This window comes from Lolium rigidum, chromosome 3 (assembly GCF_022539505.1).
Source record: "Lolium rigidum isolate FL_2022 chromosome 3, APGP_CSIRO_Lrig_0.1, whole genome shotgun sequence".
Classification (NCBI taxonomy): domain Eukaryota; kingdom Viridiplantae; phylum Streptophyta; class Magnoliopsida; order Poales; family Poaceae; genus Lolium; species Lolium rigidum.
Window position 1 is genome coordinate 62,142,431 of NC_061510.1, and position 72,089 is coordinate 62,214,519.

Sequence of the window (72,089 nt, forward strand, 5' to 3'; positions counted from 1 at the left end):
ATCTTTGTTATCGTTTTACCTGCTCGGGACGAGCAGAACTAAGCTTGGGGATGCTGATACGTCTCCAACTCATCGATAATTTCTTGTGTTCCATGCCACATTATTGATGTTATCTACATGTTTTATGCACACTTTATATCATATTCGTGCATTTTCTGGAACTAACCTATTAACAAGATGCCGAAGTGCCGATTCGTTGTTCTCGCTGTTTTTGGTTTCAGAAATCCTAGTAAAGAAATATTCTCGGAATTGGACGAAATAAAAGCCCGGAGGCCTATTTTCTCACGAAGCTTCCGGAAGACCGAAGACGAGACGAAGAGGGGCCACGGGGAGCCAAACCCTAGGGCGGCGCGGCCCCCCCTGGCCGCGCGGCCCTGTGGTGTGGGCCCCCGTGCCGCCTCTCGACTTGCCCTTCCGCCTACTTAAAGCATCCATGACGAAACCCCCGATACCGAGAGCCACGATACGGAAAACATTACCGAGACGCCGTCGCCGCCGATCCCATCTCGGGGGATCCTCGGAGATCGCCTCCGGCACCCTGCCGGAGAGGGGAATCATCTCCCGGAGGACTCTACACCGCCATGGTCGCCTCCGGAGTGATGAGTGAGTAGTCTACCCCTGGACTATGGGTCCATAGCAGTAGCTAGATGGTTGTCTTCTCCCCATTGTGCTATCATTGTCGGATCTTGTGAGCTGCCTATCATGATCAAGATCATCTATCTGTAATTCTATATGTTGCGTTTGTTGGGATCCGATGAATAGAGAATACTTGTTATGTTGATTATCAAAGTTATACATGTGTTTTTTATGATCTTGCATGCTCTCCGTTATTAGTAGATGCTCCGGCCAAGTAGATGCTTTTAACTCCAAGAGGGAGTACTTATGCTCGATAGTGGGTTCATGCCTGCATTGACACCGGGACGATGATGTAAAGTTCTAAGGTTGTGTTGTGTCTGTTGCCACTAGGGATAAAACATTGATGCTATGTCTAAGGATGTAGTTGTTGATTACATTACGCACCATACTTAATGCAATTGTCCGTTGCTTTGCAACTTAATACCGGAGGGGTTCGGATGATAACTCTGAAGGTGGACTTTTTAGGCATAGATGCAGCTTGGATGGCGGTCTATGTACTTTGTCGTAATGCCCAATTAAATCTCACTATACTCATCATGATATGTATGTGCATGGTCATGCTCTCTTTATTTGTCAATTGCCCAACCGTAATTTGTTCACCCAACATGCTGTTCGTCTTATGGGAGAGACACCTCTAGTGAACTGTGGACCCCGGTCCAATTCTCTTTACTCGAAATACAATCTATCGCAATACTTGTTTTTACTGTTTTCTCTCGCAAACAATCATCTTCCACACAATACGGTTAATCCTTTGTTACAGACAAGCCGGTGAGATTGACAACCTCACTGTTTCGTTGGGGCAAAGTACTTTGGTTGTGTTGTGCAGGTTCCACGTTGGCGCCGGAATCTCCGGTGTTGCGCCGCACTACATCCCGTCGCCATCAACCTTCAACGTGCTTCTTGGCTCCTCCTGGTTCGATAAACCTTGGTTTCTTTCTGAGGGAAAACTTGCTGCTGTGCTCATCATACCTTCCTCTTGGGGTTGCCCAACGAACGTGTGAAATACACGCCATCAGGGAGCAGCAGCGGTGATGAAGATGGCGGTGGAGATGGCAGCGATGTCGATGGAGGAGCCTTCCGGGGGCACTTCCCCGCTCCGGCAGGGTGCCGGAACAGAGACTCCTGTCCCCCAGATCTTGGCTTCGCGATGGCGGCGGCTCAGTAAGGTTTTCCGTATCGTGGTTTTTCGCATCAGGGGTTTCGCGACAGGGGCTTTATATAGGCGAAGAGGCGGCGCAGGAGGGTCGAAGGGGTGGCCACACCATATGGCGGCGCGGCCAGGGCCTGGGCCGCGCCGGCCTATGGTCTGGGGGCCCGATGCCCCCCTCCGGTCCTTCCCGGGTGTTCCGGATGCTTCCGGTGAAAATAGGAACCCGGGTCTTGATTTCGTCCGATTCCGAGAATATTTCGTTACTAGGATTTCGAAACCAAAAACAGCGTAGAACAACAGAATCGGCACTTCGGCATCTTGTTAATAGGTTAGTTCCAGAAAATGCACGAATATGACATAAAGTGTGCATAAAACATGTAGGTATCATCAATAATATGGCATAGAACATAAGAAATTATCGATACGTCGGAGACGTATCATTTACATCAACATGTTCTTCTTGGGCAACCAATGAAGCTAACGGAACATTATTAGGATCAACATTAGTCCTATCATTCACAAGCATAGACATAATAGCATCAACCTTATCATTCAAGGAAGAGGATTCTTCAACAGAATTTACCTTCTTTCCTTGTGGAGCTCTTTCCGTGTGCCATTCAGAGTAATTAACCATCATATTTTCGAGGAGCTTTGTTGCTTCACCAAGAGTGATGGACATAAAGGTACCTCCAGCAGCTGAATCCAATAAATTCTGCGAAGAAAAATTTAGTCCTGCATAGAAGGTTTGGATGATCATCCAAGTAGTCGATCCATGAGTTGGGCAATTTTTAACCAAAGATTTCATTCTTTCCCAAGCTTGAGCAACATGTTCATTATCCAATTGTTTAAAATTCATTATGCTACTCCTCAAAGATATAATTTTAGCAGGGGGATAATATCTACCAATAAAAGCATCCTTGCATTTAGTCCAGGAATCAATACTATTCTTAGGCAGAGATAGCAACCAATCTTTAGCTCTTCCTCTTAATGAGAAAGGAAACAATTTTAATTTTATAATGTCACCATCTACATCTTTATACTTTTGCATTTCACACAATTAAAATTATTGAGATGGGCAGCAGCATCATCAGAACTAACACCAGAAAATTGCTCTCGCATAACAAGATTCAGTAAAGCAGGTTTAATTTCAAAGAATTTCGCTGTAGTAGCAGGTGGAGCAATAGGTGTGCATAGGAAATCATTATTATTTGTAGTTGTGAAGTCACACAACTTAGTATTTTCAGGGGTGGCCATTTTAGCAGTAGTAAATAAAACAAACTAGATAAAGTAAATGCAAGTAACTAATTTTTTTATGTTTTTGATATAGCAAACAAGACAGTAAATAAAGTAAAGCTAGCAACTAATTTTTTTTTGTGTTTTGATATAAGTGCAGCAAACAAAGTAGTAAATAAAATAAAGCAAGACAAAAACAAAGTAAAGAGATTGGGAAGTGGAGACTCCCCTTGCGAGCGTGTCTTGATCTCCCCGACAACGGCGCCGGAAATTTGCTTGATGCGTGTAATTGACACGTCCGTTGGGAACCCCAAGAGGAAGGTGTGATGCGCACAGCGGCAAGTTTCCCTCAGTTAGAAACCAAGGTTTAATCGAACCAGTAGGAGTCAAGAAGCACGTTGAAGGTTGATGGCGGCGGGATGTAGTGCGGCGCAACACCAGAAATTCCGACGCCAACGTGGAACCTGCACAACACAACCAAAGTACTTTGTCCCAACGAAACAGTGCGGTTGTCAATCTCACCGGCTTGCTGTAACAAAGGGTTAACCGTATTGTGTGGAAGATGATTGTTTGAAAGAAAACAGTAAAGAACAAGTATTGCAGCAGATTTGTATTTCAGTATAAAAGAATGGACCGGGGTCCACAGTTCACTAGAGGTGTCTCTCCCATAAGATAAAAGCATGTTGGGTGAACAAATTACAGTCGGGCAATTGACAAATAGAGAGGGCATAACAATGCACATACATGTCATGATAAGTATAGTGAGATTTAATTGGGCATTACGACAAAGTACATAGACCGCCATCCAACCGCATCTATGCCTAAAAAGTCCACCTTCGAGGTTATCATCCGAACCCCTCCGGTATTAAGTTGCTAAACAACGGACAATTGCATTAAGTATGGTGCGTAATGTAATCAACAACTACATCCTTAGACATAGCATAAATGTTTTATCCCTAGTGGCAACGAGCACAACACAACCTTAGGGGTTTCGTCACTCCCCGGATATCAATGGAGGCATGAACCCACTATCGAGCATAAATACTCCCTCTTGGAGTTACTAGCATCAACTTGGCCAGAGCCTCTACTAATAACGGAGAGCATGCAAGATCATAAACAACACATAGGTAATAACTTGATAATTAACATAACATGGTATTCTCTATCCATCGGATCCCGACAAACACAACATATAGAATTACAGATAGATAATCTTGATCATGTTAGGCAGCTCACAAGATCCAACAATGAAGCACAATGAGGAGAAGACAACCATCTAGCTACCGCTATGGACCCATAGTCCAGGGGTGAACTACTCACTCATCACTCCGGAGGCGACCATGGCGGTGAAGAGTCCTCCGGGAGATGAATCCCCTCTCCGGCAGGGTGCCGGAGGAGATCTCCCGAATCCCCCGAGATGGGATTGGCGGCGGCGTCTCTGGAAGGTTTTCCGTATCGTGGTTCTTCGCATCGGGGGTTTCGCGACGGAGGCTTTAAGTAGGCGGAAGGGCAGAGTCGGAGGGCTGACGAGGGGCCCACACCATAGGGCGGCGCGGGCCCCTCTCTGGCCGCGCGGCCCTATGGTGGCGGCGCCTCGTCGCCCCACTTCGTATCCCTTTCGATCTTCTGGAAGGTTCGTGGCAAAATAGGACCCTGGGCGTTGATTTCGTTCAATTCCGAGAATATTTCGTTACTAGGATTTCTGAAACCAAAAATAGCAGAAAACAACAGAATCGGCTCTTCGGCATCTTGTTAATAGGTTAGTTCCAGAAAATGCACGAATATGACATAAAGTGTGCATAAAACATGTAGATATCATCAATAATGTGGCATGAAACATAAGAAATTATCGATACTTCGGAGGCGTATCAGCGTCCCCGGACACGAATTCAGGATACTTACGTAATTCAGAACGTGCCGCTTTAGGACTTACCGAAACTGAATTCCGGCAAAATTACCGGATCCACAGCGCGTCCGTCGGGATTTTTCTTCACATCTGTTGATGTGGATAAAGTCGCAGAGCGCATTCGGGTGCGATGCCGCGCCACACAGGACGGATCCTGGGGTCTTACCTTCGTGACCTTTTTACGAGTCACGGCATTCGGAGTTTTTACCGCGGCGGACGCACTCTGAGAATATGTTGTCTAGCGCCTTGTTCGGCTGATGTAATGACTCATTTTTCGGACTCTTCTATATTTTTCGCGGTGTGATGGGATTGCCGAATATATTGGATTCTTCTATATTGTCATCAGGTACATTGCCGATGCTCTTGATCGGAATAAATGACGAGTCAATGAACCTGAAGATTTTTCCATCCTCTTTTTTTTTGGTTCCTCTTTGATGTAAATTTTCGTCGAGTTCCTCCCTGAGGATAATTCTTCGGGTTCCTCCTTGAGGAAAATTTCTTCGGGTTCCTCTTTGAGGATAATTTCTTCGGGTCCTCCTTGAGGAAAATTTCATCGGGTCCTCCTAAAAAAAATTTCTTCGGGTCCTCCTTGAAGAAAATTTCGTCAGGTTCCTCCTTGAGAAAAATTTCGTCGGGTTCCTCCTTGAGGAAAATTTCTTCGGGTTCCTCCTTGAGGAAAATTTCGTCGGGTCCTCCTTGAAGAAAATTTTCTTCGGGTTCCAAGTTCTTTGTTGATGTAGTTTTTCCTTGGTGCAGTTCTTCTTTTGCCGAACTGAGTTGTAGAGTGAATTCGCACAGCGCAACCCCTGAGTTTCGGGTGCGACAAAGTAAATGTTAATCAACTTTGAGTAAAAAACAACACTTAACTTATTGGGTATGACGGAGTCAACGGAATTAGGTCGTGCAGCTGAGTCGATGAAGTCTTCGAGTGCAGCGAAAAAGTCGATCCGAAGTAGAAACAACCAAAGAACAAAAGTGAATGCCGCCAAATTGTTTATGAAAAAATAAGCGAGCCCCCGAGCGCTGATGGGGTGAAGTCATGGTTTTTGCTTAGACGTCGTGTCGCAGTTGTAACCCGGGGAGAAGTCGTTGTCGAGCACGTGAACTCATTGATTTGGTCACTGTTCACGCACATAAACAGTGCACGTGAACAGTGCACCTTATTTATTTGTTTCTTATTTTAGAAATTCCTCATACTATTTTTAAAAATTCTAATGGTAATTTTGAGCAAAATTTCTCATACTATTTCTCGCAGTAAATCGTCGTTTGAAATAGTTAGCTTCTGTAATAATTAGTCGCGTTAACAATATAGCTGTTATCTTTTTCACGGCGGACCTATAATTTCCCAAAAAATACTATATATTAAACCTGAAGCTTTTTTGCTTGCAGGAGAGTGAGCCACTTTGCAGCCCTCTCATTGATTTGGTCACTGTTCACGCATATGAACAGTGCATGTGAACAGTGCACCTTATTTTTTTTATTTTAGAAATTCCTCATACTTTTTTTAAAAAATCTAATGGTAATTTTGAGAAAATTTTCTCATACTATTTTTTAGAGAATCTGATGGTAATTTCTCGCAGTAAATCATCATTTGAAACAGTTGGCTTCTATAATAATTAGTCGCGCTAATAATATAGCAGTTATCTTTTTTAGGGCGGACCTATAATTTTCAAAAAACAATTTCTAGGTGCAATCTTTAAACATCAACACTAATTTTCCGGCATAAACTATAAACTAAATCGTTAATTACCTAATATAATACTATACTATATATAAAAGCTGGATGGGTTTGCTGGCTTCTCAGCCATTTGGCTACTGTTCATGGCACATGAACATTACCATGTAAAAATTGCTGCATGAACATTCCATGAAAAGCACTGCACCATTTGTTGAATCTTTTATTATTAGAAAATACTAATGCTATTTTCTACGGCATGTTTGGAAAAATATTGTTACTTTTTGTAGCGCCCTCATTGATTTGGTCACTGTTCACGCACATGAACAGTGCACCTTATTTATTTGTTTTTTTTTATTTTAGAAATTCCTCTTAGTATTTTTAAAAAATCTGATGGTAATTTTGAGCAAAATTTCTCATACTATTTTTTAGAGAATCTGATGGTAATTTCTCACAGTAAATCGTCATTTGAAACAGTTGGCTTCTGTAATAATTTGTCGCGCTAACAATATAGCAGTTATCTTTTTCAGGGCGGACCTATAATTTCCCAAAAACAATTTCTAAGTGCAATCTTTGAACATCAACAATAATTTTCCGGCATAAACTATAAAGTAAATCGTTAATTACCTAATATTTAATTATTTGAGGGCGCATATTCCAGCCGTGATAATTTCTCAACGATGCAACAACGTGGTAATTTCAACCTCAGGTTTAGTCCGCAGTATTTCGCGAGGCGACAACTACCTATATTTTTCTAGAAAACAATTTCTCACTAGACATCTTGACATTACCGATGTCAACTATGAAACACGCCTTTAACCATCTACTATTAATTATTTAATGTCGCATATTTCGCAATCGGTCATTTTGCAATGACAAACAAGGGTATTAATTTTTACACGAACCTTCAACCTGAACTGTGGTTCTAGACAGTAATTACTCGCCAATATTTATTTAGAACGTAGTGCATAATCCTCACCGGTGATTAAAATAAAATCCAACATCCCCCCCCCTCTTTTATTCGGGGAAAATAATGTTGTGTTCTTCTTCGATAACATCGAAAAAAATATACTTACTCCACCATCCGTCACAGTTTCACCTGGGATGACCTTCTTCTACTCCATCACCCGTTGCCTCTTTTGGCCGGAGAAATACTACCATTTCCTTTTGTAGCAACACCGAAAACAAAAGCACTCCACCATCCAACGTCTATTTCACAGGCACTTATGTGGTACTTCAACAACCCATATATTGTTTTATTTCAACAATATTTATAATACTATATATAAAAGTTGAGCCACTTTGCAGCTCTCTCATTGATTTTGTCACTGTTCACGCACATAAACAGTGCACGTGAACAGTGCACCTTATTTATTAGTTTTTTTTATTTTAGAAATTCCTCATACTATTTTTTAAAAATCTAATGGTAATTTTGAGAAAAATTTCTCATACAATTTTTTTGAGAATCTGATGGTAATTTCTCACAGTAAATCATCGTTTGAAACAGTTAGCTTCTGTAATAATTAGTCGCGTTAACAATATAGCAGTTATCTTTTTCAGGGCGGACCTATAATATCCCAAAAACAATTTCTAGGTCCAATCCTTGACCGTCAACAGTAATTTTTCGGCATAAATTATAAAGTAAATCGTTAATTACCTAATATTTAATTATTTGAGGGCGCATATTCCAGCCGTGATAATTTCTCAACGATGCAACAACGTGGTAATTTCAACCTCACGTTTAGTTTTCGCAGTATTTCACGAGGCGATAACTACCTATATTTTTCTAGAAAGCAATTTCTTACTAGACATCTTGACATTGCCGATGTCAACTATGAAACACGCCTTTAACCATCTACTATTAATTATTTAATGCAGTATATTTCGCAATCGGTCATTTTGCAATGATGTACAAGGGTATTAATTTTGATACGAATCTTCAACCTGAACCGTGGTTCTAGACAGTAATTACTCGCCGATATTTATTTAGAACGTAGTGTATAATTCTTCACCGGTGATTAAAATAAAATCCAACATCCTCCCCCTCTTTTATTAGGGGAAAATAATGTTGTGTTCTTCTACGATAACATCAAAAAAATATACTTACTCCACCATCCGTCACATTTTCACCTCGGATGACCTTCTTCTACTCCATCACCTGTTGCCTCTTTCGGCCGGAGAAATACTACCATTTCCCTTTGTAGCAACACCGAAAACAAAAGCACTCCACCATCTGCCGCCTATTTCACGGGCACTTTTGTGGTACTTCAACAACCCATATATTGTTTTATTTCTACTTTTTTTTTTGGAGCAACCGGCAGGAGCTCTGCCTTTTCATTAAGAAGAGGGAAATTTGGCCAGTTTATAAGGGAAACTGGCCGAAAACCGATACAAACACAACACCGTGTCCGGTTTATAAGGAAAACCAGACAAGAGAAAACCACACACGGCACAGTTTTTCTGGGAAAACCGGCGAAAACCCGCACACCTGGCCACACGACCTGGATAAACCAGGTCTGGAGCGCCGCCGAAAGGCACCAGCACGACGGCAACAGCGAGCGCCGCGACTGCCCGGTCCACGTCCCTGGAAAGGAAGTCAGAGCCGAGAGAGACAGCTAGGCCTTTCAAGCTTCGAGGGGTGAGGCAGGCCGCAAAGCAAGCCAGCGGCACTCGCGCACCGACGGAACACGAAAACATCGACCCAAGCAGTAGTCCGGCATTGCCGGAGGTGGCTCCCAAACATTCCAAAAAATGACACCTCCAAGGAGGTCACGACGTCCAAAGACGTTGCCGTCATTCAATCCAGCGCAGCTGGATTTGGGTTTTCACCCCGGAATGATAGGCGGAGGTGTGTGAGGACTCCACGGCAACGCCTCCAAGGAGGAGAACGACGCTCGGGCGTCGTCGTTGCCGGCACCGACCGAGTCGGGCAAGACTTTCGTCCGGAGACCTACAGCACCGCCACTGTCAAAGACAGCCCAAACTCCGGACGAGCACAAACCACCGCAACAGGGGCGCCGCCCATGCCACGGAGACATACCCCGCCGCCCACACAGCCAGGGCATACCAACAACACGCCTTGTTCCCGGAGCCGCCGCTCCGGCCTCCACGCACAGTAGGCCAGCTCCTCATGCCAAACCTGCCGCCGTCCGCGGGACGTTGCGAACAAACGCCCGGTCCACCAGAACGCCGCGCCGCCGTCCATGCACCATGGCTCACCTCTGCCATGGGCTTGCAGGTGCCAGCAATGGCAGCCTGCCACACGCAGTGGCCCACCATGGCCACCGGGACACCGACGAAGCTGGGAGCAGCCTCCACGCGACCGCCACGCTGAGACACCCCGAGATCCGCCGTCCTCCGTGCAACCTCTGTGCCGAGGCGAAGCCGGCCGCCTCAAACCCTTCACCACCGCGTCCCAGGGGCCGCCGCACCGGCATGCCAGCGCCGGCGAGCATCAGCCCCGCCCAGGCCCAGATCGGGCCATCCCAGACCAATATCCAGCCCTGACCGCGCCATTGGGCAGCAGCCACGCCGAGGGGGGCCGGCGGCGAGCCCGCCCCCAAAACGGATCTGGGGAGCCCCAGATCGAAAACCACACCGCTGCTAGACACGCAGCCGGCCGCCGCCCGACCTCCGCCGATGCAGCACCGGCGCGGATACCGCCACCGCCCCCGGGGCCGCCGCCCCGACATCCATGCGCCGGCGAGCTGGCCGACGACGTCCCAGTCGCATCAGCCCTCCACCTGCGCCTCCAGTCGACGGAAGAAGCCCATGCCACCTTTGACAGCAGGGCCCGCCGCCGCAGCAAGGGCCGGCGGCAGCGGCGGCGAGGGGGGAGGCCGGTGGGGAGGGTTTGGGGCAGCGGCAGGGAGCCCCCGGTGTCGCCTGGGTGCGACACGGGGGGGGGGAGGCAAGTGAAAACAGAAAAATCCACCGAGTAGAACATGGAAACATTTCTACAATATTTATACAATGATCTATAAAGAAAATCACTCCATCATCCGCCGCCTATTTCCCTGGCACTTCCACGGTACTTCAGCAATCCAGATATTGTATTATTTCTACAAAATTGTAACCAACAACGATCTTGAAACCAAGGACATGGTCAAGTTTGAAAAAGTAATCATGCACTCTTAAACCTAAATAGCGCCATTTTTAAAAATAAACCACACCGTAGACAACACGGGCGTGGCGTGCGCCGCGCTGCGCTGCGAACTTCCTAGTCTACTCCATTTCTCCAGAAATGTAAGACCTTGTTAGGGGTGTATTTGGTAGACTGGGTGAACTCAGATTTTCTCACCTTATCCTAGTTTTTTTCTAGTTGTTGTCGTCTGGTAGGTTGGCTCGGGCCAATTGGGCACTGCCCACTTCACACGAAAAAATCCTCTGAGCCATGCCTAGTTGGGAGAGCTTCTCAGGTCAGCTCGGTTGAGTGCATCCCGAAAAACGCATCGCGCCACCCGCCACCGGCCCTGAGTGCGATGTGCGGCTCACCCCGCTTTCCCGACCGAACCATTTCCCCCGTCCCTTTCTTTGTGGTCACTCTTGTCGCTAGCTTTCTCCCGTGCGAAGACCCGCCTCCGCCCCTCCCTCGCCGGTGAAGACTCCATCGAGTGCCTCCTCCGTCGGCGGGCGCCCTCCTCTGCCGCCTCTCCCAGCCTCGTTCGGCAACCCAGCGACACGAGGATCTCAGCCCAACGACCTGATTGCTTTTTATCTTTCTGTTCAAGATTCTTTTTGTAAACTTGCGAACCTCTTTAAATTAGTTAATTTCTGTAAACGTTGAACGGGCTGAGCTCAACTTGGCTCACCAAACAACATCCTTGCTCAGCATAGGTGAGCACACCCAAGCTACTAAACACTGCGGTATAATCTCAGCTCAGCTGGTCTGAGGTCAAGTTGTTTTAGCGGGAAAAGTATTTCTATAGTGACACAGGCTACAAAACACACCCTAAGAAGATGCTTTGATCAATGGTTCTCCTACTATGTACAGACGCAATGGATGTCATCCCTACCCTTCGTTTCTCAAATATAATTATCCTATTAATATGCAATATTAAAAAATTAATGACAACATATTCATATTGAAAAGTACCAATTTTACTTTTTGTATCATATAAACCAAGTAAAAATACTTCCTTCGACTCTAAATACTTGCTGCAGATTTATGCAAAATGTAGACGCTAAACTGTATTTAGAGTCACAAGTAAATAAATAATTGTAATTAAAGGATTTTCTTAACTGCCGAGACATCGATACAGAGGGGTAACTTAGGCCTTTCACAATGGATTGGCTCTTAGCACGTTATCATAGTCATTGATGTTTGTTAAGATACAAGTACTTCAATGCATTGTTTCTTAGTGTTGTATCTAAATTTAATGACTTTTGCCTATGACCACGTGCAAGTGTTGTATCTAAGGCTGGTCATAGTGTTAGTATCATAGGTAGTATCATGCATTCTAGACCCACAAAAATAATGACGTGGCATCTAATTAATGAGAAGAGATAGGATTAGAGTAACATAGGTAGATATTGTATCATAGCGCACGTTACGAGAAAAGTAAATACCAAATAGATCTTGTACATAGATTTACATTGGGATTCTACAAAATAATAAATTAAAAGTTTATGATACTACACTATAATACCACCCACTATAGAGATAGTATCATAGACAAGTATCATATACATGATACTAGTATATGATACTATGCACTATGACCAGCCTAAGCTAAGATACAATACCACTCTCTTTCATCAATAAATAGGGTGCCACATAAGCAAAGTACCTAGAATATCGCGCTAAAAAACACCCATTATGAAAGGCCTTAGACTAGTCATAGTGGGAGTAACATAGAGTAGTAACATGCACATGTTACTACTCTATGTTACTACCTTCATAGTGGAGAGTAACATTTGTGTGGTGTCATGCAAACTAATATTAATTATGTTGTAGACTCATGTTGTCTTGGAAAGTGTGATGTTATGGTAACATAGCTAGTTACCACCTCATTCTCTTTCATCATTTATTATCATGCCATATCACCAAAATGTCTTGAGATGTGTGATGTTACTACCTATGTTACTCCCACTATGAGTAGTCTTATGTGCACATGTAACAGACATGCACAGAAGTGAACACACAAATCGTTGTGGACCGATCATATAACTATATTGTCCTTATGGTTTCAAGAGGATAGACAACATGCATATGGGCAATCTAGTTGTCTCCCAATTAAATTGTACTCTCTAGATAGGGTCTAGATATACTGAATTTTAGATAAAATTTTGACATGTTTTTAGGATGGAGGGGGTAATAATTTCTCATTCCTAATACTACTTTCGTTCCACCAAAAGTGTCTCAACTTTATCAAAATTTGAAAGAAACCTTGTACTTGTAGAGAGTGTTGGGATCAAATCCTGAACCGGCAATCCCAGAAATCAGCACCCTGAACTTAAGGTTCCCGGTCCAAGGTAGTAATTAGGCCGTTCCCAAATGGAAGGATTGTTGACATTTGGGGCCCATGTATAGTATCAATATTTTCTCTCTCTACACCGACAACCCATCCTGAGCAGGGGTAGCGCGTCCCATCTCCATCATCAGATGCCCGCACAGCCCAGGTGAGGCGCCTGGAGAGCGATGCGGAAACCGGAGACCGCTCGCCCGCCGGATAGAGTGGACTGACGAGGCGTAGATGTCACGCGAGCGCGTCCCTCGCGGCTGAAGCATGGTCATCTTCATCGACGCTCGGCTGGAGGATCGGCCGCCGGAGCACGAACAACTGCATCTAGTACTGAGGAACAATGACGGCGACGCCCCCTACCATCAGCGCATCCTGGGAAGTTCCTGACTGTTGTCACAAGGAAGAAGATCAGCAAGAGCAATTGATGCGGCGGCGTGCAAAAATGCTAGAGCTCGTCGTTTCGAGTCGCTCTGCAGCCATGTTGGGCGGCGCACTTAGCAGCATCACGAGCTGGCTCCAACAGCTGGCTCAGTTGCTTGGACATTGAGGGAGATGAGAGGAACCCGGCGAGGTGGTGCTTCTTTGGGATGACAACAGAAACAACCGGCGGCTATTCTTCCCATGTACCCGCGGCCGTTATGACGGCTAGTGACCAGAGCATCATGTGTTTCAGCGCGCTCGAGCTCGGCACAAGGAGGAGATCCGTCTCTATGCATGTTCACTCTTCAAATTTTCGAGTCCTCATCGATCCCGGCATTGACGGTGGCCACATTAGCGAAACTGTCAAGAATCAAGTTGTCGACAAGTATCCACCGGGAACTATGAGTTCAGGGTGCTGATCCCAAGGATTGATAGTTCAGGGTATATTTACAACGCCCTCTATAAGTTTAAGGTTTATTTTAGACTTTACTCAAATTTGAATGTATCTACCAATAGATAATGTTTAGATACATCTAGATTTTGATAAAGTTGAGATATTTTTGGCGGAACGGAGGGAGTAGTTATGGTTCTTCTAAATCAATTTGAATCTTTCATGCTCCTCTAGCTAATACCTTAGCAATTCCCAAAAAAAAAAACTAAAACCATTAGCAGAGTCAACGGGCCCAACATGTGGTTCGTTGTGATCCCCCTTTCTATGCTTCTATTGCCTTCGACACCAGATTCACTGAACCAGGACGCATTTTGACTTTCTCTCTCTTCAGCATTTTCTTCACTTGTTAATCCTCTTGCTGTTTTAAATAGTGAAGGAGCTGTCGTCCATCACCTGACCCACAATCGCGTCCATATTCCAATCAACTCCCACCATCCAATACGGAAGGTACAGTAGTAGAACACTGGTGGGCCCAAAAAAAGCAAGCGGAGGAAAAGGTCTGGAGCTAGACGGAAGTGCTCGTCAGGAACCTCACAGTAAGAAAAAAGAATTCCCTTGTTCTTTTCGATCTCCTTCTAGCTTTTCCGTCATTATACTTTTGGCGCAGCTAGCAGGCAAAAGCCCAGCAGAAAAGCTTTGTAAAAAACATGAAGTCATAAAGGGTTTAGTCCCTGACTTTGTTTATTCTCTTTTCTGTATCTGTTCATTTGGTCGATTGCTTCTTACGGCCTTGTTGGTTTCAACGGCCGAACCAAGAATTCTTTGATCTAGGTTTGTATGATAGGAGTATATGGTGGATCGAAAAAAATTCACCTCCTGCTGCTCTTCTCAGTATTTATTTTCATGAATGAATAAACTGCTGTTTCCGTGTGTGACACTCGATTTCCACAGTGCAGTCACTGCGTTTAAATTTCATTTCTCAGTATTTATTTTCATGAATGAATAAACTGCTGTTTCCGTGTGTGAGACTCGATTTCCACAGTGCAGTCACTGTCTCACTGATCAACATATGCTCCTACTCTGTACCTGTATATGAAAAAAATAGAGCACATTGGGTCATTGGCATGGAAAGATAGAGAGAGCATGAGGTAGGCAAGGTTCGTATGTAATCAAAGTGATGAGAGCCACCGAGAGTGCACGGAATCAAATCTGTTAGGCGGTGCATGCTGTGCATTTCAGGACCGTCCAACCTTGTCGCATCATCGCATTAGCATATATACTTGCAGTCTAAATCACATTAAGCTTCCTTTCATTGCCTCTTTGACCAAGTTTATGGAAATGGCGGACCATGCTTACCTACTGAACATAATAGTAGTTAATCGACCAATCTGATTTTCCGGAGACTAACTGTCGATTTTGCGGTCTGAACCTGCATGCAGTTTTGCTTAGCTGCTGCTGCAGATCATGTTCTGATTGTTGATAATTAGAATTAACAACTGCATTATTGGGCCTTGCCTAGTCCCGGAGAGGCCGAGACAACCATGTTATAAATTTTAATATGACATAAGTAGTGGAACTTGTCACTAACTGCGGTTAAGAAACTTTAAATAATGTCTTCATCAGATATGCAATATGGGTTCATAGCTGCATAGTCAAGCATGGAAAGCGTAGAGCAGGTAACTAGCTAGGTTTCGTTTTCATCAGCTGATGAGAGCAATTGAGAGCCCCAGAATTCCACAAAGGTGCTTTGCAGTGGGCAGCTCTTCTAAAACCTCCAGTTCCTGTATAGTTTCATAAGTCATAACGCGTGCATTGGGTCATCCTGGATGTCAAAATTGCAGAAGTTTGCCCCCCTTTATGTCTTGTTTATAGGTTGACTGGAGTTTGGCTGCATATTAACCCAAGGTGTGGTGGTGTCAATGACTTGACAAGTTTCTAGCCAGAAAAAGTACCAAAAATTCACAACTCCAACTTGATGCCGATTGTCATAGAATATTCAGTTTCCCATGTAACGTACTTATGTATACTTACATGAATTTGATCAAAGTCCAGTCTGGCCTCATCTCTGTTCCTTAAATCGCATTCAACCGAGAGCTGAACCAGTTTGATTGCTCCTTCTGTCACCTGTCATCAGCACATTTTTTTTTCCGACAAATATCGGCACATTCTTTCAACAACTACGTTGTGTAAGCAAAATAATTTACGAGTTCAGCAACTGATGAGCTGTGTAGGATATCTTATTCATTTAGGTAGGCATTTCCTGTGCTCTGTTGAACGTGGTTCGATTTTCGACGCAGATTCGTACTTTGCAGCTTAGCCTAGCTATCCCTCTTGGCCCTTTTAAAGCTGAGGGGTTGACATTCATCGTAGCCGGAGTGCTATATATAATGGACATTCTCTAGCTAGGTTCTGAACAATCCAAGGAAGAAGCAAGCAAGGCCTCTGTCTTCCTGGGCCAAGAGCATCCTCGTGTAGGTTTTCTTCCGTTCTCCATTCTCCAGGCTTGTCAGTTAGGAATGATCCCATGGTCAAACACTAGACAGCCACTGACCGATGATCGTTGAATTCTGTTGTGTGCTTGTATTCTTGTTCTTGTTCTTGCATAGGCTTCAGATTTATTTAGCTCTGAAGTAAAACATCATTTCATTCAGTTCAGAGCTCAGATCACCTGGGTTTTGGGCCATGCATGCAGTTGGTCATGCAAGTCCGTGCAGCTTTGGCCTTCTGAATAGAGTTTGACCAATGTGCTCACTGCATCGTTTGCAGATACAAGTGCCCTTCTGCACCTAGGCGTGTGCAACATCGTCCACAATGCCGCGTACCGTGTCCGATGGCGGTGAAGAATTGCCCGGCGATGACATCTCCAGCCGGACGATGTCACGCCGCCGCACGGAGAATACCCACAACAGCTACAAGGTTGGTTTTCCGCCCAAGAAGGGCGCTTTCGCGGAGTTCTCCGACGGGTTGAAGGAGACCTTCTTCTCCGACGACCCGCTGAGGCCGTTCAAGGACCAGCCCAAGTCCAAGAAGCTGTGGCTCGGCCTGCAGCATGTCTTCCCGATGCTGGACTGGGGCAGGAACTACACCTTGGGCAAGTTCAAGGGCGACCTCATCGCCGGGATGACCATCGCCAGCCTCTGCATACCTCAGGATATCGGTTATGCCAAGCTTGCTGGCCTGTTACCACAGTATGGACTGTGTAAGTGCACATACACGCACACACGCGTATCCATTCCTTCTTGTTGTGATGAGAATTTTGCTCCAGTGGCTACTGATGATAAGAAACTTAAATGTACAGACAGCAGCTTCGTCCCGCCTTTGATATATGCCCTGATGGGTAGTTCCAGGGACATAGCCATCGGTCCTGTGGCGGTCGTGTCGCTGCTGCTCGGCACTCTTCTCCAACAGGAGTTAGACCCAGTCAAGGATCGGGAAGAGTACACCAGCCTGGCCTTCACCGCCACATTCTTCGCGGGCCTCACTCAGTTCGCGCTCGGATTCTTTAGGTATTACCTCAGATCCTGTTAACCAACTCGGTTATGCATTAGAATGGTAGTTCATGAACGGACTTTGCTGCAGGCTAGGGTTCATCATAGAGTTCTTGTCTCATGCCGCCATCGTTGGTTTCATGGCGGGTGCAGCCGTCACCATTGCTCTTCAACAGCTCAAGGGATTCCTTGGCATTGCGGTCTTCACCAAGAAGTCAGATATCATATCAGTCATGAAATCTGTCTGGGGAAATGTTCACCATGGCGTAAGAAAAATCGTACCTTATTTTTTTTCCCACTTCACCGATGAAAACCAATATTTCAGATTACTCTTGCTTTGTTGATTTAGTGGAACTGGCAGACAATATTGATCGCAGCATCGTTCTTGGCATTCCTTCTAGCAGCCAAGTACATTGTAAGATAAAATACTACATGTTTATAATTAACTATTATTTCTCTTTGACTATTTGTGATGATCATACCAACTAACTGGGATAATTCAGGCTAAGAAGAATAAAAAGCTCTTCTGGGTTTCTGCAATCGCGCCGCTTATATCGGTCATCTTATCCACCTTGTGTGTGTACCTCACTCGTGCAGACAAGCAAGGCGTCGCTATTGTAAGTCATACTTGGCTACCTGGAAATTTTGCCATCAATTAGTTCAGTATAAGTGTATAACATAGTGTATCTATCATCGATCAATTTCAGGTCAAACACATAGACCAAGGAATCAATCCAGCGTCATTTCATCGCATATTTTTCAGCGGCCCAAACTTGACGAAAGGATTCAGAATTGGGGTTGTAGCTGGAATGGTCGCCCTAACGGTAACAAAAACTTCACTACTTATTTGAGCTTCATATCTGTAGCATGGGAAATAATTTCTAGGATATCAACCAATGTGCTAAAAGTGATGGGAAAATTTATCAGGAAGCCATTGCGATTGGACGAACATTTGCTGCCATGAAGGACTATCAAATAGATGGTAACAAAGAAATGGTGGCTCTAGGAACCATGAACATTGTAGGTTCATTTACTTCATGCTATGTAGCAACAGGTAACTGCTAACTCCGTCGAAAAAAAATCTACCGAGCCCATAAACATATACCATTCTTCTTAGTACTGACAAAAGTTGTTTGTTTTAGGTTCTTTCTCACGATCAGCAGTGAATTACATGGCTGGATGCAGAACAGCAATATCCAATGTCGTTATGGCAATTGTAGTAATGCTCACACTGTTGTTGATCACTCCGTTGTTTAAGTACACGCCGAACGCCATCCTAGCTTCCATCATCATAAACGCAGTGCTTGGACTAATTGATTTTGAGGCTGCCTACCTTCTCTGGAAGGTTGATAAAATGGACTTTGTGGCCTGCCTAGGAGCATTCTTCGGGGTTATATTTGCATCAGTAGAGTATGGCTTGCTCATTGCGGTGCGGGTTATTACAACTTCTTTCCTGTTTTTTCCAGTTGAATGCCTTCCATTGTCACTGGCTGATGGTTGTTGAACTTGTATGGAATAGGTTGCAATATCTCTTGGCAAGATTCTTCTTCAAGTAACACGGCCGAGAACAGCTTTACTTGGCAACCTTCCAAGAACAACGATCTATAGGAATGTTGAACAATACACAGAAGCTACCAAGGTACCCGGGGTTCTGATTGTAAGAGTGGACTCGGCCATTTACTTCACGAACTCCAATTATGTTAAAGAGAGGTAAACTTATTATATTCAAGAGATAGGTATTTTTTTCAGTGACTGATGTAGTTACTAGTAAAGGAATCAAATAGAGGAAAACGATGATTCCACTGCTACAATAGATCGAAATGACCGTGCCTCACCTGATATACGATTTTCAGGATCCTGAGATGGCTGAGGGATGAGGAAGAACAACAGGAGGAGCAGAAGCTGTCAAAAACAGAGTTTCTGATTGTTGAGTTATCTCGTAAGAACACAACGTGTTTAGTATATTTCCAGAATGCATCAATCATTTATATATTTATTGCTAATGGTTCAAAATACTGACCCAACTCTTAACAGCGGTAACTGACATCGACACAAGCGGAATCCATGCCTTGGAGGAATTGCTAAAAGCACTTGAAAAGCGCAAAATTCAGGTAAATAACAAAGACTAGAACTCCAATTCTGCCTATACTAGCTGCTACCGCAAGAATCAATGTTGATGGACGAAGCACTTGACTAAGAGAACAATCTGGGTGTGCCACTTACAGCTGATCCTCGCCAATCCCGGGCCAATAGTGATCCAGAAGCTGCGGGCGGCGAGATTCACAGAGCTCATCGGCGACGACAAGATATTCCTGTCGGTCGGCGAGGCGGTTAAGATGGTCGCTCCAAAGCACGAGAACGCCTGAAGAAGATATGCATCGAGAGATGTACAGACAGAACAAAGAGACATATTTGGTGTGATTTTTATAGAGCGGGGAGCACAGGAGTGATCGGCATGGTTTGTGCAAAGGGGTAAATAATGGAGGTGCGTCGGATTTGATCTCATCAGGTTGGAGAAAAAGGCGAAGATGGTGGTGGCCTAGTTGGACATCATCACATCAACATGAGTTAGATGACGGTTTATATCATGATCCATCTTTAGGTTTTTGCAGTTTATAGATCTGTGCCACGTATATACGTGTGTGTTTGGACTTTACTGCTTTTTTTCACTGCTTTTCTACCTTCAAGGCTTTAATAATATGAAGAAGTTTGCAATTGGCTCAGTGTTACAGTGCATTCGATTCCGGAGCGTGCCGGGACTACTTGTGGTGACTATGTGAGCAATATGGATATTTTTGAGGATTTCACATACTGTATATACCCTGCTAATAGCATCTCCACCGGAGGCCCCGATAGCATTTTGGGAGCCGGCATCGAAAACGCGTTTCAAATAGTGTCTGCGCTTTTTCGAGCCCAATAAAAGCACCGGTAACCCCGTGCCGGCCCCTTGGCGAAGGGCGTGAATCGGGTGCGTCGGTGCCTCGCGAGATGACGGTTTTCGCAGGTGGGGTGTCTTGTCAGCGAGAGGACGCGACGGTTCGCATCTGAAACGACGCGGGAAGGTTGGTCGTCGGCGTTAATGGTCTCCCGCGCGGAAACTCAAGCGGCGACTGGCCACGCGGCGTTCACCCACCTTCCCCACTCGTCTTCAATGCGCGTCCACCGCTGACGAGGCGGTTCCTCGGCAATGCCCACCATGAGGGGTTTGGGTTTTAGCGAAAGGCGACGATGGAAGTTCTGGGAGCGAGGCGGTACACGGCGTACCTAGGTTCACGTCCCCGCGGTGGAGGATCGCTACGGACTGCTAGCAATCCAGTATATGAAAATATGTGTACAGGGGGCCGCCATAGGCGGAGTTGTTGTGTCTAATCTAGTTCTAAACTGCGGGTTGCGATGTCTAGGCGTGTCACCTCTATGATTTATGTTTCTGATTGTGTCCCTAAGGGGTGCCCCTGCCTGGCTTTATATATCAGCCAAGATAGGGTTTACAAGAGTCCTAGTAGGATTCGTATTGGAGTCTTCTTTCTTGTAATTCAAGTTGATTTTCCTTGTGGGTCCAGCTTCTTGAGTCCTTGTGCTGGTCCAGCTTCATAGTCTGCACCGGGTATGGCAATTCAAGTACCCGAAGGGTTATGCCCACATCAACCGCCTCCCTTAAAACCCCACCGACGCGCACTTCTCTTCTCCCCCCCTCAAAACCTAGCCGCCACCATCGCAACCGCTGCGCAAACCTCCCACGCACCGACCGACGATGGCGCACAACGACAAGGCCGGCGGCAGCGACGACGACGTGTTCCGCTCGTTGCAGCTTAGCATCGACGAGGCCGGCGTACTGTACTGGCAGCGGATCCCCGTGCTAGTACAGTTCAAACTGCCGCACGACTGGCACATCTCCAACGCCGACTTCGTCGTGCCACCGTCGCCACCGGCAGGACCACATGTGCAAGCCCTCGCCAGGGAACGACGAAACCAGATGATGCCGGCGAAGAGGAACTTTCCGGCCAACGCGCTCGGTAGCCCGAACTGGCCGCAACGATTCGAAGATGAGCATGCTGTCAAGGTCGCATGGGTGGCCGGCCGCTCGAGCGGCCGCTTCAACACCGTCGGCCGTTGATACGTCTCCAACGTATCTATAATTTCTGATGTTCCATGCTAGTTTTATAACAATACCTACATGTTTTGCTCACACTTTATAATGATTTTATGCATTTTCCGGCACTAACCTATTAACGAGATGCCAAGGTGCCAGTTCCTGTTTTCTGCTGTTTTTGGTTCCAGAAAAGTTGTTCGTGCAATATTCTCGGAATTGGACGAAACAAAAGCAAAACCTCCTATTTCACCGAGACGGACCCAGAACACCGAAGGAGAGACGGAGAGGGGCCAGAGGGGCCCAACACCACCCTGGGGCGCGGCCAAGGAGGGGGGCGCGCCGCACTATGGGGTGGGCCCCCCAGGCACCCTCCGCCGCCGCCCTTTCGCCTATATATTCCTCGCGACGCGAAAACCCTATATCAATCAATCATACTCCAGAAAGACTCCAGGGGCGCCGCCGCCATCGCGAAACTCCGTTTCGGGGGACAGAATCTCTGTTCCGGCACGCCGCTGGGACGAGGAATTGCTCCCGAAAGTCTTCTCCATCGACGCCACCGCCTCCATCATGCTCCGTCAGTAGTTCCCCCATGGACTACGGGTTCTAGCAGTAGCTAGTTGGTACTCTCTCTCCCATGTACTTCAATACAATGATCTCATGAGCTGCCTTACATGATTGAGATCCATCTGATGTAATCGGTGTTGTGTTTGTTGGGATCCGATGAATTGTTACGTTATGATCAGTCTATCTATAGAGTTTGTGAGTTATTGTTGCTGCAATCTTGTTGTGTTTAATGCTTGTCACTAGTGCACGAGTGGCATGATCTTAGATTTAAGCTCTATAATTATTGCTTAGATTGTATCTACAAGTTGTTTGCACATATCTATGTCCGGAACCCGAGGCCCCAGAGTGACAACAACTGGGATAACTGGAGGGGAAGTCTTAGATATGAGGATCACATGTTTTCACCAAGTGTTAATGCTTTGCTCCGGTGCTCTATTAAAAGGAGTACCTTAATTACCAGTAGATTCCCTTGAGGCCCGGCTGCCACCGGCTGGTAGGACAAAATATGTTATGCAAGTTTCTCATTGCGAGCACGTATGACTATATATGGAAAACATGCCTACATGATTAATAGACTTGATGTTCTATCTTAATGCTATTTCAATCCTATCAATTGTCCAACTGTAATTTGTTCACTCAACACTTGTTATTGGAGAGTTACCACTAGTGTAGATAGCTGGGAACCCAGGTACATCTTTCATCATCAAATACTCATTCGGTCCTATATGTCATTAGAAGTAGTATCAACTATTTTCTGGTGACATTGCCTCTGTGTTACCTAGCTATCTGTTGTTGTGTTATCGTTACTATTGCTCTCATATTACTCGCTGCTTTCACATCACCCCCGTTACTAGTGCTTTTCCAGTGCAGCTGAATTGACAACTCGGTTGTTAAGGCTTATAAGTATTCTTTGTCTCCCCTTGTGTCGAATCAATAAATTTGGGTTTTACTTTCCTCGAAGACTGTTGCGATCCCCTATACTTGTGGGTTATCAAGACTATTTTCTGGCGCCGTTGCCGGGGAGACATAGCTCTACTCATAAGTTCACCTGGGAGTACACTCTACCTCTCTCTCTGTTTTTATTAGTTTACTTTTGTCTAGTTTATTTGTGCTTAGTTTATTTCTGTCTAGTATTATTTTGCTTAGTTTACTTTTGTCTAGTTTGTTTTTGTCTTGTTTTATTTTTCTTATATACCCGAAAATCCATAAAAATTTGAAAAACCGGAAAATTAAAAATTGTTGTTATGGAAGAACCCACAACCTATTTGGAGCTTATTGAATTATATATGAATTATAGAGAATCAAGAAAGGGTAAAGTCATGAGTGTTGTGATAGAAAAATTGAATACAATTGCTAAAATCTTGTTTAAACGCCATGATATAAACTGTTGCTCTAAACAGGATGCTAAACATCTTAAATTCCACTGTGGCTTTAGTGAGGAAGTTTTAATTATGAACTATAATTGGAATAACTATATTCATCTTGGGTTCGAAGAAGTAGAACAATTTGTTTTATTTATGGGAGCTAATGAAATAGAATCCTTCATGTCTAAAAATTATGAAACCTGTGTTGCTTGTAAGGACCTTAAAGATTATGTCTCTTCTATCCTTGATTTTTTGCATAGAACATTACATCAATAATCCTTATATCATTGATTATAAAGAGAGACTCATTCATGCACAAGAATGCACTCACAATTTGCAGGAACCTGTGAAAGAAGAAATTGATGAACCTGAAAGCTCATTGGATGAAAAAGAGGAGGAGAGTGATGAACAAAAGGAGGAAGAATGGATTAGCTACCCATGCCAACCTTCTAATGAGAGTAACTCTTTATCTCTTACACTATTTGATTGTCCTCCATGCTTACCAAAGGAGGATGAATGTTATGTTCCTGTGGATTCTCTTGAAGTATTTACTGTGAGTAAAACTTGTGAGAATAATTATGCTACTGTTATTCATGATAATCCATGCTATTTTGATAAATCTTATGATAATGCTTTGTTTGTGCCTGATGTCGAAATGCATGGTACTAAAGAGTTTTGCTTAGCAAATGTTTATGATAAATCTCTAGATGATGGTCCTATGTTACTTGATACTATTAATTGTACTACTAATGAAAATGGGATTGGAGAGGTCTTGACTTTATCTAGGAGTCCCATATCTCTTGAGATTGATCAATCATCTTGTTATATTGATAAAAGTGGTTTTGAAAGTTTTAATCCCATTATTTTTGAGCTTGATAAAAATTATGTGTTTGCGGATCATGAAAAACATGCTTTATGTGATAGTTATACTGTTGAGTTTATTCATGAATCTACTGAAAATTATTATGAGAGAGGAAAATATGGTTGTAGAAATTTGCATGGTACTAAAACACCTCTCTATATGCTGAAACTTTTGAAGTTACTCTTGTTTTATCTTCCTATGCTTGTCACTTTGTTCTTCATGAATTTATTTGTGTACAAGATTCCTATGCATAGGAAGTGGGTTAGACTTAAATGTGTTTTGAATTTGCTTTTTGATGCTCCTTTTGCTTCATTTCCTATTTTCCATGTGAGCATCATTAAAATCTACTGAGCCCATCTTAACGGCTATAAAGAAAGCACTTCTTGGGAGATAACCAATGTTTTTATTTTGCTACTGTTTTGTTGTGTCTTGGAAGTTGTTACTACTGTAGCAACCTCTCCTTATCATGTTTATTGCATTGTTGTGCCAAGTAAAGTCTCTAATAGAAAGTTGATACTAGATTTGGATTTCTGCGCAGAAACAGATTTTTAGCTGTCACGAATTTGAGTAGATCTCTCTGTAGGAGACTCTAAAAATTCCGCAAAATTTCATGCGTGTTCCTCAGATATGTACGCAACTTTCATTAGTTTTGAGTTTTCTCATTTGAGCAACGGAAGTACCTCGAAAAAATTCGTGTTTACTGGTTGTTCTGTTTTGACAGATTTTGTCTCTGTTTTTTGCATTGTCTCTTGTGGACTTTAAGTAAGGCTTTATAGACGTGAAGAGCTGTAGCTAATGTTTTATTGAGTTCTTGCAATGTGTCACTACAGGACTAAAGTGGATTAAAGTTTTTTGAGTACTAACCCCTCTAATGAAGTTTATGAGAAGTTTGGTGTGCCAGAAGTTTTCAAGGGTCAAGAGAGAAGGGTGATATAATGTGATCAAGAAGAGTGAAGAGCATAAGCTTGGGGATGCCCCCGTGGGTCACCCAAGCATATTTCAAGAAGACTCAAGCGTCTAAGCTTGGGGATACCCAAGGCATCCCCTTCTTCATCAACAACTTATCAGGTCACCTCTAGTGAAACTATATTTTAATTCTTCCACATTTTATGTGCTTTACTTGGAGCGTCTGTGTGTTTTTATCTTTGTTTGTGTTTGAATAAATTCGGATCCTACCACTCTTTGTGTGGGAGAAAGACACGCTCCGCTTTTCATTTGAACACTTGTGTTCTTAATTTACTTTAATGTTCTTGGCGAAGTTGAAAGTCGTTTCGTTTATTGCTATTTGGTTGGAAACAGAAAATGCTTCATATTGTCTTGAATAATTTGATACTTGGCAATTGTTTTGAGCTCTCAAGTAGATCATGTTTAAGCTCTTGCATCATGTAGTTTAAAACTATTAGTGGATAACTACCGTAGAGCTTGTTGAAATTTGGTTTGCATGATTGGTCTCTCTAAGGTCTAGATATTTTCTGGTAAAAGTGTTTGAGCAACAAGGAAGACAGTGTAGAGTTTTATAATGCTTGCAATATGTTCTTATGTAAGTTTTGTTGTACCGGTTCATACTTGTGTTTGCTTCAAACAACCTTGCTGGCCAAAGCCTTGTACTGAGAGGGAATGCTTCTCGTGCATCCAAAACCTTGAGCCAAAACCTATGCCATTTGTGTCCACCATAACTACCTACTATATGGTATTTTTCTGCCATTTCAAGTAAATACTTCATGTGCTACCTTTAAACAATTCAAAACTTTATTACTCCTTATTTGTGTCAATGTTTTATAGCTCATGAGGAAGTATGTGGTGTTTTATCTTTCAATCTTGTTGGGCAGCTTTTACCAATGGACTAGTGGCTCATCCGCTTATCCAATAATTTTGCAAAAAGAGCTGGCAACGGGGTTCCCAACCCCAATTAATTAACCTTCACTAATAATTCTCTTCACGTGTTTTGCCCTGATTCATCAGTAAGCAACTTAATTTTGCAAATAGACACTCCTTCATGGTATGTGAAATGTTGGAAGGCACCCGAGGATTCGGTTAGCCGCGGCTTGTGAAAGCAAAACGTTGGGAGGAGTGTCATCTATAAATAAAACTAAAATACATGTGTAAACAAAAGAGAAGATGGATGATCTACCTTGCTGGTAGAGATAACGTCCTTCATGGGAGCCGCTCTTTGAAAGTATGTTTGACAAGGGGGTTAGAGTGCCCACTACCATTCGTTTACAACAACAAACACCTCTCAAAACTTTATTTGTATGCTCTCTATATGATTTCAAAACTTAAAAAGCTCTAGAACATGATTTAATCCCTGCTTCCCTCTGCGAAGGGCCTTTCTTTTACTTTATGTTGAGTCAGTTTACCTACTTCTTTCTATCTTAGAAGCAAACACTTGTGTCAACTGTGCATTGATTCTTACATGCTTGCTTATTGCACTTATTGTATTACTTTGTGTTGACAATTATCCATGAGATATGCATGTTGAAAGTTGAAAGCAATTGCTGAAACTTAAATCTTCCTTTGTGTTGCTTCAAAACCTCTTATTAAGAATTTATTGCTTTATGAGTTAACTCTTATGCAAGACTTTTTGATGCTTGTCTTCAAAGTACTATTCATGAAAAGTTTTTGCTATATGTTATCTATTTGTTAGCAAACTATAGATCATTGCCTTGAGTCACTTCATTCATCTCATATGCTTTACAATAGTATGATCAAGATTATGTTAGTAGCATGTCACTTCAGAAATTATTATTTTTATCGTTTACCTACTCGAGGGCGAGTAGGAACTAAGCTTGGGGATGCTTGATACGTCTCCAACGTATCTATAATTTCTGATGTTCCATGCTAGTTTTATGACAATACCTACATGTTTTGCTCACACTTTATAATAATTTTATGCATTTTCCGGCACTAACCTATTAACGAGATGCCAAGGTGCCAGTTCCTGTTTTCTGCTGTTTTTGGTTCCAGAAAAGCTGTTCGGGCAGTATTCTCGGAATCGGACGAAACAAAAGCCAAACCTCCTATTTCACCGAGACAGACCCAGAACACCGAAGGAGAGACGGAGAAGGGCCAGAGGGGCCCCACACCACCCTGGGGCGCGGCCAAGGAGGGGGCCGCGCCGCCCTATGGGGTGGGCCCCCAGGCATATATTCCTCGCGACGCGAAAACCCTATATCAATCAATCATACTCCAGAAAGACTCCAGGGGCGCCGCCGCCATCGCGAAATTCCGTTTCGGGGGACAAAATCTCTGTTCCAGCACGCCGCCGGGACGGGGAATTGCCCCCGGAAGTCTTCTCCATCGACGCTGATAACCCACAAGTATAGGGGATCGCAGCAGTCTTCGCGGGTAGTAAAACCCAATTTATTGATTCGACACAAGGGGAGGTAAAGAATACTTATAAGCCTTAACAACTGAGTTGTCAATTCAGCTGCACCTGGAAAAGCACTAGCAACAGGGGTGATGTGAAAGTAGCAGTGATATGAGAGCAATAGTACCAGTAACACAGCAGCAGTAATAGTAACACAGGAGCAATGGCACCAGAAGATAGTTGATACTACTTCCAATGACATGTAGAACGAGTATATAATGATGAGAGATGGACCGGGGTTCCCAGCTATCTACACTAGTGGTAACTCTCCAATAACAAGTGTTGGGTGAACAAATTACAGTCGGGCAATTGATAGGATTGAAATAGCATTAAGACAAAATATCAAGATCATTAATCATGTAGGCATGTTTTCCAATTATAGTCGTACGTGCTCGCAATGAGAAACTTGCACAACATCTTTTGTCCTACCAGCCGGTGGCAGCCAGGCCTCTAGGGAATCTACTGGAAATTAAGGCACTCCTTTTAATAGAGCACCGGAGCAAAGCATTAACACTCCGTGACAACATGTGATCCTCACCTCACCGCCATCCCCTCCGGTTGTCCCGATTTCGTCACTTCGGGGCCTTTGGTTCCGGACAGTGACATGTGCATACAACTTGTAGATACAATCTAAGCAATAATTATAGAGCTCAAATCTAAGATCATGCCACTCGGGCCCTAGTGACAAGCATTAAGCATAACAAGATTGCAGCAACAATAACTTCACAAACTTTATAGATAGACAATCATAACGTAACAATCCATCGGATCCCGACAAACACAACACCGATTACATCAGATGAATCTCAATCATGTAAGGCAGCTCATGAGATCATTGTATTGAAGTACATGGGAGATATGATACCAACTAGCTACAGCTAGAACCCGTAGTCCATGGGGGAACTACTCACGGAGCATGATGGAGGCGATGGCGTTGATGGAGATGGCTTCCGGGGGCACTTCCCCGTCCCGGCAGGGTGCCGGAACGAGACTTCTGTCCCCCGAATTGGAGTTTCGCGATGGTGGCGGCGCCCCTGGAGTCTTTCTGGAGTTTTGTCAATTGGTACTGCGTTTTTAGGTCGAAGGGGCTTAAATAGGCGAAGAGGCGGCGCAGGAGGGTGCCTGGGGGCTCCTCACCATAGGCTGGCGCGGGCCCAGGCCAGGCCGCGCCGCCTTATGGTCTGGTGGCCCTCTGGCCCCTCTCCGACTCTTCTTCGGTGTTCTGGAGCCTTCCGGGAAAAATAGGAGGTTTGGCGTTGATTTCGTCCAATTCCGAGAATATTGCCCGAACAGCCTTTCTGGAACCAAAAATAGCAGAAAACAGGAACTGGCACTGTGGCATCTTGTTAATAGGTTAGTTCCGGAAAATGCATGAAATCATCATAAAGTGCAAGCAAAAATGTAAGTATTGTCATAAAACAAGCATGGAACGACAGAAATTATGGATACGTCGGGGACGTATCAGCATCCCCAAGCTTAGTTCCTGCTCGTCCCGAGCAGGTAAACGATAAAAAGAATAATTTCTGTAGTGACATGCTACTTACATAACCTTGATCATACTATTACAAAGCATATGAAATGAATGAAGTGAATCAAGGCAATGATCTATAGTTGCTAACAAGTAGATAACATATAGCAAAACTTTTCATGAATAATACCTTCAAGACAAGTATCAAAAGTCTGTTACAAGAGTTAACTCATAAAGCAATAAATTCAAAGTAAAGGCATCGAAGCAACACAAAGAAAGATATAAGTTTCAGAGGTTGCTTTCAACTTGTAACATCACTACAGACTTATGTGTATCTAAATGTCCATATAGGCGTTGCTAGCGCACATACCAACGGATAAAAATGCGTTGCGTTTTTGGGTGTTGCAAGGATACAATGCAACGCATATACCTGCGTTGGTAACCAATGGTAATAAGCGTTGCGAAACAGATACGGAATCGAAGCAACAACTATATGCGTTGGTGGATAAATTCTACGTGGCTTGAAAATTCTATTTCACAAATAATATTTTCTACCGTACAAGATGGAAGATTTATTTTTCGCATCCGGAGAACATAACTCATACGAGATATACAACCAATAAAACATAATACACAGAATCTGAGTGTGTTGCATCACAAACAATTCAATATTAATTATTGAACACCATTCCATACAAAAAAATTAGTTGAAAACTAGGCATATATGTTATTTTGGGAACACCACTGTATACACGGAAATTATCTCAAGAGTAGACAGTTTACATTCTTCCACCATAATATGATATTCTACCTAGTCCTATACATGTTCTTTCTAACATTTAACATATCTAGTGCTGGTATCCAAATTGCAAGTCTCACTGATGTATTTGACCTGCATAAACAAAAAAGGAAATCAAGTATGAGAGTGACAAAGTATATGAAGGGTATACTGAATTCTACTAAGGAATTGCTCAAAAGTTTGGAGGTAAACTCATCTTGTTGGCACGGCAAACCTTATTCCGCATGCAAGACATTTTGCTACCCTGTACATATTTAATGGCTCGTCAAACCAAAAAGTGGTAGCAGTTACCACGCAACAGGAAATCTAGACAAAAAATACCCACTGACAGGACCTGAAGGAATAATCCATCAAAAAGAAAATCAAAATCCTTTAATTAACTCTATTGCCCGTCTCACAGCAGATCAAATTATTATCTAACCAATCCATAGAGTTGTCAATCGATCAAAGTATCACAAAGTAGAACCTGATATGCTATAAATCATAAAAAAGGGAGGAATTAATACATTCCAGTCCTGCTGGTGCTGGTTGTTGTTGCTGATGCACGCCTGCTTACACCTTGTTGCAGCGTCGCATCTCATGCCACACCACCAGTAGCACTGCTGCCTCTACCTCCAGAGCCATCACAGATATCTAACATGGGATAACACAGGAGTATCTCAAGGTCACGAACAATGGATATATCAAGGTGCATTGATTAACTGCAGGTTCACATACAATATTTGGGAAAAGAGTACTTATGGTATTGGTGGTCTGATCGATACACTAATAATATTGAGACAAAAATGGGTAAGTTACAGTTCTTAGGTATAACGTAGGATAGAGATACTTGGGGAAATTAAGTCTTGATATTAAGGATAGACACTATTTCTAATATTTCATATGAGCGACTGACATATGTGTGAAGCGGTTGTACTTTCAGAAAAGGAAAAGAGGTACCTCAAATCCAAAATGCAATGGATATGTTATTTGATCTCCTTTGCCCGACTGACGTGGCCTTCTCCATTTCTAGCCAAGTGACCTGATGCATCAAACAAAACTATATCCAGAAGCTTTGGATCAAACGGATCTTGGATAAACGCCAATAATCCTGGCCTCAGTACGTACAACCCAGATCTATTAGTAAGTATTCAATTTCCCAGCTTACTTGCAAGGATGAAACCATGGAAACTCACTACTATTGCAGAAAATAAAACAGCTAGACGAATATCATCTATATGTACTGTCCGTGTCAATAATGGTGAGTGGCCAACTATAACATAATATCCCATTAGCTTGAGCCGATTGGTATCTAACCAATCCAAATAGCAAAAAGTAAATGCAGACGAGAAGCAGCCGACGGCAAGGATGCACAAAAATACCTAGAAAAATGGAGAACACGGTAAGCCAAAGGAAAAGTGGAGATGGATTTGACAGGGGAAAAAAGGAAATCACACCGCAATGACGAACTTCTGACGTTCCCTTGCTCCGCCGCGGCCTCCGTGGTATATGTTGCCGTCGTGAATCTTCAAGAAAACATTGCATCATGGAGTACCCCAAATCAATCTTGGCTGCCCGATTAGCCCTTCGAGAAGATCTCGCTCCCGATCCTAACAAGAGGAGGCAGTGTAATGGAACATGTGTGCCCATCACCGGCCGCCACTCGTCACCGGCGAGGGAGGCCTGCTCGCCAATGGCTGAGACCTGAGAGGCGCCCTTAATTTTGTAGTGGAGGGAGGCGGCTAGGTTATGGGGAAGATAGGGAAGTGGGAATATACCTTGGTGCGTTCGTTGTTGGTGGGTTAAAAGCCTATCGTGCTTAGTGGGCTGGGATCTCATAATTTGATAATTCCTTGGATACAATGCAATCTGTAGACTAAATAACAGATGTGGCTCCAACACATATATCTGTATCTACCCAAAAAAGAATGCAACGGATAGTTATGGCGTTGCTAAGTATGTATAGCTGTACGGGGTATTTTCTTGTAGTGCATGCATATCTCATGGATAATTGTCAACACAAAGTAATATGATGAATGCAAATATGCAAGTATGTAAGAATCAATGCATAGTTGACACAAGTGTTTGCTTCTAAGGTGGAAGGAAGTAGATAAACTGACTCAACATAAAAGTAGAAGAAAGGCCCTTCGCAGAGGGAAGCATTGATTGCTATATTTGTGCTAGAGCTTTGATTTTGAAAACATATAGAGAGCATAAAAAGTAAAATTTTGAGAGGTGTTTGTTGTTGTCAACGAATGGTAGTGGGCACTCTAACCCCCTTGCCAGACAAACCTTCAAAGAGCGGCTCCCATGAATTATTTTTATTTTTGGGTGGCACTCCTTCCAACCTTTCTTTCACAAACCATGGCTAACCGAATCCTCGGGTGCACTGCCAACAATCTCATACCATGAAGGAGTGCCTTTTTATTTTAGTTTTATTATGATGACACTCCTCCCCACCTTTGCTTTCTCAAGCCATGGCTAACCGAATCCTTCGGGTGCCGTCCAACAATCACATACCATGGAGGAGTGTCTATTTAGGTTAATTAATTTGGGATCTGGGAATCCCATTGCCGGCTCTTTTTGCAAAGTTATTGGATAAGCGGATGAAGCCACTAGTCCATTGGTGAAAGTTGCCCAACAAGATTGAAAGATAAACACCACATACTTCCTCATGAGCTATTAAACATTGACACAAATCAGAGGTGATAAATTTTGAATTGTTTAAAGGTAGCACTCAAGCAATTTACTTTGGAATGGCAGAAAATACCACATAGTAGGTAGGTATGGTGGACACAAATGGCATAGGTTTTGGCTCAAGGTTTTGGATGCACGAGAAGCATTTCCTCTCAGTACAAGGCTTTGGCTAGCAAGGTTGTTTGAAGCAAACACAAGTATGAACCGGTACAACAAAACTTACATAAGAACATATTGCAAGCATTATAATACTCTACACTTGTCTTCCTTGTTGCTCAAACACTTTTACCGAGAAAATATCTAGACCTTAAGAGAGACCAATCATGCAAACCAATTTCAACAAGCTCTACAGTAGTTCTCCACTAATAGGTTTAAACTACATGAAAAAACTTAATCATGATCTACTTGAGAGCTCAAAACAATTGCCAAGTGTCAAATTATTCAAGACAATATGAGGCATTTTCTGTTTCCAACCAAATAACCATAAGTGATGTAGCTTCCAACTTTTATCATTGAACATTAAAAGTAAAACGAAGAACAAGTGTTCATATGAAAAAGCGGAGCGTGTCTCTCTCCCAAACAAGGATTGCTAGGATCCGATTTTATTCAAACATAAACAAAAATAAAAGCACACAGACGCTCCAAGTAAAGCACATATGATGTGACCGAATAAAAATATAGTTTCAATAGAAGAAACCTGATAAGTTGATGAAGAAGGGGAACGCCACAGTTCCGGCTGTGCCGTAGTATGTCAGGTGGTCGAAAGTTCCGTGCACATTTGACAGGGAGGATCATCCCGCCATTGTGCCAAAAGAATACTACGCCTTGGTTGTAAGTCCCCGCATAGACGGGTATGACTTCTCCAAGTGCCTCATGGATGGTGGAGCCAGCTTGAACATCATGTACCTGGAGACTCGGAGCGGATGAACCTCACCAAGGAACAGCTCAAACACAGCAACACTGAATTTCACGGCGTGGTTCCGGGTAAGAAGGCGAACTCCCTCGGCAGCATCACACTTCCCGTGGCTTTCGGCGATGTTCACAATTTCCGCGAAGAGAAGATCACTTTTGAAGTTGTGCCCATCAAGAGCTCCTACCATGTCATCTTCGGCAGGCCCACCTACCACAAGTTCCACGCAAGAGCGTGCTATATCTACAACAAGCTCAAGATTCCGGGTCCTAACGGTATGATCACCATAACCGGAGACTACAAAAAGGCTCATGAGTGCGAGTTGGGCGAAGCCGCCTTCGCGAGTCCGTGATATCCGGAGAAGAGCCGAAAGGCTACGAGCCGCGGTGGATCCGAATGAAATGCGGACCACCAAGAAGCAGATCTCCGAACATAAAAACTCCTTCGAGGCCGCGATAGAGACCAAGAAAGTCAACTTCAAGGAAGATGACGCTACCAAGCAAGTCTCAATCGGAGCCAACATGGACCCCAAATAGGAAGACGCGCTCGTCGAGTTTCTCCGCGCTAACATGGATATCTTCGCATGGCAACCTTCTGACATGTCCGGAGTACCAAGGGAACTCGCCGAGCACTACCTCAACATAAACCCGGGGGCTAAACCGGTGAAGCAAGCTATGCGACGCTTTGGAGATAAGAAGCGCCGCGCCATAGGAATGGAATTAGCAAAGTTACTAGAGGCAGGTTTTGTAATAGAAGTAATCCATACTGATTGGGTCGCAAATCCCGTCCTTGTACCCAAAAAGAATACTGAAATACTAAGAATGTGCATCGACTACTCTGGCTTGAACAAACATTGCCCGAAAGATCCGTTTCCCCTACCGCGCATTGACCAAGTCATTGATTCGACGGCAGGGGCGGAACTTCTGTGTTTTCTTGATGCGTATTCCGGGTATCACCGGATCCGGATGAAGGAGTCCGACCAAAAGGCGACCTCGTTCATCACCCCATTTGGCACTTACCGCTATGTTACTATGCCCTTTGGCTTGAAAAACGCAGGTGCCACCTACCAACGTACGATGCAGCGGTGCTTGAAGGACCAGATCGGCCGGAACGTACACGCCTACGTCGACGACATCGCGGTCATGACTCGGAAAGGATCCGACTTGATCAGCGACCTCACATAAACCTTTGAGAATCTCCGTCGGTACAAGATGATGTTGAATCCGCTGAAGTGCGTCTTTGGCGTGCCAGCCGGAAAACTCCTTGGCTTCATTGTCTCTAACAGGGGCATTGAAGTGAACCCGGAAAAAATCAAGGCAATTTTGTGCATAAAAAGGCCAACTTGTCTCAAAGATGTGCAACGGCTCACTGGTTGTGTCGCAGCAATCAGCAGGTTTGTTAGCCGTCTTGGCGAGAAGGCACTTCCCTATACAAGCTATTGAAGAAAACAGACAAGTTTGTCTGGGACGAGGCAGCGGATGCAGCACTACAAGGGTTGAAGGAGATACTTACCTCCCCGCCTATCCTAGCAGCTCCAGGAGAGTCAGAGCCTATGCTCCTTTACCTGGCAGCCACCAACAGTGGTCATCAGCCTCGTCATCGTGGTGGAACGACAGGAAGAAGGTCACGAATATGGAGTCCAAAGGCCAGCTTACTATATCGGCGAGGTCCTTACGGAATCCAAACAGCCGCTACCCTCACTTTCGAAGTTAGCCTACGGAGTATTCCTCGGGCAGCAGGAAGCTGAGACATTACTTCCAAGAACATCCAAGCAAACAGTCGTGAGCAAGGCTCCGCTGTCAACGATTCTCAACAACGCTGACGCAACAGGACGCACAGCAAAATGGGGCATTGAATTATCCGCCTTCGATATCAGCTACAAAGCCAGGACCGCGGTCAAATCACAGGTCTTGGCAGATTTCGTTGCAGATTGGACAGAAGCTCCGGATGCTAGTCTGGAGCCGGAACCAGAGACATGGGTTATGCACTTCGATGGATCCAAGCAGCATCAAGGCTCAGGAGCCGGAGTCACCCTGAAGTCCCCTACCGGAGAAGAACTGCAAGTACGCTTTGCGCATCCACTTCGAAGCTACAAACAACATGGCGGAGTACGAGGCTCTACTACACGGATCGCGCATCGCTAAGGAAATAGGGATCAAGCACATTATCTCGCCGCGGAGATTCCGACCTGGTGGCACAGCAAGTAGCCGGAACCTGGAACGCCGTAAATTCCGTCATGGCGGCTTACCGAGACGAAGTTGACGAGATCGCCAAATGCTTTCTAGGATACGAAGTCAAGTATGTCCGGAGAGACGACAATGCAGCGGCAGATATGCTATCCAAGCTCGGATCCGGCAGGAAGCCAATTCCGCCCGGAATTTTCCTGGAGCATTTACGGATACCCTCGGTGAAGGGCGCTAACCCGGAAAATCCAGAGGTGGCAGTATCTCCGGCTAGAGAAGTGATGGCTATCATTCCGGCCTGGACGCAGCCTTTCCTGGACTACCTCATCGATCAGAAGTTGCCGGAGGACGAGGTCCTCGCACGACAGATCATCAGACGAGCAAGATCCTACACAATTGTTGATGGACAGCTCTACAAACGAAGCGCAACAGGGGTGTTTCTCAAATGCGTCTCTAATCAAGATGGCATTGAAATCCTCAGAGAGATCCACGCAGGGGATTGCGGGCATCATGCCGCTCCCAGGTCACTCGTTGCAAAAGCTTTTCGGCTAGGCTTTTACTGGCTCACAGCCTAAAGAAGATGCCGACAAGATAGTCAAGACCTGCCGAGGTTGTCGAGTACTACGCTACTCAACCAAACGCTCCAGCCCAAGAGCTGAAGACCATACCTATCACCCGGCCATTTGCGGTCCGGGGGCTCGATATGGTTGGTAAGTTAAAAAGATCATCTCCCGGCGGTTTCGAATACCTCTTGGTCGCCGTTGACAAATTCAGCAAGTGGATCGAGGCAAAGCCGATGAGAAAAGCCGACGGTGCTACGGCACTAAAATTTGTCTCGCAGCCTCGTGATGAGATTCGGCATCCCACACAAGCATAATCACGTATAATGGCACAAACTTCGCTCAGGGAGAATTGAAGGATTATTGTGAGACAATGGGGATCCGATTGGACCTTGCATCCGTGGCTCACCCACAATCCAATGGTCAAGTTGAAAGGGCTAACGGTCTAATATTATCGGAATCAAGCCACGCCTTGAAGAACCGCTGCGACGAGCAGCTGGAGCTTGGGCCGACGAACCGGACGCCGTCTTGTGGAGTTTGCGAACTACCCCTAACAGTCAACAGGGTTTACCCCATTTTTCCCGGTATACGGATCCGAAGCCGTGATTCCCTCCGACATCATCCACGATTCACCGCGAGTTTCCGCCTATAATGAAGAAACAACTGACGAGGCCGTACAGCCTATCTCGTGGACCCGATCGAAGAAGCTCGGAATTTAGCCGACCAGCGCTCCGCCATCTACCAGCCAGGCTCCGACGTTATCACAGTCGTCGAGTCCGGAATCGCTCGTTCATGGCCGGAGACCTGGTTCTCCGCCTTCGCCAGGTGAAAGATCACAAGTTGCAATCTCCATGGGAAGGACCCTTCGTCATTAGCAAAGTGCTTCACAACGGATCGTACTACCTTGTCGATTTCCGAGAGCTAAAGGATAGACCTGCTAACCGGCACCGGAAACGAAAAGGGAGGATCCGGGTGATATCTACGACGAAACAGAGCGTCCTTGGAACATTGCACAGCCTACGTCCTTTCCACACTTAGCATAGAATTACATACTTTGTAACAATATTATACATGATCAATGAAATAAAGCTTTTGGTTCACTCTATGAGTCATTTACCTCCTTTACTTGTTCATTTTTAGATCGTGTATGTTTTCCGACTAAAACCGCAGAGCTGGATATTTCCGCCTAGGCGTGTATGAAAGTTGTGATTTTCAAAAATCGTCCCTCAGGACGTAAGCTTAAGTTTTCTGGTCGAAATGTTTTCTGTTGCGAATTCGTGGATTCCTAGTAGCGATTTCCGGCACCTTGGCTGGGGGCTTGTTTCCGCGGTTATTGACGGATTGCCACTGGGTTTCGTCGCCGCTGGCGAGCGTTTCCGGCTAAAGGTCTTCCGGCTCGCGGAAGGTCAAGCGAGTAAGCCGGAAAACATCAACATCAGCACTTGCTTTCCAACAAAAACGAAACATGCAGAATAATATTAAGGGATAGCAGGATAAGTTGTTTCCGCCCATGCATAGTTGTTTCGTCCCTAGCTACTTAAGAATTTAAAGTCTTATTACAAACCCTCGCTGGGGCCAAAATGATGCATTGTTTTTTCCGCAGGAAGAAAGTTTTCACTACCCCTTAGCAGGAGAAGCCTTGCCCTTCGGGTCACTTTCCTCGGCATCCTTTGCCGGAGACGACACGTCCTCGTCACTTTCTTCCGACGAAGCCGCAGCGCCGTCCTTGGGTTCCTCTTGGGGAGCATCCTTGGAGCTGGTCCAGGTAAACTGGGTGCCGGATTCCGCAGGACGTGCCTCCGCGTCACGCTTCTCCCGAAGTTCCGCTCTGTGGGTTCGTCCGCGGGAAGCACGAACTTGTCGTAGAATTCATCATGCCGGATCCCGCGCGCGATGCGGGTGTCGTAGCCGTTCATCGCATCTAGGAGCGCATTGACATTCGCGTCCGGAGGAACACCGCTGGTCACCTGGTCAAGATCAAGCTCCGGGCTATGCGCCAAGCACATGGTCAAGGCCATCGCAGCTGCGCCTCGGGCAGATGATGCTTGAAGATCCGTCACCAGCTCCGGAAGAACGTCCATCTTTTGTATAAGCTTGCGAACATTGCAAGTACGACTCCTTTTGATGGACAAGTTGTAGCATATCTTCCGGGAGGCGGAGATGAGGTCTTTGCAATCATCGCCTGCAAGTTGAAGGAGATCGTCTCGGGGGAACAAATTCCGACGCTTTTCCGGATACCCAAGAGGTTCTGCACGAGATAATCGGACATAAGTATGCAGTTTGAGCACACAAGAAAGGTCGGAGCAAGCATTTATATAAGGTTCTAGCATAATACCCAAGATGTTCTCACTGAGCACGTCCCAGTGATGCTCCGCGGTTTCCATATATCTTTGGAGCCCAGTGAGTTCTTTTTGCTGCCTCTTGATGGTCTCGCTGTCAGCATTTCTTTTCAATACAAATTCGCCCTTCTCCCTGGCGTGCTCGGAGTTTTTCTCCGCCAGCTGTTTCTCGGCCTGCTCCTTTTTTAGTTCCGCCTCCTTTAGTTTCGTCTCCAATTCTTGGTACGAGGAGCGCAGGTTATCAAGTTCCGAGGAGGCTGTGGCAAGGGATGAGGATGCGCCTATAATAACACAGGTTAAAATCGCAATACGAATTCAGTGATAAGCAAAGGGCGGAAACTGACCTTGGGCTTCCGCCAGTTGTTTGTTAAGTTCTGCATTCGCATCTTTCGGAGTCCGGATATTTTCCGCCTGGCTTAAGGTAACGCGGCGCTGAAGGGCAATGTTTTTGTGCAGCTCATAATGCAGCGCCTGCTGTTCCTGTAAAGTTAGACAGAGCAGGAGTAAAATTTCCGCCTGCTTCAGTGGATTCCTTTAAAGCGTTATTGCCGGAACTTTTCCGCCATAATGCTTGGGGGCTACTGCGTCAACTTAAAAATCTTTCCAGAAGTGATATTCGTCTAAGCATCTAAGCGCTAACGTACATCTACGTTTCCGCTTACATGCTTGGGGGCTACTGGGGAGTACCTTTTGCTTGCGTGACGAGTTTGTCGAGGAAATGGCCGACGTTCTTCTTGAAGTCCCGAATCTCCGCTGTGGCGACATCAGGTTTCCCCGTGCGTTGTCCAACATGGCGTTGAGCAAGTCTTGTTCAAGTTCCCATTTCTCCGCCTCGTAAGTTTATTGAAAAACTTAGTTGCGTATGCCTTGGGGGTGGAAGTGAGGTCAGCCGGATCTCCAAAATTCTTCGGAAATACGACAACGTCGCCAGCACCGGCTCCGGTTCTTTCGGAAGAAGTAACCTCAGTTTCTCCTTGACCTTGTACTCCTGTTTCGTCTTGAGCAGGTCCTTTGTCTTTAGGATCTTCTCCGCCTACCTTTTCGCTGCTAATCGGAACAATTTCCGGTGGAGTATTGGCGGCAGGAGGGGGAGAACGATCAGCTTGAGAAGGGGACGCTTGAGGAGCAGTATGAGACGCGCTTGGCGGAGCTGGAGTAGGTGGACCAACAGCCGGAGATTTCTTCATGTATTTGGTGATGGGCTCTTGGTTGGTGGTCCGGGTGGCGGCGGTACTTGGATTCCTACATGCAAGCGAAGGGGTTCACGTCATAAACAACTTCATCCAAGTAGAGATGTACCATACTCGGAAACTTACGGGCGCCGGGGATGATGGGGCGCGAGCGTTTGCCGACCGTTGCCGCATTTTCAAACGTGCTTGCTCCGCTCTCTTCGAATTTAGCGGAGGGGGCTTCACGGTTTTTGGCTTCTTGGCGGAGGCCTCGCCGCCGGCTCCGGCTTCCGAGCCGGAAGCTTTGGCGCGGGGACGCTTCGAAGGTCGAGGGCCGCCTTGCGGGGTGCCTCGTTCCTCTTCCTCTTCTTCGTCGTCCGAACCTCCTCCGCCCCGTCGCCGCTGACAGGAACACGAAGAATGGTGCGAAAGTTTTCCTCCGCCAGAGTATCGAGCTGGAGGAAATAAGCATATAAGTTAAGATCAATATCCAAAAACTGGTGAAGTTTGAAGTGACGAAGGAAACTGAGCTTACCGGAGGACACTGGTCGTTTGTGTAGATATCCTTGATCAGTTCCGGGACCGGTTGGCCCCGGCCTATCTTCACGAGCGTTTTGATTCTCCTTTTCGCAGAGTCAGCCGAAGGTCGTGGCGGGTAGCCCGGAGCAGGTCGTCCGCCCCGGTGTATGCGCAGATTAATCGCGCGTTATGCCGCAGTTGGCCGGATCCGCCGGTAAACCAGCTAAGTGTGAGTTGAGCTCCGGTTAGCCCATCATGGACTAGCCAAGATATTCTCCGCGCCGCCTTCTCCAAGATCGGAGTTTGGGCGAGTGAGGGAACGAAGCTCCAGCTCGCAAGTTCTTCCGGAGGCTCGTTGACGAATTTGGGCAGGCCATCGTGGACGTTCGGAACTGAGACGTTCTTTTCATAGAACCATCCGGCGTTCCAATACCGGACGGATTCGTGCGAATCATGAGGTGGATACATGCGTCCAGGTCGGAGCATGAACGTCATGCTCCCACAGTTCACCATTACTTTTTCCTTCGTTTCTTTCTTCACTCGGAAGAAGAACTGCCATAACTTGACATCCGGACGGATTCCGAGATGCCCTTCGCAAAGTGTAACGAAGTTGGAGAGGAGGAGGTATGAGTTTGGGCAGATGTTGTGCGGCCGGAGCCCATATGTGCCGAGGATGGAGAGGAAAAACTTTGAACAGGGGAGCGACAATCCGCGCTCCACCCAAGCTTTGGTCATAACCACTTCATCGGCTCCGGGCTTGGGGACGTCGGTGTCACGTATGAAGCTCCGAGAGGCGGAGATCATACCCTCGTTCGAAGCTCTCCGAGCTCCACATCGGTGGTTTCACAGGGCCACCATTGACCCCGTTCTCCTTCGCGGATCCGAGCTTTAGAAGCCCTCTTGTTTTCCGCTTCCCGCACCTTGGTTGCCATCCTCGCTTGACCTTCGAGTTCTTCTTGGAGTTCTTTAAGGGAAGGGATCCGGCCTGGCGTGGTGCTGGAAGATGCGGAAAATGGTTGAGCAAGCCGGATGTCGGAAACATATGGTGGTAGGAACGCAATGGGATCCGGGCAAATTGGTTCCACGACACTGGGTTCCGGGTTACTCGGAGAACTACCAGTGCAGTGAGGAGAACCGTGAGGCATGCTTCCGGCTGCACCCATGCGAGCTAATTTGAGTAACCGGAAAATCTATACTACAGCTACTTCTTCTTCTACAAGGCCGGCGCACGTACCGTCAATGGCGCGGTGGCTCGACGGAGCTCCGGTGGAGTCGAGGTCGCCGGACTTGCAAGGAATCGCCTCGCGTGACCACGAATCGGCGGCGGACAGGATTTCCCGTTCAACCGAGGGATTCTTGGCACGAGGAGAATCTTGGGCCGGCGGCGTGTGAAGCTCACCGTGGAGCTCGCCGGAGATGAGATCTGTCGGGCGGCGCGGCGCGAGGAAGAAGACGAAGTGGTGAGGTGCGGTGAAAGAATGAGGAATTACCGAGCCGCGGGGTATTTATAGGCCACGCGCGGAGATTCGGGATTCGGATCCAACGGTGGAAACGGAACGGTCGCACCGTTGGATGGATGACACGTGTCTTAGGTCAAGTGCGGTAAAACGACGTGGAGGTAACTTAACCATGCACTCCCGAAATTTCCGGCTAAAGATTTGCATCTGCGAAAATTTAGCGCGGGAAATAAGGAGGTTGTGCACGGGAAAAGCGGAATCTCCGTTGTGATATCCATTCCGAAGACGAAAGATTTTCGAGTAGATGCACCCGGAATCGAGTAAGAGTTTTGAAGCTCTTCAAGATTCTCTTCGGATTCGAGCTGAATGAAGTCGGAGGAATGACGAATCTCGGAGAACTTCGGGGGCTACTGTTGTGGGTATACTTTATGGGTATATCAACGGCATGGCCTAGATCCGGCAAGCCCGGGTGGCCCATAGTTGGTGGTGAGGCATGTGGCCCATCGGGCGGCCCAGTTGTTGTAGATCCTGAAGGATGAAGTCCAGCCCAGGAACAGGGAGCCGGATCTCAACCGACCTACGAAGGAGGCCGGATCCGTGACGGCCCATGAAGTATCCGGATCCAGCACGTACTTAGAGGAAGGCGGATCCTTGACGTACACGGCAAGACATTGTACCGTAGTTAGGCAACTTGTATTCCGGCTAGGACTCTCCATGTAAACCCTAGATCCGTGTGCCTTTATAAGCCGGATCCTGGGAGCCCTAGAGGCACAACCACAACTCATGGTAACAACGCGAAAGCGCCCAGATAATTCCGGACAAGCGAGCAGTAGGCCCCGTCATCGTGCGGGTGTTCCGAAGCCGGGTAACTCGCGTACCACCGTCCCGTGTGCACTCCGCCTTATGGCCCCTACTTCTTCTCCCCCTCGTGAGGATCCCTCTTCCGAGGTACCGTCGATTAGGCAACGACACCGACAAACACAACACCGATTACATCAGATGAATCTCAATCATGTAAGGCAGCTCATGAGATCATTGTATTGAAGTACATGGAAGAGATGATACCAACTAGCTACAGCTAGAACCCGTAGTCCATGGGGGAACTACTCACAGAGCATGATGGAGGCGATGGCGTTGATGGAGATGGCTTCCGGAGGCACTTCCCCGTCCCGGCAGGGTGCCGTAACGAGACTTCGTCCCCCGAATTGGAGTTTCGCGATGGTGGCGGCGCCCCTGGAGTCTTTCTGGAGTTTCGTCAATTGGTACTGCGTTTTTAGGTCGAAAGGGCTTAAATAGGCGAAGAGGCGGCGCAGGAGGGTGCCTGGGGGCTCCTCACCATAGGCTGGTGCGGGCCTAGGCCAGGCCGCGCCGCCTTATGGTCTGGTGGCCCTCTGGCCCCTCTCCGACTCTTCTTCGGTGTTCTGGAGCCTTCCGGGAAAAATAGGAGGTTTGGCGTTGATTTCGTCCAATTCCGAGAATATTGCCCGAACAACCTTTCTGGAACCAAAAATAGCAGAAAACAGGAACTGGCACTGTGGCATCTTGTTAATAGGTTAGTTCCGAAAAATGCATGAAATCATCATAAAGTGCAAGCAAAACATGTAAGTATTGTCATAAAACAAGCATGGAACGACAGAAATTATGGATACGTCGGGGACGTATCAGACGCCACCGTCTCCATCATGCACCGTGAGTAGTTCCCCCATGGACTACGGGTTCTAGCAGTAGCTAGTTGGTACTCTCTCTCCCATGTACTTCAATACAATGATCTCATGAGCTGCCTTACATGATTGACATCCATCTGATGTAATCGGTGTTGTGTTTGTTGGGATCCGATAAATTGTTACGTTATGATCAGTCTATCTATATAGTTTGTGAAGTTATTGTTGTTGCAATCTTGTTGTGTTTAATGCTTGTCACTAGTGCACGAGTGGCATGATCTTAGATTCAAGCTCTATAATTATTGCTTAGATTGTATCTACAAGTTGTTTGCACATGTCTATGTCCGGAACCCGAGGCCCCAGAGTGACAACGAATCGGGATAATCGAAGGGGAAGGCTTAGATACGAGGATCACATGTTTTCACCAAGTGTTAATGCTTTGCTCCGGTTCTCTATTAAAAGGAGTACCTTAATTACTAGTAGATTCCCTTGAGGCCCGGCTGCCACCGGCTGGTAGGACAAAAGATGTTATGCAAGTTTCTCATTGCGAGCACGTATGACTATATAAGGAAAACATGCCTACATGATTAATAGACTTGATGTTCTGTCTTAATGCTATTTCAATCCTATTAATTGCCCAACTGTAATTTGTTCACCCAACACTTGTTATTGGAGAGTTACCACTAGTGTAGATAGCTGGGAACCCCGGCCCATCTTTCATCATCAAATACTCATTCGGTCTATATGTCATTAGAAGTAGTATCAACTATTTTCTGATGCCATTGCCTCTGTGTTATTGCTACTGTTGATGTGTTACTGTTACAATTGCTCTCATATTACTGCTGCTTTCACATCACCCCTGTTACTAGTGCTTTTCCAGGTGCAGCTGAATTGACAACTCAGTTGTTAAGGCTTATAAGTATTCTTTGTCTCCCCTTGTGTCGAATCAATAAATTTGGGTTTTACTTCCCTCGAAGACTGTTGCGATCCCCCCTATACTTGTGGGTTATCAGCCGTCGTGCCTGGTGGCACGACCGCGAAGTCGACGCCACACTGCGGCAGTACGGCTTCCTCCAGAGCGTCCGCGGCGACAATCGCCACGCGTTCCATTGTACTTCCCGTAGGCGAAGTGCATGACACCGGTGACGCCGACTCTGCAGAGGGCGCCGCCGGAAAGGACCATGGCGTCCGGGAGCTCGCGCACCGGATCGTCAGCAGCCGGTGACCGCACGCGCTCGGCCGCACCGAGGCATCGTCATCCACGATGGGGCGAGGCGCGCGTCCTCTACTCCGACCCGTCGGACGATGGAGTCGGGCCACCGCCGCCGCCTCAAGCAGGAGGACGCCGCGACCTCGCCACCACTTCCACCGGCGAAGAAGCTATGGTGGGAGAAGGAGGCGGAGGCGGCCCTCCGTGGCGACGACGAGGAGGAGGATTTCCCCGGCCTCAACTTCATCGTCGGCCGCTCCGTCGACGAGGACTACCGGCAGATTACGCTGGACCCACGGCAAGCGGCGGTGTGGTCCGCCAGGGACTACGGCGCCAACTTCGTCGACCTCGCCGGACCTTCCGAGCCGCCGGCGCCAAAGGAGGAGGAGGACGACGACACCTGGTCTTTCGGTTCATCCAACGACGATGGCAACAACCTCGACTTCAGCGCCTTTGACGCACGTCGCCGCTAGATTTTTATTAGTTTTTAGTTTAAATTCAAGTAACTTTTGTATAAATTTCATTTCTAAATGTTATGTTAAATTTAAATTTCTATCGGAGCTGGCGTATGAGGGACGCCGATGTGGGAGCAACATCCAGTATGCTCTGCCAGCATCCTCATATGGTAGTGCCAGCGCCCATTGGGGCACCGGTAGAGATGCTCTAACATAAGTTTTTGCTTGTATATATGTTTCAAACACATGGTGTGCATTGTATATTTTACTGAGCACTGGACCGCTTTGCATGAGTAAAGTGTGGAGTGCTCCCTGAGGCCTGAGCCTCTGGCAAGCTTTACTAGTGTACTGCTTAGCTACATCGCTTCACGATGGCAGCGAAGCACAGAGGTAGTAGCTAGGCTCGCCGTTTTGATCGGGATTAGCCTCCGATGCTACACCGCAAGAAGCAGCAGCCAGGAGGGCGTTTGGCTGCGTGAGTTTGATTCGTGGCTCACAGGCGTAGTGGTGCAACCATACTTGCGTATTCACAATGAGCTATGGATCGAAATTGGCCTGTTGTTTGGTAGGTCGGCTGCATCGGCTGGGCCAAAAGAGCATTCTATTTGTTTGCGTGCAGCCAAGCTCAAATCTCGATCGAGATGAGATTAGGCCTATTTGGTACCATCCAGGCATGCCTAAAATTACCTCTTCTCTACAATGGGTAGTCTTACCATGCTCTCACCTCCCATCACATATAAATTACAGTTCATCACAGTTGCAAACTTACGAAATAACTGACATTGATCTCGGTACCTTTGCAGTGACATGAGTAGCATCAATGGGCCAATGCAATCCTGTAAATTTTTTAGCACACTGTCATGTTACTCATAGTAGCACACATCTGATAGGTAGAAGGAACATGATTTTGTACTCAGTCTGAAATAGGAGAACCACCTGTAGCTGTTCTTGATCTTGGTTGGTGTGTTCATTGATGTTGGCTTGATCGTCACTTCTGAGCTCCCCAATTGCGTACAACACCTGCTGGAAGTACCGAGGGATAGTCTCCGTGGATCGCCTGAATGTGTTATGGATGATTCCGAACCTCTGGTTATGACCGACGACTTGAAGAAACACTGCGACTTGTTATTCGACAGTTGTGTGGATGCTATCAGTCAGCAGTCCTCTACCCCTGAACGTTTCCACAAGTGCATAGAAATGAGCTCTTCTCATCTGTAGCATTTGGATAGCCTCTACGTCGTTGCAGTTGTAGATGTTGTTTAAGTTGGCAATCCTCTCTTGATCTCGTTGTTACATAGGTCTGTAAGTCACATGAGAAAAAACAGCATGCCTAACTGTTCTCTTGTGCACCATCAGGATCCAGACTTGTATGCAAACGATGAGTGCTGCGGCGTGATGCACAAGCTGGAGCTGGTCGGTCCACTCAAACAAGATCTATGCATTACGAACGGTCTTATCGAACCCAACTAGTTGTACGAATATGAATCTAACACTAAAATAGAGTAGAGGAGTTTCCCCTTACCTCCGTCACGGCGGACGAAGGACACGGCCAAAAGCCACCGCAGATGTGCGCAGGCTCCGCCGTGGCTCGACAAGAGGACCCTGATCCGGCGCCGGAGACCGAAGGTAGATGCGCGCTGCCAGATCTGGGTCGACGCTGCCGCCGGTGCGAAAATTGGGGAATGCAAAATTTGGGAGGGGGCTATTGGAGAGGGTAACCGAAGAGGGAGGTTACCCCTACATTTGCCGCGCAACGCCGCTGGAATTTCGGCTTCTCCTGCCATGCCGAGGCGGAGCTCTCGTGCGAACGACGTTATCGTTTTTCGTCTCGCCAGGGCCTGACACTAGAGAAACTGTCAAATCGGGCGTTCCTCCGGAGCCGATCCCAGGGGTGATATAAAAGACCCGTGCTATCCAAGAACGCAAATAAGCCCAGAAAACTAACCGACTGAAAAATGCTAGACCGATGCGAGCCAAGGGGTGCGCAGGCTACAGCACCGCACTCCGCAGAAGGCCAGGCTGCGTTAGGTTAAGCCGCGAGCTCACGACGGGCTAGGCCGTCCTCATAATTTGGGCCTTCGCTATACGAATAGATAGCCCACCTATCCGTCCTCCTACCTTTCTTCTTCGTGGAGCTCCTCTTTGGGAGATGCTATGCACCGATCTGGTCGGTGCCGATGGGGCTGCTGCACACCCCGCGCGCCCACCGGGTTACTAACTGGGCCGCAGCCCAACATCAGGTAAGCCGTTTTTTCTTTTTCGTTTCTTTTTGTTTTCTGTTGTTTGATTTCTTTTTTAAAAGATTTTTTAAAAATCTGAACATTTGTCAAAATTAAATATTTTTCAAATTAAAAAGAAATCACTTTTAAAAAAAAATCTAAACATTTTCAGATTTGAACATTTTTAAATTTGAACAAAAAAGTATTTTTTTTCTATAAACAATTTCCGAATTGAACATTTCTGAATTAGAACAAATTTTATAGTTGAACAGTTTTCGAATCTGAACGATTTTCATATTAGAATAATTTTCGAGTTTGAACAAATTTCATATTTGAACAGTTTTCAAATTTGAATGTTTTTTGAATTTGAGCGGTTTTCAAATTTAAACATTTTTTGAATTTAAACATTTTCTCAAGTTGAACAATTTTAAAAAATTTAAATTTTCGAATCTGAAAAAATATAACCAAAACCGAAAACCGAAAAAAGAAAAGAAACAGAAAAGAAAAAAAGAAAATGAAAAAACTAACTGGTACAGGCTAAACATACACAAGTGGGCCTGGCCCGTACCCGACCAGGGGGCGTGCGGTGGGCGGTGGCTCGGTGACCACCGCCTCGCCTGCGTCCCCTCCTCTCCGTGGCGCCGCTTGCCCCTCGCCTGCGTCCCCTCTCCCTCCTCCACGCGCCGCCGCCGCCCGCCCTAGACCGCTCCTCTTTCCCTTCCTCTCCGCCTTCTCCTCTTCCTCCATAGACAACAAGCTACAGCCCCAAATCCCCGGGGATTACCCCAGACCGAGTCAGACTCGAGCAGCGCCCCAGGCTCTGCGGCGGGAGGACAAGAAGATAATCGAGCGCGCGCAGCTCGATTGGAAACGCGGCGCCTTGCTCTCCGCTCTCACGCCCACGCAGGCCGCCACCGTGTCGACGGCGACCTCGCATCCGGACCCCATTCCTGCTCTTCCTCGCGTGGAAGAATTCCCACAAACACCTTCCGGACACCTTCGTCACGCTCGCCATTCGCCTTGTGGATGGTCGCAAGTACACCGCGCCCGCGTCCACATGACCAAGTCCTGCTGGAGATGACGGGGACCATGGATGATCTGGATACGCTCCCCTGCGGAGCGGCCAAGATGGTCTCACGGCGTATGGCGCCCTGCTGATCCAGCCGAGCACCCTCGGCAGGACGGCCACCCTCATGGACAGGTACGACCGCCGGCTCAGGATCAACGCATTGTGCAAGGATGGTAATGTTAGAGATGGGCAGTCAGTCATGGATAAGGTGTCCGAGTCCAGGATTAAGCCCGACGCTTTCACCTACACGTCAACGTCTCTCGGGTGTTGTAGTAGCAGTTGCTTGGATTCATTCAGCAGTTGAGATTTTCAGCCGAATGGATAAAGATGAGTGTGAGCCAACAGCGCAGAATACTCAGCCATGATCAATGGGTTCTGAAATAGTGGGGGGGGGGGGGTGAACGAGGCATTTGATTTCATTACGGAAATGACACGACATGGTGTTCTGCGAACAGCTTTCACAGGATGGCAAGAGATGGCGTGCTCCCTAATACAGTGACATATAATGCTTTGATCATTGTTCTGGTGGAGGCTAGGAAATTGGATTGTGCACTCATCGTTTATAATGTGATGCAGAGACATGGCTGTTTACCCAAACCAGGATATATAAATGAAAGGATCAAGGGCTGTTGTAAAACTTGTGATACCGACAAGCAATGGCAATGCTGGTGGCTGATCACTGATATGTTTGAGGGCAGACCTACGGCTACACTTGTGACATACAACACCATCATCAAAGCATACTGTAACTCAGGGAATACTAGAGTTCCTCTTAGGATTCTAGACCTTATGAAGGCTAACCGGTGTGAACCTGATGAGTGGTCTTATACTGAATTGAACGATGGTTTTTGCAAGAAAAGCAAAAATGGAATCGGATTCTCGATTGTCCAGTGAATTGGTGGATCATGGGTTATGCCCAAATGTAGTTACCCACACTACGCTGATAAGAGGATACTGCAAGGACGATAAACTGGACTGTGCAGCGCAAATGTTTTAACACATGAAGGAACATGGTTGCAGACTAAATGTTCAGACTTGCAATTTTTTTAATCCATGCCCAAACTAAGCAAAGTATTTTTTCTGCTGCGGAGAAACCATGTGATCTGATGCTTGAGGAAAAGATATCTCCAAATGTAGTCACTTACTATGATTTATGGGTTGTGGATAAATGGTGCCACGTCTTTGGCCCTTAATGTTGAACAGGATGGTTGAACATAGATGTTACCTAATTTGCATACTTACAGTTCTCTAATCCAACCTATGGGTCAAGAAGGCAAGATAGAGGAAGCTGAGGAATTGTTTTCAGATATAGTGAGGCAAGGGCTTACTCCAGATGAAGTTACTTATATCAAGATGATTGAAGTTTATATAATGTGAGGCAAAGATGATTCACCCTTGATGTTTAAGGAAAAATGATAAATGCTGGATGCCAACCAACCTTGTGGACATATGCTGTTTTGGTTAAAGGCTTGCAAGATGGTGGACCAGAAACTTGTCGCCTTGCCTGATGCAGTCTCTGGCTTGCAAAATGAGCACGTGATGGTGAACCAGGAACTTAGGGCCTTTGCCTGATGCAGTCTCAGACTGTAGCTTTGATGGCCAAGTCATCAACAAAGAAGCCATTTCAGTCTTATCTTCTAAGTTAGCAGAAATGGATGTTGGGCTATCTTCATAGTTGTACGATTGCATTGCTATTGAATCAAGCAGAAGTGGGAGATGGTTTGCACTTTGCACAGATGAGCTGTACAGAAGCATGGTTGGTCAGGGTTTATGTCCAAACCACGAGGCATATAATTATTTTATTATTTCACTATTGAGAGCTCTGAAAGTTGACCTGGCTATGAGCGTATTCAGGCATCTGTCTGCTCAATGTCATGAACTCCATCTTGTTTGGTTATAGAGCACTAGTATGTTCTTTATGCCAATTTCACGGGAGGAAAGAAGACCAATTTATTTTTGAACACATGCTATTGAGGACTTCAAATCCTGACAATATTGCATGGGCTGTTCTCATGGATGGACTGCTTTGGGGGGCTGGTACAAAGATGTGTGCATGGAATTTCTCCGCATCATGGAAAAAAATCACAAGCCTACAAGTATTGAAAGAGTAGCTATCACTAGAATCTCTTGTTGGCATATTGTTCTGCGATGACTTGGCTCATGGAAAACTTATGGCATAGAGCGAGAATATAAATCCGGAACATGTTTAGCCCCACAGCCAACAACAGTGTCCAGGGTGCTTGAAGCTGTTGTGATCCCATTGTTCCATATCTTGGTACTAGGACTGGTAACGCCGCTCTGCGGGAGGCTTTGGATCACCATAATCTTCCAGATGTGACCAATTTACCTGCTGCTGTTTTGGTATTCCTCAGTGCTACGTATTTCCATGGCTTTTGTGTTGCGTTTCCAGTGGGATCAAGGAATGCTTATGTGCAGCAAGGTTCATACCCAATTAATCTGTTTTACACGTCAAATATGACCATTACTGACCTCTATTTCACATTTTGGGTACAAACTTCGATTCCAGTGCCTTAGTTCTAAGTCTTTTGATGTATGTGCAAGTGCTAACATGGTTTATTGCTATGGCAGCTTCTCTACAGGAATTACAGTCAAATTTTCCTGGTTAATCTTTTGGGTAGAGGAATGAATCAGAGTAATCTGGTCGTTCTGTTCCTGTTGATTGTCGTACTTATCAAGGTGAATGGTCAATGTCTGTTACATTAGTAACTATGTGTTATGGTCGTTTTTGTGGTTACTTTCGTCCTTCTCAACTCCCTGTTTTTAATAATACTAGTCTGAACATGTTGCAAATCATGCAGGTTGGCTGACATTCTCGCAAATTCCATTCCATGCAATGTTTTTCGTGGTCTCCATGCTGTGAGCTTGTCCTCTCAAAGACATTGAAGTTTTGGTTCATCGGCTAAGGATGTTTCCAAACAGTTTAAGGTAAACATAGTTTACATACACATGTGACTATTTGGATTATAAGACCATAACTAGTTGAATGCCCGTGCTTCGCCACGGCTCCTCAAATTTAGTTCCTGATTGCACATGTGAATTTCAAAATTCATGTGTATGAAAACATAGCTTTATAATAATACAAAACTTAAGATCCCACTTTTGTTTAATTATGTTCGCTAAAATCCAGAAAAAATAACACAGAAAGGACCCCCCCACCCCACCACCAATAAAAAAAATTACAACACAATCCCCTACTTTTACATAAAATACCCTGCAAAATAAGTGTTGAATTCCATCGAGTTCTTTTCCACCGTTGATGTAGACGAGCTCGATGATCACCATGGCAGGGATGTAAAAGACCCTTCATTTTCGCTCGTCGGCCGGGAGGGAGAAGATGTGATGGCACCAGCACTAGGCTAGCACCAGACTTCAAAGTGGCCGCATGACGTCCATTTGAGTCAGCACCTGGACGGCACATCGTCCCGGGATGTCATGTACTCATATGCATAGAAAGCAAATGACCAATTACTGATTTATTAGTTGTGGAAATATACTCTCGGCTCTCAAACTATACTATTTTCCAACCTATCTATATGCTTTGCTTGCACCAAACGACATGAGCTTTCCTTATAACTCGTACAGTCTGTCCACTCACCCTCTCCACTCTCCCTCTCATGGGCTGTTGTGTGTATCATGTACAGTGCCCACCGTGGGCAAAAAGACAAAGTAGCATGTACACATTGTTCAATTCTAATGTTGGCCACTCTCAAATGGTATATTTTAGACACACCATTCCAATTTGATATAACAATCTACTTATTGATATCCACGATCACACATGTGCAATCCAAAACCAAAGGCTTATTGCTGAAGAAGCTTGCATACACTTCTGTACGGAATCATGTACATGTACTGCTTTATTTGTAGGTTCACTACCTCCAGCAAGGGTTCCACATCTACTTGATGAGAATTTTATTTTGTTCGTGTCACAAGCTCCTTGCAAGTTGATCCCACCAAAAACTCATTATCTGCAAAAAGTACGAACAAATCAAATCATAAATGGTTGAACGGATTTCGTCATACTTATGGCTTGATTAACACATACATACTACCCTATGTCACTAATGTGTGACAAGCACAGTAAACAAAAGTTCATGTCTAAGAGTAGTTTTTTGTTTGAAAGATATATGCAGTGCCACAGCGACAATGACATATTCAGGCTCCGAGTTAAATCTTGTAGAATCTCATCCTGAAAATATGTCAAAAGAGGTCATTTATATTTAAAATACTTTTACCAAGTAAAACTTCACATTTACATTGCTTGGAAACGTATATGCCTCGGAAATTGACTTCCTACAGCCAAGAGACAGTTTCGCTAACTAAACTTTAATTATTTGTTATCTACATACTCATGGTTGTTACGAAACAATTAGCTCATATAAAATCAACAAATATTGGTCAAAGAGTCATAAAGTATACTTCACATGAGACAAACGCGACACCACCGTTGTTTTCATGTAAATTTGCTTGCAAAAATATTTGGGTAAGTCGATAGTGCATATAATATACACATCTTGATCTTTAGTATGGAGGTAACAAACTCATAGTAGCATTGGTACAACTAAAATAAGTCAGTACGACTAAGAACTTCAATATATCAATTTCTGCACATTTTAATTCATCTAAAAATACACTAATACGATTTGATTAAAGAAATTTTGACGTACTCTAGTGTTCATAATAAGCGGCTTACATTGATGAACCTCTTGATCAACATTAGCTATATATTAAGTGGACAAACCTATAAATATAGAAAATTTGAAGTACGCTATTGTTCATAGTAGGTGGCTTATATAGTTTAGTTCTGCTAATGCTTGTGAAGAGATCATTAATCAACAAACTTCTCTCTTTCCGGCATGGTAGTCTGCTAGGATGTTAGGCTTAGCACTTACCTCTGCTGTTGGCTATTTTCCCTCTCGCTCCAAACCAATTGCACACGGTCATTCCTGAAAAACTTGGTTGCATGTTTTTAGGAAGCTATATATAGAAACACAAAACAATATGATGCGTATCACCAATTGCAGTCAGTCATTCCTGAAAAACTTGTTCACATGTTTTTGTGACAGAATTGCATGGCAATAAAAATTGTGCGCACTTTCAAAAGAAAGGAACAGACACAAACTACACAAATTGCAAATGAATAAGAGAAAACAAATCAATTTTCTTTACACCAAAGTAATATATATTCCCACAATGATGAAAGCACATTTTAACCTTAATCTAAACTGTTGCACACAACATGTCTATGCCTATCCATGATGCACTGTCTAAATAGTCTCGAGGATGATATGATCTAATTAGCCCAGTTTCAGAACATTATATCTGGTCGCATGCTGAGCTCGGACTCGTTCAATCACGTCTTCTGGTCGGCTGATTTTGGCTTTTATTTTTGTTGGTGTGTGACGAATTGAGTCCTAGCATGAACAACATCATCGACGTGAGTACACATGTCGTAAGGTCTGGCAAGCTTGGCCGCACGAATACCTATAAATAAACGTGGGTAACAACCTTCATCGTATGTTAGTGCAAATAGAGCAACACTGAACGAATTACAAAACAAAACAAAAAAGCACTTACCCTCGAAATGATGATCTTCTAAGTTGGTCCTTGGTGAGAATATGAAGTTGGCCCTTGTATGACAATTTTTATTGCCATACAGGCAAATAACAACAACATGCAGCACCAAGGACAACTTAGAAAATCATCATTTCGAGGGTAAGTGATTTTTATTTTGTAATTCGGTCAGTGTTGTTCTATTTTTACCCACGTTTATTTGTAGGTATTTGTGCGGCCAAGCTTGCCAGACCTAACGACATGCGCACTCATGTCGATGCTGTTGTTCATGTTAGGACTCAATTCGTCACACACTAACAAAGTAAACGCCGAAATCAGCCAATCAGAAGACGTGATTGAACGAGTCCGAGCTCAGCATGCGACCAGATATAATGTTCTAAAACTGAAGTTTTGGTCCTGGGATAATTAGATCATATCATCCTCGAGACTATCTAGACAGTACATGTGCACCGGTTTAGATTAAGGTTAAAATGTGCGTCCATCATTGTGGGAATATATGTTACTTTGGTGTAAAGAAAATTGATTTGTTTTCTCTTATTCATTTGCAATTTGTGTTTGTTCCGGTTTGTGTCTGTTCATTTTTTCTGGAGGTGCGCACAATTTTTATTACCATGCAATTCTATGAAAAACATGCGAAAGTTTTTCAGGAATGACCGACTGCAATTGATGATACACGTCAGATTGTTTTGTGTTTCTATATATAGCTGCCTAAAAACATGCGAACAATTTTTTCAGGAATGACCTAGTGCAATTGGTTTGGGTGCTAAGCCTAGCAACCTAGCAGACTACCACGAGGCTATTTCCTTCAAACAAGCGAAAGATGAGTTTCTTACATCTTATTTTCCTGCATGTCTAATTGTAATATGTATAGTATCGAACCATGGATTTCGAGTCGACGAGTCGACAGGTCATTCTGGGGCAGCGACTCGACTAGTCTCGACTCAGCAAGACTCATGTTTAATACTAAATTACTAATATGTATAATGTAGGATATAATATAAGGTTGGGGATAGTGGAGTGGGGGAAACCTGGGCAATTCATGCATCTCCTTTTGAATTGCAGGGGTTGTTTTGGTGCACATATTGACCACTGTAAACACCCGAGAAAGATGCTTGTTCATCCTATAAGACCCAGAACCAACTTTTCTACCACACAGATTACATTGCAGCTTCAATCTATCATCAAGATCTAGCCAGAATGCATATTCTCTATTGATTCAGTAGTTACAAAATGGGAAGGAGAGGAAAGAATCGAAAACATTATGACATATGGCGGGGGTAATTTTTTTAAGTCGATCTACTCACAAACCTGGACTAGTCAAGACTAGTCGATCGACTCATCAAATGAGTCGAGTCGACCTTGTGAAGGCGACTCGTCAACTAATCGTTCGACTCGAAATCCATGTATGACACCAAATGCTGATAGGTTGAGGACTCGCAACACCGTAACCTAATTAATATTTTCCCTCTCTTATACATTGGGGTGAACTTGAGAGCCATAGTAAACACCAAGTAACCAACATCACCAAAAACAGAGCTAGTTCTTTGCTTCATTTGTAGTTTACAAGCAGAAGCCTTGATAATAATAATAACAAAGCAACATATGTGTCTAGTTTCAACACAGAATCAACAAAACTAATAGTGAAAGGCAACGCAAAGGTAATGTGCAATATACCTCACCTACTACTCAGACTCTCCTTTTGAGACTTCCTCCCTTTTGTGGAGCAGTAGTAATTTCCTCTGCAACCGTAGAAGAAATAAACGAATTGCATGAAGAGCATGTTCAGAATTTTCGCAAACAATTATACTCGTGGAGATCTAAATCTGCAATAGCCTGGAAGCCTAACATAATTGGATAAAACCATGTGACTAGTTATACGGATTTTACTCCATTGTTGATAAGTGTCGAATCACATAGAGGCTCGCCTCTCTGTGTTCCCTAGTAGCTGGCAGTTGGGATTGTGTTGTGTGTTAGATTTTGTTCTCCTCCAGCACCCTCTTTATATAGTCCAGCTTTCACATGGGCTTGGGCCTCTTGGGCCACAAAACTGTTTTACATGTTCAACACTCCCCCTCAAGATGGGTGGTAGATATCTAGCAGTCCCATCTTGTCACATGTCAAGTTAGAGTCTAGAGTCCTTTGTTCCCAATCCCTTTGTCAAACAATCTGAGGCTGATGATTCCACCATCAAGTTTTCTCCTTAATGAAGAAGTGATCAATTTCTACATGTTTTGTCCTATCATGTTGGGCTGAATTATTTGCAATATTTATAGGTGACTGATTATCACACCCACTCTTAGCCCCTTCCGTAGAAGTTTCAACTCGCTTAGAAGATTCCTCTAACAAACACACAATAGCCCGACGTTGATATTGTATCATCTTGACAACCGGCCCAGTCAGAATCACTATGGTATCCACCTTAAGATGTCCACTCTTTGCAAACCACAACAAGCATCTTAGGATTCTGTGCATTATGTTAAGATGCCCACTGCTTGGTTCATATATGTATCTGCTCACCACACCCACGGCATATGTAATGTCAGGCTGGTAGGACACAAGTACAATATCCTCCCAACCAGTATGATAATCTTCCTGATTGTGCCGTCACTTGATGATTTTGCTCAATTGGGGTAGGGGTTGCACGACATCCCATCATGCCCATGTTACTCAAGAGATCCAAGGTGTATTTTCATTGACACGAAGATATTCCCTCTCTATTCGGGCCACTTCTATGCCAAGGAAGCATTTAAGGTTGCCCAAATCTTTCACCTCAAACTCGTTGCTCAAACACTCCTTTAATCTCTTTATTTCCTCTTCAATGATAATAATATCATCCACATAGACGACAAGAATGTTGGTCTTCTGATCATAGTGTCTGTAGAACACCGTGTGGTCACCATTGCATTGACCATACCCCATACCACAAACAACACGTTTGAACCTATCAAACCTAGCCATGTACAATTTTTCATGAATGTCACCATGTAAGAAGGCATTCTTGACATCTAATTGATGCAACTTCCACCCAAAGTTAGCAGCACAGGAAACCAATATCCTTATTGTATTCATCTTTGCCACTGGAGCAAACATCTCGTCATAATCAATTCCATAGGTTTGACTAAACCCTCTAGCGACCAATCTGGCCTTGTACCGTTCTACCTTCCCCTTGGGATTCTGCTTCACAGTATAAATCCACTTACAACTTACTGCTTTCTTTTCTGCCGGTAGTGTGGTTAGAACCCATGTCTTGTTTTTCTTATGTGCTTCCAACTCCTCAATTGCTTCACGCCACTTTGGATCTTGCTTTGTAATTTTCTAGTCATTTGGAATTGACGCAGTTTGTAATGAGGCAACAAATGCTCTATAGAAAGGAGAGAAGGCATCATAAGATATAAATTCTCCAATGTCATGGTCATCAGAAACTGTTTGTAGAGACCCTTCCTAGCCACTTCACCCTTTCTGGCCGCTTCACGTGTTTCCTTTCGCAACGCAATAGGCAGATCCACACTGGCAGATGAGCTGGTAGTGCTGCCTTGTTGCCCCCCTTGCATATGTGGTTGCTGCCCCCACTAGCTTACATCACTACCTTGTTGCTCCCCCTGCACATGTGGCTGCCGTCGAGAGTACACTTGGAGATTCTTTGCCCACCGATCCTGAATAGGAACAGGGAGAGGACCAATCTGAATTGTCCCACTACCGGTTAGACCTGAACCTGCACGCCCACAGAATCATCCTCAGTTTGACACACCGCCTTCTCCCCCTCATGATGATCTTGAATTGAGTGAAGAATGGTCAAGCTCTGCAAGCAATAGACTCGGATCAGTCGGCTCACCATAGAATGGCTCGGATTCCCTAAAGGTGACATCCATACTTACGAACATGCGTTTGCACAGGGACTCCAACACTTATACCCCATGCTAAGTGCTAAGTAGCGGAATAGCCAACAAAAACAGATTTCACTACTCTTGGGTCCTGTTAGAGTTGTATAGTCCCTATTCTTGTATTCCCCAGTGTATGAGGGGCTTACCTGCACATTGTCACACATGTACATGTACTGGCCTATGGCTCTCTGTGAATACTAGTTGCCATTCTCCAACATGGTATCAGAGCTTAGGTTTAGCTCCTCTTGCACGTAGCAACTCCGTGTTGCCGCCGATGATCTTTCCGGCGAGCTTTCTGGCCATCTTGGCCTTCTTCTTCTTCTTCTTCTCCGGCCGGCTCAAAATCAGCTCTGCAGCCTTCTCCGGTCGGCTCTTCTCCGGCCGACCCTGTTCACCACCTCTGGCCCTGCCGTGGCCTTTTCCGGCCGGCCCCGGCCTTGTCGCGGCCTCCTCCGGCCGGCCTTGCTCCGGTCATCGCCGGCTCCGCCCCGGGCTCCTCCGGCCGACCCTCCTCCGGCCATCGCCGGATCCGGTTCGCCCCAGCCCCGGCCGGACCTCCCTCGACCGCCCCAGCCTCGGTGCTCCCTTGTCTCGGCCGGCCAAGTGCTGCCCACGGGTGCGCCTCCACGCACCAGATCTGGCCAGATCCAGATCTGAGCTTTAAAAAAAAGGAGACAGATGGCATCCTCTTCGTCTGGCTATGTCAGTATCCCTCGATGCCCTGTGATCTTCGATGGCACCAACTATGGAGAGTTTGCTGCCTTTATGCGCATTCACATGCGTGGTCTTCGGCTGTGGGGTGTACTTACCGGCGAGGTCCCTTGTCCGCCGCATCCCACTGCTCCTGTGCCTCCTACCCCGTCGTCCGTGCCATAGGCCCTTGCTGCGGATGCTACTTAGGCTGATCGGGATGCGCCCGAGTACCGCCGAGGCCGCGCGATGAGGCATATGAGGAGCAGGTACTTGCCTATTCAGAGGCTCTGAGCTCCTACCGTGATAGTTTGGCTTCTTTTACTCAGTGGTGTGATGAGGATGCTAGAGCTGTTGCCGTTCTTTCGCAGAGTGTTCAGCCACAGTTTGCTTCTGAGTTTATGGGCCTTGCTACTGTAGCTGAGATGTGGTCTCACCTTCGTTAACGCTTCGGCCTTCTGGGGATTCTCTGTACTTGTCTGTGTTGCGTCAGGAGCATGATCTTCAGCAGAATGACTCTACTGTTGATGAGTTTTACACCCAGAGTGCGGCGATCTGGCGCCAGCTTGACTCCCTTCGCAATGATGTCTGTGGTAGTTGCCAGTGTTGTCGGATAGTACGTTCAGATATGGACTTCCAGAGGATCCATGAGTTCCTGTCTAGACTTCGTCCAGAGTTTGAGCCTCGTTGTGCTCAGTTGTTTGCTCGAGGCTGTGTTCCTATCTCAGAGGTGTTGACTGAGCTTCGTGCTGAGGAGACTCGTCTGCATGTTGCTAGACTGCTTGGGACACTTCTGTTCTTGCTGCTCGAGTTCCCACTGCTCATGCACCGCCGCTCCTACCCACACCAGCGTCTGCTACTTCTGGAGGAGCTCGCCCTTCTCGCGGTGGGGGTCGCCCTCGCCCTCCTCGGTTCTACACTCACTGTTGGAGGCCTGGTCACCTTGAGTCTGACTGCTATCAGAAGCAGCGGGGTGTGCCTCCTTGTGCTCCACCTTCAGCGCCTGTCACCACCGGCTTCACTGAGCAGGATATAGCGAGACTTCAACGTCTCCTTGCCTCCTTTGGCTCTGCTCCGACGGAAACTGCTGCCTCCGCGGTTGTTTACTCTCCACAGTCAAGTACATCTCCGTGGGTTCTGGATTCTGGAGCTTCTTTTCACATGTCTCCTGATTCTTCCTCTCTTCTTCTCTTCTGCCTCTTCCTCTTCCTGTTCGTGTTCTTAGTGCCGATGGTACTTCTCTTCCTGTTGCTAGTCGTGACACTCTTTCTACTCCCTCCTTTTCCGTTCCTGATGTTTCTCATGTTCCCTGTCTTACCATGAACTTGTTTTTCGCTGCTCAACTCACTGATTCTGGTTGTCGGGTCATTCTTGATGTTGATTCTTGTTCTGTTCAGGACACTCACACTCGGGCACTGGTTGAGGCTAGCCCTCAGTGCCGTGACTCCCAGGGACTTTGGGAGCTTGACTGCCTTCATGTTCCTTCTTCCACCACTTCACCGACTGCACCATGTGTGCTTGTTGCTTCCACTACCGCCTCCTTTCAGCAGTGGCATCGTCGTCTTGGTCATCTTTGTGGTTCTCGCCTGTCATCTTTACTTCGTTGAGGTCTTCTAGGGACCGTCTCAGAAGATGTCTCACTTCAGGGTTGTCAGGGTTGTAGGTTTGGTAAACAGAATCAATTACCTTATCCTACTAGTGAGTCTGTCTCTCAGCGTCCGTTTGATTTGGTCCATTCTGATGTATCCGGTCCGGCTCCCTTGCTTCCAAGGGCGGCCACCGCTACTATGTTATTTTTATCGATGACTTCTATCGCCACACTTGGATTTATTTTATGACTTCTCGCAGCGAGGTTCTCTCGATATATAAGCGTTTTGCTGCCATGGTCCATACTCAGTTCTCTACGCCTATACGTGTCTTTCGGGCTGATTCTGCCGGTGAGTATATCTCCCAGCTGTTGCGTGATTTTCTTGCTGAGCAGGGTACTCTTGCCCAGTTCTCCTGTCGTGGCGCCCATGCCCAAAATGGTGTGGCTTAGCGCAAGCATCGCCACCTGCTTGAGATGGCTCGTGCGATGATGATCGCTGCCTCTCTTCCTCCTCACTTCTGGGCTGAGGCTGTGTCTATTTCCACCTATATCATCAACCTTCAGCCCTCCACAGTCTTGCAGGGTGGTATTCCTCTTGAGCATCTTACTGGGCACACTCCTGATTACTCGACCCTTCGTCTTTTTGGTTGTATTTGCTATGTTCTTCTTGCTCCACGCGAACGCACCAAGCTGACTGCTCAATCTGTTGAGTGTGTCTTCCTTGGCTATAGCCCTGAGCACAAGGGATATAAGTGTTGGGATCCTATTGGTCGTCGGATGCGCATATCTCGGGATGTCACTTTTGATGAGTCCCGTTCTTTCTACCCGCGTCCCTCCTCCTCTTCCTTCTCGGTGGATGATATCTCTTTTCTCATGTTTCCTGACTCACCTCCTCCTGTGCCTCAGGTCCCTGTACCGCCGAATCTCTCACCACCTTCTCCTCCTTTGCCCACCAGACCCCCCTCTCCTCCCTCACCATCTTCCCCACCTTCCACACCTTCCCCTCCCATGTCACCTTCCTCGCCTACGGTGGTTCCTTCCTACCCTTTTCACTACTCCCGTCGTCCACGTGAGGATGATGCTGCTCCTCCTAACATGCCCTCCACCTCTGGTGTGATGCCCTCTCCGTCTGAGCCGCCTCATCATCTTTGTGCTCGTCCTCGTCGTCCTCCTGATCGCTATTCTCCCACTCACTACGGTCTTTCTGCTGTCCTTGAGCCGACCTCTTATCGGGATGTTCTTGCTCATCCCGAATGGCAGCTAGCGATGGCTGAGGAGATTGCTGCTCTCGAGCGTAATGGCACCTGGGATGTTGTCACTCCTCCTTCCTCTGTTCGTCCCATCACCTGCAAGTGGGTCTACAAGATTAAGACTCGCTCCGATGGTTCTCTTGAGCGCTACAAGGCTTGTCTTGTTGCTCGCGACTTTCAGCAGGAGCATGGCCGCGACTATGACGAGACCTTTGCTCCAGTGGCTCACATGACCACTGTTCATACTCTCCTTGCCGTTGCTTCTGTTCGTCACTGGTCTGTCTCTCAGCTTGATGTGCAGAATGCTTTTCTTAACGGTGAGGTACATGAGGAGGTATACATGTAGCCACCTCCTGGCTATTCTATTTCCGATGGCATGGTCTGTCGTCTCCGGCGCTCTCTCTATGGCCTTAAGCAAGCCCCTCACGCTTGGTTTCAGCGTTTTGCCTCTGTGGTCACCGCTGCTGGTTTCTTCCCTAGCGCACATGACCCTGCGCTCTTTGTCCACACATCCTCTCGTGGTCGGACTCTCCTTCTTTATGTCGATGACATGATCATCACAGGCGACGACCCTGAGTACATTGCCTTTGTCAAGGCCCGTCTTCGTGATTAGTTTCTCATGACTGATCTTGGTCCTCTCCGCTACTTTCTTGGGCTTGAGGTTTTCTCTACCTTCGATGGCTTCTATATCTCCCAGGAGAAGTATATTCAGGACCTTCTCGCTCGTGCCGCTCTTGGTGATGAGCGCATTGTCGAGACTCCTATGGAGCTCAATGTCCGCCTCCGTGCCACTGATGGTGATCCTCTTCCGGACCCGACTCGCTATCATCACTTGGTTGGGGGCCTTGTCTACCTTGCTGTCACCCGTCCTGACATCTCCTACCCGGTCCACATTCCGAGTCAGTTCATGTCTGCTCCCACTAGTGTCCACTATAGTCATCTCTTTCGTGTCCTCCGCTATCTTCGTGGCACTATCTCCCGTCGGCTTATCTTTCCTCGCTCCAGCTCCTTACAGCTCCAGACCTACTCAGATGCTACCCGGGCTAGCGATCCAGAGGATCACAAGTCTCTTTCTGCCTACTGTGTCTTTCTTGGTGGCTCTCTCATTGCTTGGAAGATCAAGAAGCAGGTTGCAGTCTCTCGTTCGAGTGTTGAGGCTGAGTTGCGGTTACGCTGGTTATTGGCGAATTTCGGTGTTTCTGCTGACGCTTCGACTCCTCTCTTATCGGACAGCACTGGTGCCATCAGCATTGCACGTGATCTGGTGAAGCACGAGCTCGCCAAACACATTGGCGTTGATGCTTTCTATGTGCGTAATGCTGTTGAGGATCAGGTTATGGCTCTACAGTATGTGCATTCTGAGCTACAGCTTGCTGACTTCTTTACGAAGACCCAGACTAGAGCACCGCATGGTTTCTTTCTCTCCAAACTCAGTGTTAATCCACCATGAGTTTGAGGGGGGTGTTAGTGATGTAAAGACCTCTTTACTATATTACCAGTGTATAAGGGGTTCCATGCATATTGTAACACATGTACATGTACTGGCCTTTAGCCCCCTGTGAATACTAGTTGCTCATTCTCAACACCAACCATGTAAACCAACAACCAACTGATGACAATGCATGATAGAGTACTGAACAAAAGCAACATTCATTTGCTTAATTAAATGCTTGATTTTGCTACTGCATTGAGAATTTGAGATACATACGAATAAATAGAATAAGTAGAATTTCAAAACTTCCTCTAATGTGGGATATGGATCTCAGGTCAGTAGTCCTGTCTATTTTATATTAGGCTGCTCACGTCTGTAGCGAACTGTCATTAAAAACAGTAAGGGGAAATTTTAACTGATCCTCATGTTAAAATGAATTTGGTATGGCACATGAAGGCCATGAAAAACAGAGGATACATTAAAAAAAAACACCTCAACATGCTTCAGTAGAATAAACAAGCTAATACACACAAAAATTAGAGATAATTTCTCACACATCCTATCACCGCCCTTGATGGCAAAGCCATTGATCAGTTGCAGGCATACATTAGGTAACAAGGTACAAGAATTAGGCTGCATAGATGGAACTTGCAGACTGCACCATAACCAGACAAAACATAATAGCCCATGTGGACAATTCGTCAAACACCAGGCTAGCATAAATATTATGAAGCCAGAGAAAGCATATCCAAAGCAAATCAGATCAATCAGCCTCACGTATAAGCCAAAGGCGACATCCCTTTGCAGTGGCAGAACAAATCAAGCACTAAAATTTGATGAGGACGAAGACAGAAATGCGAGGAGAGGTGGGAGAGGAAGAGGAGAAGCCAGGAGAACCTAATATTGCCTGGGCCAGTGAGGCTGGATGTGCAGGTGAGGTGGCATGGCTGCGCACTGACCTCTATCCATTCGTTGCTGCTCCACCTCGGCATCGCCCTGCTCCTCCTCCTCCTACACCGCCAGCCGCTGGCCCCATGGGGCGCACCGGCGCACTCTGGAGCTGAAGTGGAGGGCGAAGAGTAAGACGATGGAGGCGCGGGCTCCGCTGGTGGCGCGACAGGATTGGAGGATGTGGCTGCAAGTAGAGTTGAGGGGATTGGGCGACCGGAAAGAAGGCCCATTGGGTGTTGGCAGAAGCAGGAGGGTATTCCGGACCGGAGAATCCTAGCGTACCCCGCGATTTAACTCGGTGACTCAGCGTAGGGAGCGGCCGGGCCCAGCTGCAGCAACCAGAGGCGTGTGCGGCTAGCACTTCCGAAAAGTACAGTTCACGTGGGTAAAAACGACTTACCACTAATGGACGGCTGGGATGCGCTGTAACTGCTCGATCGGATGGCCGGGGATGCCTGCTGGGGTGGCACCATTTACATCTTTAGATTCACCTTTCTGCCAGCCAAATATATCTCTTTCGCTTTCAACAACGACTTCCAACAGGGTGAATCATTGAATTTTACTTTCACAGTTGCTACATTATTATTTCTTTTTTCATAATTTGTTCTCACAGGCAACTCTCGTCTCTAGCTTCCACCACCACTTCGCCAAAAGGCTAATATTCTGCTTTCTTAGGTCCTTTACCCCAAGACCATCCTTAGCTTTAGATTTACATATTTTCCTCCACTTCACCATATAGTACTTTTTTTTTTACTTCTATTCTGACAGAAGAAACGCCTCATGTGCTTAGTCAATGTTTCAATAAAAGTTTTATTCAGGAGAAACATAGACACATAATATAGAGGAATCCCAGTCAAGCAAGATTGTAACAAGGTCAATCTTCCACCAGAAGTTGCGCTATCACATATCCAGGCTGCAAGTTTCTTTACCATCTTAGCATCTGCAAAATCCTGCTCGACATTTTTCAAGTTAGCAAAAGTAACCGGCACCCTAGATATTTCACTGGCAGGGTACCAACTTGACAGTTAAACATACTGGCATAAACAGCAGTCACCTCATTATCCCCATTAATTACAAACACCTCACTTTTCATAAAATTTATCTTGAGTCCCGACATCAACTCAAACACATAAAGCAGTAACTTCACATTGATAGCTTTCTTGAGATAATATTCAAAACATAGAATTGTATCGTTGGCATATTGTCGAATCGCCACACCATTAGGAATCAAATCAGCAACCAAACGAACGAGTAGACTTTTCTTTTGAGCGTTCAACACCATTTTTGTTGAACACTTACCAGTCATATTAAAAAGCGTGGGCGACACCGCATCTCCTTGTCTGACCCCTTTAGCACTCTGAAATACGGCCCCATCTCATCATTATGTTTCACAAAGACTGTCCCATTATGCAAAATCTGACGTAACCAACTACACCAGCCATCAGAAAAGCCCCTCATTTAATGACATTGAAGCAAAAAAGTCATAACTTTATCATATGCCTTTTCGAAATCTAGTTTCAACACCACCCCAACTTTTTTCTATACATGTGTATGATAAATAATCTCATGCAAAGCCATAATACCATCAGTTATGTTTCTTTTCTTTATGAGCGCATTTTGTTGTACACTGAAGAGTTTGGGAGCAAAGGGATAAAGCCTTAAAGATAAAGTTTTTGTGATGAACTTATACATGCATCTTAGCAAACAAATGGGACGTAGCTGTTGAATTTTATTGGCCTCATTGATCTTAGGAAGCAAGATAATAACACCATAGTTTAGTCTATGCACATCCAATTGACCAGCATGGAATTTTTCGAACAAGTGCATTATATCAGGCCATCACTATCTCCCAGCAGTGCTGGAAGAACTCAATAGGGATATTATTGGGTCCCAACGCTTTATTCAGTTTCATAGAAAAAAGCGCATTATTAACTTCTTCCACCGTAAAAGGCCTAGTTAACTTTATATTATCCTCTCTACCATTCATAGCTACTGATTAGTCAAGCAGGATAGAACTCCTCGCAAAAAGAAAAAGAAAAAGGATATGGCTACAAATGTTAAATGTGCTGATATATTGCCTGTATTAGTTTTGCACGTCCGTAACCATTGCCTCTCCATTTTGGTGATTCAGCAGGAATAACAAACTGTTATGCGAGGTCACTGTGAGCCAGAACATGCACAGGGGGAGGCGAACAGATACATTATCATTGCTGCTCCATTTGGTGGAGTGTGCATTGGCTGATTGACCATTGCCTAGCCGATTTGATGGAAGCAATTAGTTCAGAAACGGATATACTGCTCACTGTTGCAGCATAAACCGATATTTTGAGTCTAGAAAGAAAGGGCAACCAAGCTTGTTTTGGGCTATTATTGTTTCAGTTCTATAGTTTAAGTCGATTTTGGTCGAAACTTGTAGCAGAATGCGCATGTGTTTCAAGACCAGGATGGTGGTATGTACAATGTCCAGTTGCAACCATGGCCTGTCATTCGTTCCTGATCGAACAATAATCAAGAGTGAAAAATCTATATTTCCACCAGATTATCATGTGTGAGGTTACTGAGTTCCCAGCTGTGGTCAAGGTCTCACAATTCATAGTTGCTACACACAAGATATGTGCTCTCTATGCTCAATTTGTGCACAGCCGGCAGGTGTGTGATGCAATGTATAACTAGATTTTGTTGAGGCGCCTGCAGGCCAACATACAGATGTTCCTGGGGATTGAGAACCAGGAAATTGCTGCTGAAACCTAACAGAAAGGGAGTCGAGATCTTGGTCACTCTAGTTTTCCGGTGGTTCTGTTGGAAAGATAAAAACTCAAGAGTGCTGTCACTGTTCAAACCCAAGAAAAGAATAGATGAGTAGACTGAAGAGTGCTCACAGTGGAGGGAGCCCGGTTTGTAATTTCTCTGCCTAGTCAGCTTCTGCTTAGTTGGGGCCATTTATTTACTGTCACCACCACCGTAAGCTTTTGAGGGCTCCAAGGCACATGAGTTCCAAAGAGTGAGCAGTACATTGAACACTGGAACTAGCCCGACTGTCCCTGCATTGTTGTACCACTACCATCGGCACTAGCCTTTTCAGTTCAGTTCTGCCTAGCTTGACTGACTGACTGCACACGAACACACGCACGGTTAATTACGAGCGGGTGGGGATACTCGTGATCTGCATTGAAAGAGTCTGTGAACTTCTGAAGTTCTGAACTTGTACCGTGGTCCTTCTGCGTCTCTGTTCAGTCCAATATTAAGCATACGATGAGGCAGGAAAAGGGAAGGGAGGAATCATGAACGCTGCAGCAGTGCACGCTCTCACTGAAATCTCTCTGCCGCGCCGCCATTGGCCGAACCACGGCGGGCGTCACGTGGCGCACTGGCGCTGCTCCTGAGACAGACGCCTTGTTTGTTTCGACACCGGTCAATATCTAGGAGGAGTAGTAGTGCTGGCGCAAGAGACACGAACAGAGCTAGGCCACATGATTCGAGGATTCTATGCGCGAGAAATAGTTACATTATCTACTCCCTGATCCATATCAAGTGTCATTGTTGTACTAAATCAGCGATCAAATGGAGCATATGTTTTCATCGAGTGTTGTATATGCTTTGGCTACTGAAGTCAAGCGGGATCACACTGAAATTCCACTTCTAGTGTTGTACTTTGAAGATGTTTTCATTGAGTGCTTTACATGTTTTCATTATGTTATTTCTAGTACAAGTTTTGAACTAGAAGCCACAAAACGGAACTAGTAGAAGTGGGATTTTGCAGGGATCCCACTTGCATCTCTAACTTCAGCACGGTTGAGCTTGATTGTTCGTGTTCTATTTTTTGTATGCCAATGTGTTGCACAGTATACGAATCTTTCCACCTTTTGAACTTCTGGTTCCTATTCTTGAAAATTGATGAGATCACGGTTTGGGCACGCCATATTGAATACCGTCGCCAGTTGAACTGGCCACTTCGATCACACGCACTGTCCGTGATCTACTTCTGTTTCTGACAAAGAGCCAGCACATTCTTAAAGTGTCGTGCCAGTACTGGTAGGCCGTGCGTGATGCATGTGATGTCTCTCCTCGCCATACCACTGCAGGTTAAGCATGCGCGCATATATAGTTAACAAGATGTTAATCTAAATAATGCATGCATGTGATATCTTCTCGATCATCATATTGCAGGTTAAAAATGCACACATCTAGTCTAAATAATGTCCGTGTACAGATGTGTCTTTCTCATCTTTTATTTTCTCTCTACATGAGATGTATAGTCCAAGCTTCTGGAAGTAGGTGTATTTTTTCGATAAGGTGGAAGTAGGTGTGTATATACTCTGTAGTGTCTGTATTACTTTCAGATAGTCACTCTGGTTTTCACAAATTTTGGCAGTCGTTAATGCGTATTCTTCCAAATACTAATATAGTATTGATATACAAAAATACAGTGTGTAAACTTTACTCAAAATGTACTTCTGTAACTAGCGTTGTGTTTCTATCTGTCCATATTAGTCTATTGGTATTCTATTGAGCCACTGATTGAAGTTGTGTTCTGAGGGATGTGTCAACATCGACCATCTACTAGGCATGCTATAATTAACAAGGATGCCCCTTGAAGATTCAGGTAGAGTCGTCGTAAGTATGTAGGAGACCTCAAAGTAACCCCACGAAGTAAGTAGTACTGCAAATAAGTCCGGAGCTTACAAGCCGTACAAAATAACGAAAGAACGGCAGGGACGCCATACATACGTAGAATATGATTACAGATGAAGCGAGGTGTCAACGTCTACATCACCCCTATAGCCTGAACTCTGCATTCTTGGCACGTCACCCCACGGGCTCGCCGCCGTCGCCGCCACGGGCTGCGACGCCTGGACGGCGCCTCCGTGCCCGCTGTACCCCGCCGCGCCGTGCAGAGGCCTCGACGGCCGCACCAGGTCCGGGTGCAAGAACCACCTCGGCCGCTCGTCGCCGTTGGCCGCCGCCTGTAGGCCGTGGTTGATCAGAGGCGCCGGCGCCAACGGGGACCCGGCACGATCAGGGTCGGTGGCATCGCCGGAATGGTGGTGCACCCTCTGCAGCTCCCTCCCCTCCCTCATCTCCTTGACCCTCTGCAGGTTCCTGAACCTCTCCTGGAGAAGAGCGATGGAAGACGTGTGGATGATCGAGGGGGAAGCCTCATTGCCGCCCTGCCTTCTCATCAGCGATCGATCGAGATTGTTGCTAAGAATCAGCAAGTGCTTCTTGTTGCAAAGGACTACTATCTTAACTTACTAGTAAGGTAGCTAGGTAGGTCAGTGTGTGATGGTATTTGGTTGGAGCTAAGCTAGCAAGCTGCAAATGGAGCGATCACTGGTTGAGGGGAGGTTGGAGGGAGCAAGGCGGGGTATATATATATGTAGGGGGGAGGAGGGGGTTTACATATGTGTTGTCCTCTTGCTCACTATCTCTCACTCACTACTCATGATTCATACTGACTGCATGTGTTTCTGTGCCAACTCAACTATATATCCAACGGATCGGATCCAATCCAAGCCCACTTAATTCGTGTATGTTGTTGGCAATTGAAGCAATTTGAGAAAGGGAATCAGGTTGAGGGGTGGAAAGTCCAGAGGGAAAATGCCTTGGAGGGGGGTAGGGTGTGGTGCATGCAGTGTGGTAGTGGTAGGGAGGTTTGGTGATTGGATGTGAGGTGCCACTTTTAAAAGTTTTGGGGTTGGAGAGTAAGGCCAGGGAGGTAGTACAAAGGGTGCCTGGAGGGTAGCGCTTGGCGCGAGATCGACGAGGGGAATATGGTCATATAGGATTTCGTGGTGGTCTTTGTCCTCTAACCCTTGCCCTGGAACTGATGGTTTTCTTTTCTTTTTTCCGATCGATGGAGAGAGGGCCGGGGGTTGCTGGCTGGCGCTCTCCTTGTCGCCGCCCGCCTTGTTCCCCAATGTTTATCGTTGCCTTGTTTGATGTCATGGACGATCTCGGATTGGGACGGGAGCTGCTAGCTAGCTGATCACCAAATTAAGGCGATTCGATATGCATAAGTATATGCGTGGCGGTGCGATCGAACCAGTCATTCCAACTCCCCGTCCTTGATTTCGTAGTTAAAATGAAGCTAACCACATAGCATGTAGGGGTTGAGGTCACTTTTGATGTTTTCTGCTGTTTGGTTGCGGCGGGATCAAAGACGGGTTAGTGCTCCAACCAGATGAAGAGTTAAGGATTGGTAGCCTTTTCGGTTGCGGATTCTGTTTTTTACTTGGTGCAGTTGGACTATGTTGGAGCAAGTTCACGCTTTCCAGGGGGCTAGCTAGCTAGGTTTAAGTAAACCTCTGCTTGGTTTTAAAATGAGATCGGCTATGCAAGACAGCAAGAGTCGTAGGCCCAAATCATGCGTCATGCCAACAAGGAGAAAACAAGGAGCGCAAATAGTGCAAGCATCCGTCCATGCGTGGTGACTGCTCTTCCTTAATTCATTAGTCCGTCCCCTGGAAGGATCAAGGGCTCCAAAGCTCACTTTTATATGTACAAATCTCATTCTTTCTCCTACATGTCCTACCTTTGTACGACGTCAAGCAAGCTTTTTTGTGTATTCTGAATCTCTGACCTTGTGGGCGCGGGCGTACATGTGTGTGCATGTGTTGATGTTTTATGTACTGTGCGTGTTTCCTTTCCGTTGTTTGCTAGAAAGGGACCGCTCCCGTCACAACTTACTTGATCCATCTCAATTATGTTATGATGATGGGCCATCGATCATCGGTTACATGTAGCGTATAACAATGATATGGACACCAACTTAATTATCTTCCGTCATATGTCAAGGTCCTAATCGATGTTTGAGTTTGATTATTGAAAGGTTGCACGCGTGGGGTCTTGATTCAATCATATGCTCAGCTTGTGTGTCACTTCTGTGTAGGTATTTATATACTCCCTCCGTTCCTTTCTATAGTGTCTATAAATTTTTGACATTTGTTTCAGAATATAAGGTTGTAGCTTAGGTTTTTTTCAATTACCCCCTCCCCGTTCAGCTCCCAAATCATTCAGCTCCCAAATTTATTATGGTAAGTTAGGAAGATATGAATTTCCCAAATTTTACGTTGATCTCAAATCATTTAGCAAGGGGTCTTGTGTAAAAAATACACTTGCGCTAATTTCCGTGCTAAAAAACTATAGGCACTATAGAATGGAACAGAGGGAGTATTAGCTAAGAAGTGTGTGTTGATGCTTGACTCGTACAAATTGATCATGTTCTTGTCCTTAAAGAGAGATTATATTTTGCATCATGAATAGGGAATGCTTACTGGTTATCTATACCAAGGCATTATGGGACTTTTAGAACCTATGACTGATTTAAGATCTAAGCAAACTGTTTCTTTTGAAGTTTAATAAAGTATCATAATCTCATTGTTATTTACAAAGTTTTACTAATTATTTCGAGTAAATTGCTATGAATCATCATAAGGCAGAAAACCCTTTTCCATGTATTTACTATTTCAGGAACCTTCCAAACCCCGAAAAATCCACTAGGGAGGAGGATGCTCACTGGCAGCGCACCAGTGTAAACACACATGACTGCTATTAGTAACCGTGTGCCGAAAACATGCACGCGACTAGTATGCTCATATTGGTAGCATAGTGGAGAGTAGTGCACAATACTACTAGATGGGCTCTGGATGCAATCAGATCCAGAAAGTACCCGCAGCGAGCGCCAATGAAAGCACACGACTGGTATGTCCATACCGGCCGCATGTTCATTAGCCTGCTTCTATTATATTTGATATTTGGCTGATGTGCACGGGTGGGCCAATAAATTGGTAGCATACCCTATTTTGACATGCTACTACTAATCAGCTTATTAGTGGTGTACCCCATTTAGGCACCCTACTACTATAGTAGCATGCTACTACTAATTTCCAGGATTTGCAACCCCCACACCCTGATCAATATAGCCTTTTCATTTTTGAAAAAAAATGATAGAAATTTTTTAAAAATAAAATCCTTTGAGAGGCCATGTGGTATGTCATGTAGTTTTAAGAAAAAATAACAAACATAAATTTCGATATATTATGTAAAATGGCGTCATGTTTCCGTAAAACGGATTTTCTGGATGCATACGACCTCCAATGAAAAAGTTTTTTTATATGAAAATGTATCTACATCTGATTTCAACCGCCATCGGTGGTTTAGCATTTTTTTTAAGAATCCAAAAATCCGAAAGGAAAAAAAGAGTTTCCGGTGTTTTAGATTTTGGCACAAAAATATTTCAAATCCGAAAAATCCAAAAAATAATTTCCCTCCCTATTATTTCAAACTTTCCCCTCCTCGTCTACCCCTTCCACCTTATCCCTTCCTCATCTTCCCCTTCTTCACCTTCTTCCCTCCTTCTCTCATCCACTTCTCCACCTTCTTCCCTTCTCCTCTTCCA

The 72,089-nt window shown here is 45.5% G+C and overlaps 2 protein-coding genes and 2 long non-coding RNA genes across 4 annotated transcripts; 2 read left to right on the forward strand and 2 right to left on the reverse strand.

The window, feature by feature from the left end:
* Positions 1-14,555: 14,555 nt before the first annotated feature.
* Positions 14,556-19,848, forward strand: LOC124701682 (sulfate transporter 1.2-like). Its single transcript, XM_047233778.1, has 13 exons — positions 14,556-14,706; positions 16,642-17,074; positions 17,174-17,381; positions 17,455-17,629; positions 17,713-17,778; positions 17,867-17,980; positions 18,071-18,187; positions 18,291-18,417; positions 18,506-18,792; positions 18,883-19,073; positions 19,217-19,302; positions 19,398-19,474; positions 19,589-19,848. The coding sequence occupies exons 2-13, from the start codon at positions 16,687-16,689 to the stop codon at positions 19,727-19,729; spliced, it is 1,977 nt and encodes a 658-aa protein (XP_047089734.1). The 5' UTR covers positions 14,556-14,706; positions 16,642-16,686; the 3' UTR covers positions 19,730-19,848.
* Positions 17,312-19,841, reverse strand: LOC124701683. Its single transcript, XR_007002168.1, has 5 exons — positions 19,384-19,841; positions 19,199-19,265; positions 17,846-17,999; positions 17,694-17,760; positions 17,312-17,607 (listed from the first exon to the last, which is right to left on the reverse strand). It is a non-coding gene; the product is annotated as an uncharacterized LOC124701683 (long non-coding RNA).
* A 29,198-nt stretch (positions 19,849-49,046) lies between the features above and the next one.
* On the forward strand, positions 49,047-51,244 carry LOC124701684. The gene is made up of 3 exons (XR_007002169.1): positions 49,047-50,812; positions 50,894-51,001; positions 51,124-51,244. It is a non-coding gene; the product is annotated as an uncharacterized LOC124701684 (long non-coding RNA).
* Positions 51,245-68,366: 17,122 nt separating this feature from the next.
* LOC124697658 lies at positions 68,367-69,013 on the reverse strand. The gene has a single exon (XM_047230212.1). It carries the CDS (start codon positions 68,869-68,871, stop codon positions 68,431-68,433), a length of 441 nt encoding a protein of 146 aa, XP_047086168.1. The 5' UTR covers positions 68,872-69,013; the 3' UTR covers positions 68,367-68,430.
* Positions 69,014-72,089: the final 3,076 nt, after the last annotated feature.

Coding starts and splice junctions, on each gene's coding strand:
- LOC124701682 (XM_047233778.1), top strand. CDS start 16,687: ATGCCGCGTACCGTGTCCGATGGCGGTGAAGAATTGCCCGGCGATGAC. Junction 17,382..17,454: donor TTCGCGCTCGGATTCTTTAG/GTATTACCTCAG, acceptor ACTTTGCTGCAG/GCTAGGGTTCATCATAGAGT. Junction 18,188..18,290: donor CTGGAATGGTCGCCCTAACG/GTAACAAAAACT, acceptor AAAATTTATCAG/GAAGCCATTGCGATTGGACG.
- LOC124697658 (XM_047230212.1), bottom strand. CDS start 68,871: ATGAGAAGGCAGGGCGGCAATGAGGCTTCCCCCTCGATCATCCACACG.